Source organism: Aplidium turbinatum, chromosome 2 (genome assembly GCF_918807975.1).
Source record: "Aplidium turbinatum chromosome 2, kaAplTurb1.1, whole genome shotgun sequence".
Taxonomy (NCBI): Eukaryota; Metazoa; Chordata; class Ascidiacea; order Aplousobranchia; family Polyclinidae; genus Aplidium; species Aplidium turbinatum.
The window spans coordinates 51071303-51143391 of record NC_137473.1 but is presented as its reverse complement, the minus strand read 5'-3'; the positions used below and the strand labels follow the sequence as shown (position 1 = coordinate 51143391).

At 37.7% G+C, this 72089-nt stretch overlaps 2 protein-coding genes across 5 annotated transcripts; both read left to right on the top strand.

Annotated features, from left to right (window-relative positions):
* Positions 1–32039: 32039 nt before the first annotated feature.
* On the top strand, positions 32040–42326 carry LOC145764807 (uncharacterized). Its single transcript, XM_082576485.1, has 13 exons — positions 32040–32156; positions 33374–33547; positions 34145–34266; positions 34482–34626; positions 34861–35007; positions 36237–36398; positions 36755–36928; positions 37465–37599; positions 38081–38160; positions 38553–38649; positions 39154–39359; positions 39921–40071; positions 40757–42326. Exons 1-13 carry the CDS (start codon positions 32142–32144, stop codon positions 40859–40861), a joined length of 1713 nt encoding a protein of 570 aa, XP_082432611.1. The 5' UTR covers positions 32040–32141; the 3' UTR covers positions 40862–42326.
* Positions 42327–50249: 7923 nt separating this feature from the next.
* On the top strand, positions 50250–70224 carry LOC145764997 (uncharacterized). Of its 4 annotated transcripts, none has more exons than XM_082576721.1 (12): positions 50250–50406; positions 56715–56836; positions 59829–59973; positions 60732–60878; positions 62245–62406; positions 62839–63015; positions 63711–63815; positions 64558–64637; positions 66876–66972; positions 67482–67687; positions 68395–68545; positions 69477–70224. In XM_082576721.1, exons 1-12 carry the CDS (start codon positions 50308–50310, stop codon positions 69579–69581), a joined length of 1596 nt encoding a protein of 531 aa, XP_082432847.1. In that variant the 5' UTR covers positions 50250–50307; the 3' UTR covers positions 69582–70224. The 4 variants fall into 4 exon arrangements, with proteins under 4 accessions (XP_082432847.1, XP_082432849.1, XP_082432850.1 ...); XM_082576723.1 differs by lacking the exon at positions 50250–50406 and adding an exon at positions 50859–50952; XM_082576724.1 differs by lacking the exon at positions 50250–50406 and adding an exon at positions 51158–51264.
* The last annotated feature ends 1865 nt before the right edge of the window (positions 70225–72089 follow it).

The window sequence follows — 72089 nt, the reverse complement described above, 5'->3', positions numbered from 1 at the left end:
TGTTTGAATTATTCAATACAACTAAATAAACAAATTATAAAAATTCAGCTGTCTTTCCTTATCAGTATTCATGTGCACATCGCACTTACACAATAAAAAAGAAGATAGTCAGTCCATTGTGAGGAAAGTTTTTTAAATTTCATCCTGAACCTTTTTCGTAGCAAAATTTTTGCTTCTTAAGCAAAGTCGTCATAAAGTAGTTTGCCAGTTAGATGATCACCAACTCTCCCCACTGCAAGAAATTACTTTAAAGGACAATGACATTGCTTGAAAGAAACTCGTTTGAGAATGAAAGATTTAATTTCACTATGTCAACGCCATCTTGGATTTTTACTGCAACAAATCAGACTCAGATCACAAATAGAAAACTTGTTCTCCATGAGGAAATTATGGTTGGAGTTATATTGCCTGTCAATTTGTACTTGGCAATTGTTACTTATTGCTACCACTTCAAATACGGTAAAAGGAATTTGAGAATAACAAATACTATCTTCAGTGTTGTTGTAACAACTTTGTTGCTACGAACAATTTCATTAGAAGCCAGGATCAGGATTGGACATGTTTCTGACGCTATTTGTGAATTGTTGAGAGTCTTATCAATGATATGCTACGGTTTGAATAAGTCACTTCCTTATGTTGTCTTGTGGATTCGACAAAAAGAAGTATACATCAAGGGAAAACAGAAAGCACTTTATACAACCAGAGTAAAAATAATAAACTGGGTTACGTTTGCTGGGATTGTCACCTTTCAAGTTGTTTTAACGACTTTACAGGTGGTTTTTATAAGGTATATTTCTACTGAAGTGGGATGCGAAATTAAAAGCGCTAAACTTTTTATGAAGTTTTTCAAAATCACTTCTCCAACATTATTTGCTGCTACGTTTATATTTCAACTCACACTGCTCGGTCTCGTGATATATCCCTTAGTTCACCACACTGCTAAAGTGAAACTTACCAATAAAAATATGAGAAACGTTATCATTCGCTTGGCAGTTTGTACTTTCATGTGCATCACCAGTGACTTGTTGTTTCTCATCACCAAATACGTAAAACCACCTGGAGCAACTTCTATATTTTCTGTCTCTGTTTCTTGTTTCGATACTACTTTCAACTTGATTATAGTTATTTTGTCATTTGCTGACTCTTGGATAAGGTTCTGGCCGTTTTCTTCACAGCAGAAGACAATAAAAGTGAATCCTTCTTCTGCGACGCAGTCTACATCATTGAATACCTTATCGTCTCATGAACATGTTGCACTGCAGGAGATTTAAATCTGCAAATAGCGTTAATTGTACTATATCGTTTGTTTTAACCCAGAGAGAAAACTTTGTCTTCACAACGAGTTTACAAATTGTTATATGCATTTTCAACGTAGTAATGTGCTGCTGTCTAGTGTTGCATCCAAGGCACGGTTGCTTTCAGCGCCCTATAAATAATGTCAGTAGAGCCATTTCGAGTTGAGCCGAGTGCATGATTACCAATCCACTCTTTGTCTGAGTACCAAGCAAGAATAACGTTAAATATCGCTTTAAATAGTATTTGATAGAATATCAATTAGAATGTTAGCGATACTTGAATTGCCGATTCTTCATGCAATGTTGGGCATTTATTCAACTAATAGTATAGGGGGTGAACTACCGACTGTCAAACAACAAACGTAGACTCTCTGCAAAACTTGTCAACTGGAAATGCTACAAATGAAGTCTTGTCGTATCTGGAACAATCAAAAGCTTCATAAACGATTGACGCCAGCAATTTTTATAAAATTTTTGTTTTTTAAGTCTTGGTTTTGTAAATTGTCACAAAGTTGTGATTTGGTGTTGTGACTGTGATACATATAATGTTCCAATCGCGCAAGTTATTGCAAAGTTTATAAATTTGATTAAGTTGACATATTTCCAAGTTAAACAATATTTTAAGGCAGTATCAATCAAATTTTTCAGCTAGAAAATCGTTTTTTTACTTCAATGCAACGTTTGCAGACGTTGAATACTTGTTCACTATAGCTGGGTTGTTTGATAGATAATGTTTACCGATAACGCTCACGAACCTGAGGTAGCCTTTCATGAAATGGTTGGCGGTTTTGACAAGTAATTCCTTGAATGCATAGTCCCCTGGTCTCACATGATAAGCATCATCTTGTCAAACAACCTGTAGGTAGGGCAACGCTGACACAGTTTTTTAAGCAACAATGTGGCAACCGTTCCTTTGTTTGTAGTATATACTATATATGTTGTACAATGTACATATCCTAGACATAGAGCATTGGTTTTTAAAGTTTTTTTTTTGCGACGCCTTGGAAAATTTTTTGGACTTGCGACGCAACCAGCGATAAGAATTTAAGTCATTTATTTTGTTTGTGTTTTCTTTTTCATTTGCCTCGCGTCGAAGTGAATTAGAAATGTGCCGTGTCTGTGGTAGTTAAATGATATAATCAATTACTGCAGTTTCGTGATAATGAGTTCGTAATAATGCTTTATCTCAAAAGTTGAATTATGGATTTAAGTAGATCTTCAATTCAGGCCTTCAATTGCACATATCCGAGGATAATCATATTTGCAAGCATTTTATCACCACGACGATTGAGTTTAGATACAAAACGGAATCACTCTGTGACACCCTTGAAATATAGAAACGACGCACGATGGCGTCGCGACGCACAGCTTGAGAATCTCTGTCTCAGCTCGTTTTAATCTTATTGTCACCTGCATTCAACTTATTCTTGCTGTGTGTCTGTGCTGATTGTAATTGTTATAAGCATCAAAAATAAAGTAAAATTAAAAAAAGAAAGGTTGAGCGAGTGACATGAGCAAAGAATAAACAATAAAAAAAAAACTGAAAAAGTTGCAAGTTTTTTCGGTTTTGGAGGGCATTTGGTCATATACCCCCTGAGTCGCTACTAAATAGGGACGTACAGACATCTTACGGAACTCAGAATGCACAGAAATGGCCAACTAATAAGTCTGTTCAATAAAAAATAATAATGTATCAGTGAACTATGATATGATGGAAATATTTTAGCCTTGCACCCCAATTCATGGTCGGTTGTTTTTATTTAAAAAAGGCCTTCATGCAAAAAAGTTCTAAATGTCTGGGCACATTGGAGATTTTGTTCTGATGCTGTCAGAAGAATTGTTGCACAAAAATAATGATTGTTGCATATAAATTGAATACTGGCCAAATTAAGTTGTAAGCTATCTTTGAATTAGTATCACGGCCTATTAGTATTATAAGTGCACATTAGTAAGCTCTTATATTGCAAACGTAGCCTACCTAAAATGTGGATTAAACAGGTCGAAAAATCCAAAAATATGGAATTGTGTTAAGGCATCATTTATCTTTCAAACACCTATAAGGAAAAGTGATCAAAATGTTTGTTAGACTGAAAGTTAGCTGAAGATTGTCAAACACCTTAATGTTGAGCACTTTACGCCATCTTGTGGACAAAAAACTCACAAAATATTAATAACTTCTTAATTTTTTATAAGTCTTGACAGTCTATCGCTATACACTGTGATTGCTGTGAAACAAAAACGAAAAAGTTTCTTTCGTACGGTAGCCTACGTGTAACATCCAAAGAGAAAGATAACTTTCTTTTTTTATGAAAAAAAAAAGATTATCTAAAACCTAATGTAAGTAGAATACTATGAGGATACTAATACTAATTGATGGAATAAATCCCTGGCAACAACACTGCAACAATCGGAAAACTTCACTCTGTCAATCACGGTAACCGGCCATGCGTCAAAAGCCTCTACAAGTATGCGAAATTACCAGGAATAACCTATCGAGGCTTTGTCAGTCCGAGAATAAAGATTCAAAACTAAACCAAACCATTTGATTTTTATCATCATCAATGTGAAAAAGAGAGAGAAAAAAGTTATTAATCTGAAGGTTATGCTTGCTTACCATAAGCGATATAGGCCTACCAGCACAAGAGCGAGAGGAAATATATCAAACCTTTTGAAGAGCCCCCTAGAAACAGGTGAGGATCCAGCAAGTAGCTGTATAAACATTTTCAACGAAACACAATAATGTGTGAGGGTGCATTAATCCAACCTTGCAAATATACCATGAATATAGTTACTTTTCTGTGCTTTATTATTATTTATTTGCATCAAACTAATAAGTCCATATTTTCTACCAAACATGCAAAAAACAAAAACAAGTAGGCCTAATACAAGTAATAATCATAATAACTCAGTTAACAGACAGTGCTGCTGCGGAGAATTGTCAACGAATAAACTGCGAATGGCAGCATTGAAATACGACGATTTAAAGAAAGTGTCAGAATAGTAGAAAGCATTAATGTAACAATTTGGCATCTACATAAAAAAATTGTAAAGATATTTGGGAAGTACTGCATAAAAGGTCAATTTATTTTGTTCAATTAGAACAACCTTTGTCCGAAAAACGTGGGATTATAAACATTTAACCGCAGAGCTTTTTCTACGAAGAAGTAGTTCCCACTGACTTCTACAGTATCTATTATTACACGCTACTTTTAACTATATCCTTGAGAGCCAAACTGATTTTCTTTTTCTAATCACATGTCAACTGAAGTTTCATTTCGTACAACGATAAAAGAGTTGTGATGCTTTGCTTGTTTTGTTTGTGTTGACAAATTGATTAAATTACAACCTTTGCTTCATATATAGTTGTGCTTCTGTTTTCTCAACACTGAATCCGGACTGAATCTCCATTTTCAACCATTACAATGTTTAAAAACAGAAAGCATGCAGTTCAAATTATTGTTTGGCACTGGCTTGCTCTTCAGTTACATCATCATTATCTTGCGATTGCTGAAGTGTTTGAAAGCTGTAGATTACAAAGGACAATAAATTTGTTTGATTGTTGATCAAAATATAATCACAAAGCACTGTATGTCTGTTGCTGTAATTATTTACTTTGCTGCAAGAAAAACAACATTTACTGCAGAATAATTATCACCTGGTCACTGCTTTGGGAAACTGCGAGCTCTCACTTGAGGTAGAATGAGTTGCGACGATAAAGCCTTCAAATGATTTTGTGTAAGTTACTATTCTGGTGCTATTTTTCAAGTTTTTATACCATACCATCAACCCAGCATGAGACAAAAACCGAATTCTTGTCAACTGTGTGTTTTCTTGTGCAATATAGTGAGAGAAGGTAGCGTAATGGCGTATTTTCATAAAAAATAAGAAGCAAAGTGAGGAAAGGATAGACATTGTCCACATAGCAAACCAATCCACTTTTGCATTGACTCAAAGTCTACAGAAGTTGAAGCATAGTGAAGAGCTAACGATTCTTTGACTGAAAAATAATAACTTTAGTGTTACAAGAGTCAAAGGCAAAATAAAAATCAAAAGTTTGTTTGAAAAAATATAGAAAATAACTTCAAAAAGACAGCCAACCAAATAGTCTATAAAATGTGATGTCGACATTTTGCAGAATTCAATGTAAAAAAATTAAAAAATATTTTTAATTTTAATTTTAATTTTTTTTTAAATTTTTTTTTTGGAAATTGCAGACAAATAATACTGTACATCACGGCTTGCAATAATACAGCAAACTTAAAATAAACTTAGAAAACACAAAACGCGAAGGTAAAACTAGCTCAACAACGAAATAAGGCACTTGGAAAAGGTCTCTTTATCGCATGGAGTTGCACGTTAGGCCCAGCTCGTTTGAGTTGGATTTGAGATTCTGATAAAAAAAAAAACTTCTTGCAAATTTGTGCTCTCTGCATTCCATAGATTTTATAAATATATTTTCTTTGTCCATTTTATTTAGTTAGAAAATTTCAAAACATAGCCATATACATTTGACAGATAGCCTATTTTGCAGAAGTTGAAAAGATACTTAGAGAATATGATTGGAGTTTTACGTTATAAATTTAGACCCAGGCAGTTAATCAGTTCTTTTTTACATTGATTCAACGTCTGCAGATTTACAAAGAGGCTGATTTGCAACCTGGAAAGTGTTTCTCACTGGGCTTCTCAAGTTTGCAGATTTTATTTATGATCCAAACGGAAAACAATTTTCTCAAACCGACGAAAAGTACAACTCTGCGGTGTTTTTGTTGATGTGAGCTATAAGTATAAAAATGGACTTTTATAGCGTGAATTTGAAAACTTTGTTTAACAACAACAAAATTAAACCAGCATTTCGGTCACGAAATTACTGAAGGGAAAAATGTGCTTTACGGACTTTTTAAAAGGATGCGGAGCCAGCAGACACATACTTTGGTTTGAAAATACAGTAATGGATGCAAAACATAATAAATGCAATCGATCATTGTTTTCAAATGTGTCCTATTTCCTGACTGAGTGATAGGCCTAAGCTATTTTTAAAGAAGCGGTTTTGAAATTTCCCTGAAAAACTTTTTCCGCTTTGACAACAAGTAACAGATGGTAGACCATAGCCTTTAGAGTTTAAAGGCCATATATAGGTAGTGTAATGAGCGACACCATTAAAATATTTCTTTTTTTTTATTCAATGCAGTAGCCTACGTTGTTACAAGTTTATATCTATTTTTGTAGATAAACAAAACCTTGACTAGAAACTCAAATTTTCCCTTGCAAAATAAAAATCGATGAATTTGACTCGACCCGACGAAGTCTCTTTGCCGTTATAAATTATTTAAAATTGAACAAAAAACTGATAAAAAAACCTGCGCAATTTATCAAATACAAAGTTAAAATTAACAGAAAATAACCTAATGAAACTTGGAAAAATATAAAGATATACAACTGGGACATAAATTCGGAGAAAAATACTTTGTGAATCCGAAATCGAAACTCGAATGAACAACGTTAAGCAATGATAGATAACAACTCTCTTTACAAAAACGTTATTTTTTGTTCTCCAAGTGTTGAGACATAACATAAACGCAACAGTCCTGCGAATTGCTTGCGTTGTTAACAAACAGGCTACTCTGACGTTTTGTAAGATTAATTCCTATTTAAAACAAGAAAGCCAAATTTTAAACCTACAGAAATACTAATCTTGAAATATCCTTAAGTTTATTGGCCTACCTTCCTTTTCTGTGATGCATTTTGAGCGGGTGGCTACTTTACTCAGTCCCAGCTAAAAAAAAAACAAAAAAAACTCGGCTTTGTTTACATCGGGTCAACGCCTGCAAACGTTAAATTAGTGTAAAAAAAGAAGGATTTTGGTGACAAAGGATGCAATATGGAATGGAGTAGCAATGAAGGGAGGTTACATCTTGCGAAAATTCACAGGGGCGGCCCATTTGTTAGTGAATAAAAAGTCTCACAATTCATTGATTCGTGGCATTGTGTTTTGTAATTAACTAAATTAAAGTTAAAAAAAAGACTATTAGAAAACTGCATGTAATGGCTGAGTTAGATGAACAACGTAATGTTTTTAATGCTTTAGGACACTTAATTTGAAATTAATAATGAAAAGTTATGTAGCCGAAAGAAAATTTCATCTTATTTTGATTTTTTAAATTCAGTGTTTCTGGTTGGAACCAAACCTCAAAAAATTCTAATTTTATCCGCTATCTACAGTACATACTTTTGTGTCCCTTCTAGGTTTCCAAACTTTTATGACTTATTTTCCGTTGAAGTTCACAGCAAGGAGCGTTGATTGCAGACAGAGGCGAAACTAAAAGAATAAAAAAGCATATGGAATCGACATTTTGTTTTCAATTTTGTCAATTCGTCTTTTTGCTTCATAGAGCCCTCTTTTGTTTAAATTTTTTTGTTTTGTGAAATGTCTTGGGAATTTGTCGAAAACTCGGAAGGTTTAATTTAGAGAGAAATTTTTGGTGAAAAATTTAGATTTTTCTTCTGTCGCTGGAATTGGTATTGCTTAACCTACTCTGCAACGTGCATTAATAATTTAATATATTGCAGCCTAATAATTTTCAAGGAAATAAGCAACAAGAATAATCTCGTAAAAAATTTAAAAAGTTTGATGTAATGCAAGGGGTAGTGAGCCACCTACCTTGTCATTGCAAGTATAATTAGTGTAATTAATCATAATTTTCGCAATGTACCTTTGAAATTAACGGGTAGTTTGCACGACTCCTTTTCGTATTTATTCTTGTATTGTTGACCTGAACAAGATATTGGCCGGTAACGTAAGTGCAGGTTTTGTACTAAGAAAGAAGCAAATAATTCCACAACGATTTGTTAGACGAACTTTTTGCACAACGTATGAGCAATGCTGAGGCAGGGGGTTTTAGTCAAGTTTTTCCACCTTACAGAAGCTGTCATTCGTATTTCGTTTTAACCGTAGGCCACGGTTTTAATGCCTACCGAACGCAGTAATTGCATCTAATTATTACGTAAACTGGTGAGTTGGAGTCGCTGCCTCAGCCAGCGAATAAGGCCTTGCTTAGCCTACATTGCTTCAAGGTCCACATATGCTCATATAACCGTAAATGCTATACCTTGTATGCATTTCTGTTATCTACTTTTGGTGTAAATTTTATTTCCCAGACAGAAAAATTTGTCTTTTGTACATTGATTCAACGTCTGCAAACATTGCATCAATGTAAAAATGACGAATTCTGCTGTCTGAGTTACTTTTCCATAGGCTTGATAGTTCATGAAATGACAATTGCTCACCTTCTGAGTAAGATTTATTGGAGGTTTCTTTAAAAAGGTTCAAAAACTAAAGTCAGGCAAAAAGTGATAAATATCAATTCAGCGTTGAAAAATAGCGGCCAGTTTCGTTTTTCAGTCGTTATTAGTTAAGAGAAGGGGGAGCCTCGCCCCCCTTGGCAAAATCCCAACATTCTTGAGCAACAGCTACAATTATAATGATTCAATTTTTTCACACCTCCTAAAAAAAATTGGCCCCCCTTGCTCTGCGGTCTGGCTACGACCCTGCTAACAAATCATACGTTTTCCGTCAAGACTGAGTTTTCTCCAAGATTTTAAATTAAATACTTGTCTTTTAAAATTGATCTTAAAATATTCTCGTAATCACCAAGTTGAAATAGAAAACGGTTTTGTTGCTGTGGTGTTAACTTTCATTAATTTCTTTTGTGGGAAAAATTTAATTTTCCATTTTAGTAAATAATTGGAAACCTGTAAAGCAGACATAAAAAAGAACTTGATTATTCCTTTAAAAAATAATCACCCATTAATTTTTAATGCCTTTTAAATCGGTTTTGTGAAATGCGAGAGAATTAAAAATGTAGGTTGATAGAGTAATAGGCGTAATTTCGAAGTGAATCTATCACTGGTATTTATGGGTTCAGTTTAAACATTAAGCTGCGAAAATGCATGTTTTAGTAGAGAAAATACACATAATAGATGGCTTCCATATAAATTAAGATAAACTATAGCATTATATTGCAGTTAAGAAATAACAATAGCACAGGAAAGTTTATTTCTAACAAACATAGCTTCTAAGAGTGTTATAATAATTTTACTCAAATGTTAGAGTAATTTAGCTTTAGTAAATGGAATTCTTTCGATTGAGACCCAAACTTGACAGCGCGATAACAAGCAGTTTCTTTTGCAATAAACGATTGTTTTCTCTTTGTTGTCTTCAATTGTGTGTGGCAAATGTCACAGTTCGCGTAAATGTTTGTAAACAGGCCACAAGCGAGAAAGGGAACAATGCTATTTAGCAAGTCACAATTACCAAGCGTTTTGTAGTTGAGAAAGTCGAGCACAGAAGAAGCACGGCACCGGCAAATATTGAGTATTTTTTAAGTTCCGCGTTTGAGAGATTTCTTATAAAAGTAAGTTTATTGATACTAAATCCCAAAATTTAGTAAGAGGGTGTGATGATTAATAAAATGCACTACAGTAGATTGCTGGACAGCAATTATTTAAAAAAATAACATTTAGAAATTAAGCACACAGATGAAACACACAACATTTGTCAGTTTGGATTGCATAAATAATCCAAACATTATTTTATATCCTATTGAAAATATTTCATAAGAAACAGAAATGTTGAACGGTATTTTAGACTTTTCATAGGGTTGTTAATAGGACTTCACTCAAAAAAGATTAAAAAAAAACATGAGGTAGATTTCTTTGAAAGATACATAATATGTGTTTTCATCTGGGTAATTTCTTTTTATTTTGCTAACTTGATTAAGTGTCATCAAACCTTAACAAGCAACCAAGCAAACTATTTTTGGTAGATAAGTCTTAGTACATAACATTTGTCAAAAATTCATTTTTACGATTTGGGAAATCGTTTGAGCAATTTACTGGAGGTTTGTAAAATTTGAAATTAATTCCCAGCTACTGTAGGTCACGTTAATGACGTAAATACAAGTGATCAGAAGACCATTGAAAGTCGTAAGGATCAAAATTCTTCTTTAATCTTTTAAATATGACGTAATTCGATCATGATTTATTTCCAGGTGATTTTGCGTTTACTCTGTTCTGTCACAATTGTAGACTTCAGCTGAAAGGACCTCCATTATTATCAATAAATGTTATCATTTGCCTTTTCGTCAAAACTTATTCTCATATAATAAAATGTTGCTATTTCTGAATCTCACTTGTCTAATTACAGAAGAAAAGAATAAATTCTTCTCAGAAGGTTTGAAATAAAAATGAACTTTTAAACTAAATGCTTTTATTCATTACGATTTGTAGCATTTGCAAAATGTAGTTTGCTTTCAAAGGTTTTACAAAACAATTTGATTTAATTTTGCATTAGTGACGTATATTTGAGATCAGACTATAAAAAACTTAAGTTTTGTTCAAAAGAGAATCTCGAACAGTGAAGGACAAAAACATTTTGTATTTTTCCTTAAAATATTGATTGCTTTTCAGAATTATAAACGCTTATGTTAGAAAAAGCACAAGTGGGTTGATTTAAATTTTCCACAATTGTAGTAAACTTGACTTTACACGATGTCTGCAAGCGGATTTGAGGAGGATTTACCTACCACCGGAAGTGAGTCAGTTCCTTTTAAAATTTTGACACTGAACAAATCAGTTGTTCTTCGTGGAAATCATGTGGATGAAGAGATTATGGCTGGAGTTTTGCTTCCGTTTAACATATACTTGGCTGCCGTCACCCTTTGGTACCAGTTCAAATATAGCACAGTTCATCTTCGGAAGACGAATATTCTCTGCAGCGTTATGGTGGTATCATTGTTATTGAGGACGTTCATGTTGGAAATTCGACTCAGAACAGGCCACATTGATGCATCGTATTGTAACGTCACTCTGATCTTGTCATTTTTCTTCTATGGTTTAAACAAGTCACTCCCATACATGGTTCTTTGGGTGCGTCAAAAGCTGGTGTACATGAATCCCAGTCAAGCTGACTTGAACATTTTTCCGGTCAAAGTTGCAAGTTGGTTCACTTTTTTTGGTATCATAGTGTTTCAGGTTATTCTGACTGTAACGCAAATGGTTTATACACGATTTTCCTCCACGTCATCTGGATGTCATCTGGTGGATCGGAAAACATTTGGAGCATTTTTCAGTGTAGCTTCACCGGCACTGTTTGCTGGGTCCACCATCTTCCAACTGCTTCTGCTAAGTCTTGTACTGTACCCACTTTTGGAGCATTTGGTGAAGAAGGATTTCCGACATAAAAATGTGAAAACCCTCGTAGTCCGTTTGGCCGCCAGTACCACAATGTGTATTATGTCTGACGTTCTGTTTCTCATCATAAAGTACGTCAGGCCACCGAGAGCATCCATTACATTCACAGAATTAACATCAAGCTTTGATACTGGTTTCAATATGGTGGCGGTTTTAGTTTCTTTTACGGATTACCGACGGAGGTTCGTGCCATGGAGAACGTGTTGTGAGGAAGACATTGAAAAATATGATAAAGCTGCTTCCACCAGGTCCCACAACAAAAGCAATATCTCAACATCCATAAAAGATAGCAGCAATTCACAGGTTTAAATCCCTGAACACTGACCATGCTTCCAAACCAGCTACGAGAGAATCTCTTACGAAACTTTTCCTTTGTGCCTTATGTACCCCAATGAGTTTATTAACAATCAGTCAGTATACGTCAAACAAACAGTGGTTTGAAATGAACTGAATGCGTGTTTTGTGTTTGGTTTCTACTTGGCGAGTTTTGAAAACGGAATGTACAACATAAAAATTTTAAAAATTGAAAGAAAAAAAGAAAAAGGAGGAATTGTACCTCAGACGCTTGTCAAATTGACCTATGAAGCAAGAGAAGAATCCACAATGATACAAACTAACTTATATAGGTTCAAAAAGTTAAACAAAAAGCTCATAAACCTCTCAAGCACATATGGTACTACACGAAGAAAAACTTAGCCTACATGACTTTAAAACTTATTTTTAATATATTAAAGAAAATGACTTGCACTACTAAATACGAATTGCAGTCAGAGACCAACTATTTCGATCTTGGGAATCTCTTCAGTGCGGTGAAAAAAAGTTTGTAATGATTACTTTAGTTTTTCGATTTTCGGATTGATTTGGCTTTTAGTTTTATTATTGTATATTTTTATATTTGGCTTTAATCCAAAGCATGAAACGTTAAAGTCAAAGCAAAGCAATCCGAAAAATGAAAAACTAAAGAAATAATTATCCACTTTCTTTCACTACAATGAAAAAATCCTTAAGATGAGATCGAAACGGTTGGCCTCTGTCTGCAGTTAGTATTTTGTAATGCTTTATTAGGCATTTTCTTTGAAATCATAAAAAAGTTTTACAGTCATGCAATTTTCATTTTATAAAAGTTATAATTTGAAGCAAAATTGTTGCCTTTGTTTTGTATCAGAAAGAAAACGATTTTGTCTCTTTATGAACTCGATACAATACAAAAGTGTAGTCCATGACTTTATTTAACTTGAAAAGTGCTTAGCTCAGCAATATTTTGAATATTATTTGAAATTTTGAAATATGTTGTTTATGATCAAGATCAAGCATATAACAAGTTGCTTTGAATTGTCTGGCTTTGAAATAAAAATTTCTTTCGTAAAATACATTCAATTGCTTTGAAAATTGCTGGTTAGTGGTTTATGTAACTGATGACGCAGGTTTATTGTTAACAATGCGGAAGAGCTAATATGATTGAAGTAGTTTCGGAGCTTTTTTACCAATCGATTTCGGAAGAAAAGTACTAGCCAAAATAATTAAGTAGTCTAAGCTGGTAGACTATATTTACGTGAACTACATGAATTAGAAACTAATTTCTGCATAAACGAATTCTACGTGAACCGTTCCAATTTTCAAAGGTCTCATAACTTAATAAATTTTTCATAAAGAGCCATCAACCATCGCAATGCTTTGACGTCAGCCATAATTAACGAGTAGCTGCGATTGACTGTCGACTTTAAATGAGTGACAAAATGAAAGATTACTGTTTGTTTATTCAGAATTAAAACATCCTTGGTGACTCATTGAAAAGGCTTGGGCAAGTCTACCCAACTTTGGGCGACGCCCATAGGTTGGAAGCCGTTGGTCTAAAGATAAAATTGAACAAACCTTTAATGGTGGAGTACTATTAGCTTTCTTGTTGATAGTGTGCCTGTTATCTACAAAAAAACATTGCAAACTCTATGGTTTATTTTTTTGGTCACAAAAAGGCCAAGTACAGTTGGTGGGCCTGATCAATTGACTTTGTAAGCCTGAAACGGCCCATGGACAGACGCATGATGATCTCTAAACATGGAGGTTTGAGCAAGGCTACGTTAGAAGCAGTCATTGCATATTCTCCTTGAACTTGAAATTGTTGGCTCACTTATTGATTGGTTAGTGCAGTGGTTCTTAACCTTTTTCTTTGCTGGCACCAAAGTGAAATCACCAAACAGCTCACGGACCCCTTCTTAGAATAAATGAAAAGGACTAGCCCCTCCAACTTAGAAGACGGGTTACAGACCCTGATAAACAAGCAAAGCTTGTCACATCATTTTACCACTAACCTTGATGATTCAGCATAGCCTACATGCAGGATTGCAGGATGCACCCCCTGGAAACATGTCTTGCACTCTTTAGTTGTGCGTGCACCCTTTGATTAAAGTAATATTTATCTGATATCTGAGAAAGGTCTTTCAAAAATTTTGGCTCTGGTAGTTTTATATGCTTGTAAAGAATTCAAATTCAAACCACTGGTACAGGCTTAACCACCGAAGTTTACAATTTGAAATGTTTACTTGTTGATGAAATGAGATTGTTGGAATTGTAATTCACGCACTGGCTGTCGCTGACAATCAACTAACATTGCCATATTCGCGCAATAAAACACTCACCAAATGTAGTTACGGCTTCATATCTTCGATTTCTATTTACTTTTCCCTATTACATTTCACACTAAACGTCAAATTGTAATTGTCGGTATATATTTTAAAAACATGAATATTCTTTGCTGGTGACAATGATTTTTAATAGAAATCCGACAAATTTAAAACGCTTTTGTCGGTTTTAGGTTTGTGATAACACGTAATGCTGCTGTGGCTTGATCAATCTATACAAAGTAAAACGATTCGTCTGATGTTACTGCTCATTTTTTTCTGTACAATCGTTTGTAGTACAAAGTACAACAGTGCAACGAAGCATGTATCTTGAAGCAATCGACTAGTCACGAAAATCTACACTAAAATTACCAACTACAACAATTTCGATCCACATCATGAATGGAACTAATACTGGCACGCAGACTTGCCAAAGGGAGGAGACGTCATCACCGACCCAACAACGGCTTTTCCAAGATTTCACTTAACAAACAGATAAAAATGGGTAACAGCTAATAGAATCATTAGCAAACACGCCCACACTGCCCAAACACTACATAGATGGGGCACTGACAGCAGCTCTGTATGCCTACATTGCAAATCCAGCATTTAGGATGTAGATCACCTCGGCAAGGATTGCCCAGCCACCAAAATCAGTGACGAATAGGGAACAGTGCTAGCTTGTGGTGACATTTTTAAACAGTGGTTGAAGCGCCAAAAACACTGCAAATGAGATGTGCTCACCAAACGGCTCCACTAGTTAAGATCGATTATTTCAAATAAATGCACTCATGAGCGATTTACATTGCGTATTTGAGCTTTTTGCACCTAATTGATGGATAATTCCACGGCAACAACACTTCAACAATCGGAAAACTTCACTTTGCCAATCTCCGTAACCGGCCTTGCGTCAAAAGCAGTGCTGTGTTAAACCCTTTGAGGGCCCCGGGGCCAGAATAATTTTGGGCCCTCTATCGTCAAGCAGACCTATAGTGTTGTGTAGGCTATTCTTTCACTGCACTTATGTGAAAATGTGGTTCACTTAAATAAACTTTCTCACCAGTTTATAAAACAACACAAGTGTAAGTAAACGCAAATTCAAGTCTATCATTTCTTAGCTACACCTTTGATTGACATTTTATTTTTTGTTGCGAGTATAAACACACATATTCATCAAAGTCGGATAAAACAAACGATAACGTAGAATGTATTATGAGTGGATACTGCAACGGGTGGCTGCGAAGTGACCTGGAAGGTCTTCTAGTCGAGCAGCCACCCTCAACAAAAGAAAAAGTAACAAATTAAACATCAATAAAACAAGGCAAAAAAAAGACATAAATTTACGGTATAATTGCTTGAATGAACACAAAATACATCATCTAATAAAAGTTCTACATAGTCCTGAGGCCATTATCATTGGTAAAATGATAGTAGTAAATTTTTATAAAATTTTTTAAATGAGTTAGGTGATTTTTTTCTTATTTCCAATGGGATTGAATTCCAAATTTCCACTCCTGTATACTTGAAACTACGTTGAAGTTTTGAAGATGAATATTGAGGAACATAAAAATTATCCTTGTCAATTGCATTTCTGGTATTGCGAGAATGAACATTTTTTGCTTTTTTAAAATAATTAGAAAAAGTACATGGTAGTGAATTGTTTTCATATTTGTGCATTAATTTTGAAGTTTCGAGTTTGAACAAATCTTTTATTTTAAGAACATTTAGTTGTTTGAAATATGGAGTCACGTGATCCGACCATCGACCTGCCGCGACTATTTTTATTGCTTTGTTTTGGAATGTTTGGAGTTTGTCGACATGTGTCTTAAAAGTAGAACCCCATATTGTTATTGCATATTGTATATGAGGATGCACAAGCGAGTGATATAATTGAAGTCTTGTTTTCGGAGGAATGAAAGATTTCAATTTAGACAAGATGCCGACGGACCGAGCAAGTTTTAATTTTACATCATCAATGTGGGGTTTAAACGAGAGTTGATTGTCAATAGTTATTCCAAGATATTTAGCGTGGTCAACTATTTCTAATTTATGACCGTTGTAGAGAACATTGTTTTTTTTTGTTGTTTTTTTTGTTTTTTTTTAGAGAGACATTGCCATTTTTTAGAGAGACAAGTGTGGTACTGCATTTAATAACTGGCTGGACCAAATTAAGGACAATACTTGAGATGTGCCAACCATAGGACACTGTTACTACAGCTACTATTTGAGACGATGAGAAATCTTTATGGCTCGTGTGGTGAGACTTGAGATCTACAAAATTGCAATGAAACACTATACCAGACATATAGTCTGATTTGAAATAAGTTATACGAGTTATGAGACTGTTTGTTTGTTGAAAGAGACGCTATTGCAATGAGTTTTGTTTGTTGAAAGAGACGCTATTGCAATGAGTTTACCCTAATTGCTGCATATTGGGACATTTAATGTCAAAATAGGTAAAAAAAAACAAAAAAAACAAATAAAAAACAAAAAAAAAAACGATAAAAAACAGAAAAAACGAGCTCGTTTTTGTTTTAAAACAAAAAAAAAACGTTTTTTTACATCTCTAGCCATGCCTGTACTACAGTATATTATATGTTTCTGCAGAGAGAGCTTCTATATTGATAAATAGATTTTCATCTTTAGATTAAATGTAAAAGATGCAAAATGACGAAAGATATTCGGACCCGTGGCTTTCAGTCTTGTCACGATACCAATTTCAGTGACGTAGCTGAAAAGAAATTTTTTTGGGGGGGCTGGGGGGCAAAAGCAACTGTTGGGGGATCAAAAGAAACTGTTGAGAGCAAACGTCATTCAATATGAAATACAATGATATTAAAACGTTGTAATAGTATTGAAACATTTTTGGGGTCAAGATAAATTTTAGGGGGACAATTGTCCCTTCCTCCCCCAAACCCCCATGGTTACATCCCTGGTCAATTTGTATTCTGTCCCACCAGTAACTGATGACAATGCTGGAATAAAAAAAAAAGGTTGTATGACTGATCTTGTATCGCCTGTCATGAAAAATAAGTTGGCAATGTAAAAGCAACTTCAGGCGTTATGCAACAACACATGACGTCACAATTGAGAAGCGCAACATGATTGTTCGTAAACTTGTTCGCGAAGAATAGAATCAGTGACCTGCAATGACGCAGCGAACTTTAATTCGTTTAATTGCAGGTACTTGACTACAATTAAACAAAAACAGGATAGATTAAACTGCGTGGACGCGTGTGATTATCATATGAATTGTAAAGCAAGCCAAGCACAGCCCAAATATATGGTTTGCCCTTGCTTCCAAACGCACAAAAAGGAGCTACCTCAGTAGCCTATATTTTAACCTCTTAAAGATAAAAAATACATTTTTTTGAAAAATCACTCTATGATACGATTATTGGCTACCTTCCCCATGGCTGAACTGTTTACTTTTCGTATTATAGTGTATTTTTGGAGTTATTTTAGCTCGTGTTTAAAGACGATAAAGCAATATCAGACTGCATCAACGAAACATTGAGTGGCTGCTAATTTGTCGTTGGGTACTTTCCTTTGGAAGACTTGCAACAACGCCAAACATTGTAAACAAACAAAGCATGTCTGGAATGGTCTATTTGTGACACACAGGTGCTGCCATGTAGAAATGCAAGTAGAAATGCAAGGAGAGTTTAAACATGGATGAAAGTGCAGCTATTCACAGACAGACTAAAAATGATGTAAAGCTAAACGACAAACATGTTGATTGCGGACGCCCAAATAAAGATGAGGAAACAAGAAAAATCAACAAGTTTTCTGGCGAGGTCAACGATGCAGCCTACTGTATAGGCTACGAGAGAAAAAAGATTGGTGATTTTTGTCTAAAGTGTATCTATCTAATTAACTTCAACCATCTGACTACGTTAACCACCCGACAACCTGATTAATTTAAACTTTAGCCTGGAGCTCAAAACTCATCTTCTGAAGTTGTTTTCTCGACAGCTTTACACACTCTTGCAGAGGCTTTGAACTATTGTTGCAAAACCGGTTACCGAAATTGGCAGTGCGGGGTTTCCTCCTGCTGCTAATTATAAACTGTTCCATCCATTAGAGTTCGTAAAATGAAAAAAAAATTGTCTTTGAAGTGAGCTGCCAAACTGTAGACAGCAAGAGGCGAACCCATGGTCTCTTGCTTGTGTGATATATCAGCAATTATAGACACAGTTGCTCATCAAATCATAATGTAAGGTGAATAAACTTCCGATATTTCAAAAAACTTGCATAATTATTATGTGTAACAATGTAAATTTTTGAGCCAGTTGAGAAAAAGGTTTTTGTTGTTTGACGGAACGCTGCTTCAACAAAGAACTTTTAGCAAGTCACTAAAGTTGCAAGTTCGTGCGACAGCGCCACCTTCTGAATTTAAAAGTTGAATTTTAAACGCAAAGAGTGGCCACAAGTCCATAATAATCTAGTGCTTATCTCACTTATGAGGTGTCGCTTGAGACCTGTTCAATATTCAAATTTGTTTAAAGTTTTTAGCTTTTCGCATTGTTTCCCGTGGTTTTAACCATTCTATAGTGTCTCAGACACTGATACTGTCAAAGTTTCTGAAGCTTGACCTGGCTTTCAACACAGTCCATCTTCCAAGAGTTTGCCACCCATTGAAGAACACAATGCTTTGGTGCTCGTTCCTCTCAAAATGGTTAATATGTATGTTTGGCTTAAGCGTTATCTTACAGTAAACTGATTTTCGTTCTTCTTTTAGTCAATGTTTAGATTTTAAATTCGTCAAGGTTTGTACCACCAGTCTTCAATAGTCCTACAGTCGCGACTCCGGCAGTGGTTTGATTGCCTGACATCGAAAGATAATTACTTCGGTGCAAACGTTTCCACTGACCATAAGCTACTTGCTTGTGGGAATGCTAGTACAATTGTTTCTGAACTAAGTGATGGCCTGCATTGTGTAACATAGTCATCACGACAGCTATCAGTCAAATCTCTATCTTCTCTCACGAAAAATTTAATGACCTCATCTGCAATCATGTTACCATGCACCAAGTTACAAAGCAGACAAGTTTGAAGCAGTAACATTGTGTAGCATTGCATACCATTCCTCGTCGTCGTGTGAGCCTCTGGGGCCGAGGGTCTATCCTTTTACCACCCCAGATTCACGATGTTCCCGGACTACACTGGAAGGCTACTAGAGAGCAGCTAATCTTTGGTTTCATCATCCATGACACGCAGACCTTCCACTCCATTAGATGGCTTCAAGATGGAGCAGTCATTGATGATGTGGTCTGCGGTCTGTTCCTTGGCACTACATTCACAGGAGAAGGAAGAGGCCATTCCCCATTGGTGCATGGTTGGGCGGAAAAGCTCGACGCCCGTACGGAGACTGTTGAGGCGCACCCATGCTTATCTTGGTAGTGTTAGACCGATGGGGCGTGTGTCGGCGTCGGAGATGAACGAATAGAGTCTGGTGGCGCTTGACTTCCATTCAGAACTCCATTTATGGTCCGCCCAAGCAGCCGCAGAGATGTCCTGTGCACCAGCTTTGTTGATAAGAAGTTGAGTGGCTGGCACGAATGGGTGTCTTGACTGCAGTCGACGGGGGTGCTCGTTTGGGAGAGCAGAAATCTTGTGGTGGAGAAGATGGTTAGGCTCCAGTGCCCGTCAACCGAGGGACAGAGTGGCTTCTTCGCGACGAAGCTCAGCGGGTTGGATGCCAGCGAGAATGGGGAGATTGTCCAATGGTGTGGTACGCAAGCATCCGGTCACTGTGCGCAGGGCTCTGTTTATGGCAGTGTCGATGTTATGGCAGTGAGCACTGCGGCACCAAACAGGTGCACAGTACTCTGCTGAAGAGTAGACAAGGGCTAGGGCTGCTATACGCAAAGTGTCAGCCCTCGCCCCCCAGCTAGAGCCTGCCAGGCGCTTGAGTAGCGCAGCGCGAGATATGAGTTTCTTGCGCAGTGACACCAAATGGTGGCGGTATGTGAGCGATCTGTCCAGTGTTACCCCAAGATATCTTGGTTCGGGGCAGAAGGACAGAGATTTTTCGCTGTTCTGGACGTGTAGCTCACGATCAGCTTTCCGATTATGGAAGTGGAAAGCTGCTGCCACAATTTTGGTTTAGCTGAGTTTCAGTCGCCAGTTCTGGAGATAGGCTGAGAAAGTTTTCATGTCCTGACTCAAGGTGTCTTTTAGGTTTTCTCATGACTTTGTGGAGTGGAGAATTGCCAGGTCGTCCGCATAAGCGTATTTTGCGGAGACCGTAGTTAGCAGGTCGTGGGTGTAGATGTTGAAAAGAAGTGGAGCCAGGACCGATCCCTGTGGGACGCCGTTTTTCAGGCGTATCAGTCTGCTTCGCCGTGAGCTACCGGTGGTGGTCTGCTTCGCCGTGAGCTACCTTCCAGAATCATACGAACCATATGTCCGTCAGGAAGCAGACGAAGCAGCTTGCAAGTAAAGCCGCGATGCCATACGGTGTCATAGGCAGATGTAAGATCTAGAAAGACAGCGCCGGCCCTCATTTTTTCCTCAAAGCAATCCTCGATGTCTTGGGTTAAGAGTGTGACCTAATCTACGGTGGATTTTCCGCGCCGAAACCCAGCTTGCTCTTTTGGAAGGAGCGAGTCGATGATTGGGTTGACGCGGGCATAGATCAGTCTTTCGAGGATCTTGAAAGGAACACATAGGAGGGATATCGGACGATAGCTCCTTGGGTCCTCTGGTGGCTTGTGAGGCTTAGAGATCGCAACTATTAAAGCTCTTCTCCAGATTTTTGGGATTGTGAGGTGGTGCAGGCAGGAAGAGAGGAATCTACGTAACCAGGACTTTAGGGCATGGGGGCGGTGGCAAATTCCTCTGGGGTAAAGTCTCCAGAGATTGCTTCCTCTTGTGGTGTTTCCACTCGCCACAGGGCGGATACTTCCTTGGCAACAAGGCGGGATGCCTTGCGGTCCTTTGTCTTGTAGACCCCATTCTGCACTAGCTGGGAAGCGATGGCATTAGCAGAAACGGGGCACTGACGAGGGGAGTTTGCTGAGCGCCCAGTGAGGTTGTTGATGATGCTCCATGCTTTGCGGCTTGAGTGTGATAAGTCGATGGTTTGGACAGCTTCGTTCCATCGCTCAAGTTTCTTTGTGTCCAGCCGCTCAAGTAGTCTGGTGGCGGCGGTGTTAGAAGCAGCACCACTTGTGGCGCCTAGGTATGAGCGATAGAGAGCTTCACACTCAGAGTCCCAGCATGATGTATAGCTAGTTCGATGGCCACGTGGTATTGTGGCCTTTGCCGCAGTTATTATGGCATTGCAGAAGTCTTGGTATGCCTCGTCTGCGTTGCATGTTTCAGTCGATGGTAACTTTGCAGCAGACTCATTGGTCAGGAGGCTGTATTGATTCCAATCGGCTTTTTTGAAGTTCCATCGCTTCACCAGTGAACTCGGGACAGGAGCCACAAGTTTTGGGGCGATTGCATACCATTGTTTTTGTATATGCATTTTGTTAATGTTCAACTAATTTATTTCCGGAGTTTTATTTTTATGCAGAAAATTTAATCCATTTTGAAAAATGGAAGTGTCGATATTGCAGCAACAGTTTGTTTTTCTTTGTTTTTTTGTTTGTCAGAGTAAGTGTTTTTTTTTTGCGTAGTTTAATTGTATTTAGTCTTGCAATTTGACAGAAATAGAAAGTAGCAATAACTCAATGTAGTCTGCTAATTTCATTGTCTTGTCTTACGGAGTACGGAGTAATGAGCTAATCTTTTGCCCTTCTCTTTCTTACTGTAATCTTTCTTAATCTTTCTTTCTTTCTTAATGTTTCTTTAATGCTAATCTTTCTTACGGAGTAATGAGCTAATCTTTTGCCCTTCAATAATTCATTATAGCACAAGTTTAAAGTTTTAGAATGGCGTCATCATAAATTTTATGACGTCACCACGACGTTATCGCCAGAAATAAATCTGAGGTCTTCTTCTGGCAGACTAAACTCATTGAGAAATTTCAAAAAATGTGTCTTAGTTGCCTGACATAAGCAAAATGTATTTTCACCACTAGTGGCGCTAAGTGCTGCTTAGCGCCACTAGTTTAGATCTTCTACACTTCTCAAAATCATGCCAAATATCCAAAAGTTGATTTTTTTTTTTTTTTAACTTTTGAATTTTGAAAAAGTCTAGTCGCTTGTTGAGGAATTTTACTAGAAAAGATTTACAACTTTACATTTAACAGACGGCTATTTTATACAGAAGTAAATAAAGAAGCTATTTTTATAAATTTTATTGGTTTCCTTAGTACCAGCGGTCGTTTCAGATAAATTACATATTGATTAAAAACATAAGCCTAGTAACGAGTTTGCCAATATCTTCACGACTCTCGTATTGCGCAGGTAGCCTAACAATTTTGACAATTCTTTACCTTTTCAGTCAATTCGTGTCGTTTCTACCCAATTCTACGTTATGTGCAGCAAAGTTTGTGGATAACATTGAACATTGAAAAGTTTGGGTGCTCATCAGAATAATTACCAAATTTAAGTCATCAGGATAATTACCAAAATGGGTAGTACCAAATTTAAGTCATAAGTAGAGTAGACAACGGAAAACAGACATTGCAGTCGGCTGCAGCGTGGGTCAGGTGTACGTCGGAAGGCGTACACCGATGCATAGCGCTCAAGTCCGCTTTCCCACAATGCAGGATAAAGATAATAAAACAAACAAACAAATAATTACTATTGTTTCTAACGCTAGTTCAGGGCTACTCAACTGGCGGACCGCGGTCCGAATCTGGACCTTCTGGGTGTTGATGGTGGACCTCGGGCTTCTGGAATAATAAACTCATTGCCACATTTTAGGGCTTCTTTGAACACATTTCTACTGGGAGTAAGCAAGTTTTACTGTGATTATCCTAGTTGCAGGTGATTATCCTAGTTGATTATCCTAGTTGATTATCCTAGTGAGTATCCTAGTTGAGCTTCGCCCCCCTGACTCCTCAAAACTTTCTCAGAAATCCAAGTCGAGTTACATTTTACCTAAAAAAGTGGTTTGGTACAGATAATTTAACTTTCGCGTTGCGTGTAAAATAATTACTTATTAGTACTATTTAATAAATATTTATTTATACTACTAAAAACAATAAAAACTATTAATATTACAAAAAGTGCTCAATGCTAAGCCAAAAAGCAAAGCAGAGCGAATTAAATCAAATATAGTTATTACCAGAGATGTACGTATGCGCCGCAAATTCTACGCCGCATACTTGCGGCGTAGACTTTTTGTTTGCGCTAACGCTTGCGGCCACATTTTTTTGGATAGTTTGCGCTTGAGGATGCGCCGTAAAGTTTTCGCGGTTTTTTAGCGCATAGCGTCAACGCATACTTTTTAATGTCTTAGTTGTTGTTTGCAATTTTTTTTGTCAAACTGCGAAATGTTGACGTCTTGCAATTGCCCATTGTTCTAGTGTTGTGTCACAGTGTCATCTATTGTTAAGTCAGCTGGAGTTTGTTTGTATATCGCACTACTGCCTTTGACGCTAGAATCCCACGTGGAGACTGAAGTCTTCCAGAAAAAAAGAAAGAATTAGTTAACACAACTTAGGCCTACTGAGAAATTACTTAGTAAATTACGGCTCAGAACAGGAATGTAATGTAAGCAAGCAAGTAGGTAGGTTGGTAATGTCGCTCCATGTAAAATGTAAATAATGACTTGGCTTCGTAGTGTGAAGTTTTTTTAGTCAAGCAGTGTTGAAGGCGTTTGTAAGCAACTGTGAGCACTTTAATTTATATTAGTTAAGTCTTGCATTTTGGGGCAAATCAGAAACTTCTCAGGCAATGAGCAGTGCAGCCTATGTATCTAAACAAACTCAAATATTTGGTCTCCGACCGTGATTGCTTGCATGATGTTGTACTCTGTATCTGTATGTTATATGTAGTACATTAATTTGCCGGTTATTCTTGTTGTAGGCTATGTAGCGTAGTAATGTGTAGGCCTACATACAGTAGGCTATCAAGCTAAGGTAATTTTTACTTGACAATTTATACATTCTGTTGCGTAAGTAGCCTATGTAATTATATATGTTTTGTAACTTGATGAGCAGTTTAGCAAAACATGCATCCAGGGGCCAATTGTGAGAGGCTTTTGAGTAGCCTACTGCTAATAACACTAGTAATGCTAACTATCCCTGAATGCTAATAACAAAGAGTTGTGCAGTTCAGAATCTAAACTTGCTTGTGTCTGGCAGTTTTGTCTTCCATTAACCCACTTTTTAAAAATCTTATCAGAAAAAAGAATAGAGCTTACTGAGAGAATTATGGCATTAAAAGCAACATTAGTCTTATTCAAACGGAATCATTTTAAAAATAGTGTTTTTTATAATGGATTTTTAGGGAGCGACAGTTAGTATATTACTAGGAGCGACAGTTAGTATAATACTAGAATTTTCTTGATAGGCATATGGTACAGTTTCTTACACTACACTATTGTATTCAGGGAATAACTTACGGTAATACTAATCTCTAAGTGAAATGGAGCATGATAATACAAATCCATGGCCCTACATGGAAAAGTATTTTAAGCTCTCTTCCTCGAAAGGCAAAAACTTATATTTTCAATGCCAGATGTGCCTTTCGGCCAAAAAGATAATTTCTTGAAACGAGAAATCGCGAAGTGGCTTTAAAAGTGTGTTGTTTCGAGTGGTTTATACCGTGTGAATGTTTGGCACCTAGCAAACAAAATGAGTATGCGCTAGAGTATGCGCTAACGCTGACGCCGTCAACTTTTTTTACAAGTTGCGTTGACGCATGCGGCGTATAGTTTATCGAACGTTTGCGTTTGCGCTGACGGCGTCAATATTTTTTGTATGCGCGTACATCACTGGTTATTACTATCTGAATCCTTAACAGCCTGTTTCACCTTTAACGGATCATCAGAAGGGTCTTATTCAAATAGTCTTATTCAAAAAGATTCTATTTGAATAAGACCCTTCTGATGATCCGTTAAAGGTGAAACAGGCTGTTAAGGATTCAGATAGTAATAACTATATTTGATTTTATTTATACTACTAAATATTTATTAATACTATTTATTATTCACCGGACCGCTAAAAATATTCAACTTGTCAAACTGGACCTTTGTTAACATTAGTTGAGTAACCCTGAACTAGTTGCAACGTTTATCTGATGAAAAAAAAAAGTAAAATCAAAGTAAACCAGTTGATTCACTGTTTCACTAAAGTTTCGCGCACCATGACGATGCGCATTCTCTGAGCGAATAACATACAAAATAAAATTCACTTAATTACATATTGCAATGCGTTTGAAGGCAACAGAAAAAAAAGTGAAACATTGTTCATGATTGTTGTAGGTCATTGTAGCTTTGTTTTGTTTGGGATGGACGACAAGTGGCTCCTCGTGCCCCATCCTGTGAGTAACATCTGCACCCAAGCAGATGCCAAACGAAACTTGTCAACCAAGAGCCTCCACCCGGACGGCACAGCTGCAATGGACAAGTTCAGACGCCCCACCATTCTGCAGCTCAACATAGAAGGCTACACAACAAGCAAGATCAAAGTTGTGGAGCAGCTTGTCCATACCAACCGGGCACTCGTCATCCTCCTCCTAGAGACCCACTGCACCTCTGCAGATAGGCTAGCTATTCCCAACTACACGCTAGCCGGGTCTACCTTAAGCAGGAAGCACGGCATTGCCACGTTTGTACATAAAAGCCTGAAGTGGACCTTTGTCGACCAATCTCCAACTGATGCTGAGATTGAGTGGGTGTGCATTTGCATCTCAGACTACAACATCGTCAACATCTACAAGCCCCCACCCTCGCAAATGTTGCCACCATCTCTTCCAACGTTCCCCTCCTCCAGTCTCTACGCTGGCGATTTCAACTGCTAGCAAATCGACTGGGGCTACAGCAACACAAGCAGCGACGGAGAATTGCTGGCTGACTGGGCCTCTACAAACCATCTTGTCCTCCTATTTAATCCAAAGGAACCAGCCAGTTTCCACTCCGGCCGCTGGGGAACAGGGACAAACCCTGACTTGGCCTTCACGAGTGTCGACAGCTCTCTTCCAGACAAACGTGTGCTTGAGAAGTTCCCGCGGTCCCAACACCGGTCGTCCTTCATCATCGCCCCAAAACTTGTGGCTCCTGTCCCGAGTTCACTGGTGAAGCGATGGAACTTCAAAAAAGCCGATTGGAATCAATACAGCCTCCTGACCAATGAGTCTGCTGCAAAGTTACCATCGACTGAAACATGCAACGCAGACGAGGCATACCAAGACTTCTGCAATGCCATAATAACTGCGGCAAAGGCCACAATACCACGTGGCCATCGAACCAGCTATACACCATGCTGGTACTCTGAGTGTGAAACTCTCTATTGCTCATACCTAGGCGCCATCAGGAATCGAAGCTTCACCCTCACCACCGGTAGCTTACGGAGAAGCAGACTGAGACGCCTGAAAAACGGCGTCCCACAGGAATCGACATGGCTCCACTTCTTTTCAACATCTACACCCACGACCTGCTAACTACGGTCTCCGCAAAATACGCTTATGCGGACGACCTGGCAATTCTCCACTCCACAAAGTCGTGGGAAAATCTAGAAGACACCTTGAGCTAGGACATGAAAACTCTCTCAGCCTATCTCCAGAACTGGCGACTGAAACTCAGCTAAACCAAAACTGTGGCAGCAACTTTCCACTTCCATAATCGGAAAGCTGATCGTGAGCTACACGTCCAGAACAACGGAAAATCTCTGTCCTTCTGCCCCGAACCAAGATATCTTGGGGTGACACTGGACAGATCGCTCACATATCGCCACCATTTGGTGTCACTGCGCAAGAAACTCACATCTCGCGCTGCGCTACTCAAGCGCCTGGCAGGCTCTAGCTGGGGGACGAGGGCTGACACTTTGCGTATACCAGCCTTAGCCCTTGTCTACTCTTCAGCAGAGTACTATGCACCTGGTTGGTGCCGCAGTGCTCACTGCCATAACATGGACACTGCCATAAACAGAGCCCTGCGCACAGTGACCGGATGCTTGCGTACCACACCATTGGACAATCTCCCCATTCTCGCTGGCATCCAACCCGCTGAGCTTCGTCGCGAAGAAGCCACTCTGTCCCTCGGTTGACGGGCACTGGAGCCTAACCATCTTCTCCACCACAAGATCTCTGCTCTCCCAAACGAGCACCCCCGTCGACTAAAATCAAGACACCCATTTGTGCCAGCCGCTCAACTTCTTACCAACGAAGCTGATGTACAAGACATCTCTGCGGCTGCTTGGGCGGACCATAAATGGAGTTCTGAATGGAAGTCAACCGCCACCAGACTCTATTCGTTCATCTCCGACGCCGACACACGCCCCATCGGTCTAACACTACCAAGACAGGCATTGGTGCGCCTCAACAGTCTCCGTACGGGCGTCGAGCTTTTCCGCCCAACCATGCACCAATGGGGAATGGCCTCTTCCTTCTCCTGTGAATGTGGTGGCGAGGAACAGACCGCAGACCACATCATCAACGACTGCTCCATCTTCAAGCCACCTAATGGAGTGGAAGGTCTGCGTGTCATAGATGATGAAACCAAAGACTGGCTGCTCTCTAGTAGCCTTCCAGTGTAGTCCGGGAACATCGTGAATCTGGGGTGGTAAAAGGATAGACCCTCGGCCCCAGACGCTCAGACGACGACGACGATTGTAGCTTTGTTAACGTTTTGAGGAAGAGTTTAGCATCTTTGAGTTACTTTTCAGGTTTTTTTTTCAACTGCAAGAAACTGCGCAATAATCTTGTAAGAGCATGTAGGCTACATATTGACAATCAAACTCTACAGTCTACATTGGTTTGTTATTTCAAAACGTTTGTTGTAGCTTGAAAAAGTACGCCTACATCATAATAATACATCATACATCACAAGTAGACAACATAAGTAGACAACAATAAGTACACAACATGATTCGATAAAATTAGGCAAAAAATAACAGAATGACTATTTTTGAAACTTATTTCACTTCCAAACTCACAAAAAATCTTTCAGTTGTTTAAGCTAAAATTCATAGAATCATGAAATGATTAAGTTACAATTTGTTAAGCAACTTTTGTGAAGCCAACAAAACACATCATTTTTTCCTTCAATGAAGCCGTTTTTACACTTCAAATCAGATTTACAAGGGAAGAAAAGGCTTAACACCTGAGCAGTCATGCACAAACGTATTTCCATTTGATATCTTTCTCTGTCGCAAATTGTTACGATTGTAGGTACTGCACAATAGATACAGAAACCCACAAACGTAAAGGAATTGAAAAGGAGTCTCAACACGAGTAGAGCTATGTGTACAGGTGACAACTCATTCTCATTCTTTAAAAACTAAACTCTTCTCATTCCCTAAACTCAATAACTAAGTATGGGACCTTTACCTTTACACAAACTACTATTCAGGCAAGTTATCAACCTTTCAAAGTTTTGCCACCTTTTCCCGTTTATTAACCTGCTGATATATTGACTATGATAATGATGATGATGATGCCGACTATTGTAGTTAGTAGGCCTACTATCGTTGTAGTTAGTAATGACAAACATTAAAATGATATAATGATACGATATGAAATGATTTCAAAAGGTATGACCTATGAGACTATAGGTAGTTGAGCATGGTAGCACAAGGTTATTCTGCGCTACAGCTCCAATCAACAGATGTGATCAGAAGGACCAGTACTCGTATATTGATGTTTGGAATATGTCTGTCAATGTCCCTCTACCTGTCGCCTCCGCCATATGACTAAAGCATCTTTTTATCGCTTTTTTAGCAGTTGTTCTGGTGTCAAAAATAGCTTACGAGACACGACTTATCAAATGTAGTTGCTAATCACCTAAAAACCTTTGCAACCTGTTTCACCCTAATTGTGAATATTTGAAGATGAACACTCAAACTTTTCAGTATTTAGTAAAACGCCAAAGTTGACAAATGACAAATGGAATGTTTTTTTTTACGTTTTTTCTCCGGAATGCAGTAAAGATGTCAACTATATATAAAATATAGCTTTTAAGCAGAGAATAAAGCGCAGGGCCTTTCATCGCTATTAAAATATTTGCCTCAGGATATGAGAGTTTTAATGTTTACAAAGAATAGAAAGTCATAGCAATTTCAAAAAAAATTGTGGTCTTTCATTAGCTGAGCCGAGTCAAGCTCATCGTATTTATCCTAAGTATTTGAAGTTTACCTTAGTTCACAGTTAAGTTACTGATATTTCGGCGACAGGAAATGTTTACGAAACTGATTTGCGTCAAACGAAAGGTAGCACAGTCAGTTTTGGCCGAGTGCATTACAATAACAGAAGACTGTTTAAACTTTAAACTCATCTCATCTCAAAAAATTAACTTGCAAAATCGATCAAACATTGTTCGGTGTGCCACAAGCAACACAGTCAGCAAATCAACTGTTTTTGTACATTGAGTCAACGTCTGCAGACATTAAATCAATGCAAGAAATTGTTGATTTGCTGTCTGGGATAGCTCTTTGCTCAGTGAAAATTAAGCTTTTTAGAAATCGGTCACTAAATTCACTCCGCAGACGTTGAATCAATGTAAAAAACTTTGCTTTACCGACTGGGAAATTGTTGCGAATAAAAACCTCAACTCAAGACAAATGCAATAATAGAGTTGATTCAACGGTATGATGGTAATGCTCACCTCACCTGTTGTAATCGAAGATGGCTGACAAATCTGAACTGGGGGTTTGTCTTATGTGTGGCCTACAGCCAACCCTTGTGATGACACCAGACCAACGTTGTATGCCTAAAATAAACATATTACTGTAAGCATCACTCTGCTGGGTATTACAGTAAACTAGTAACCCTCTTTCTTTGCTTCCCTTATTTCTTCTTATCAGAGTTCATTTGTTATAGGCTAACGTCATTTTTATGGATACGTAATTGCAGGTGCCAAAACGATTCTAAAATACCCGGAAACAACGCAGCAACTGCAGTTGTTTTATTTTTGACATTATTGCGAATTATGCTTATTTCGTTATGCTGTCAGTTGTGCGCTGTGTATTGATAGGCTTACTGTAGTTTTTATGCACATTATACAAAGCAAAAAGGTGTGAAAATATCTGTTTTGTGCCTTAGTGAAGTGTTTTCCTAAGTTCGCTTTGACGCGCCAAAGCCACTTCCTTGCTTTTTTACACGTTTATTAAACGTGAAAAATGCATCACTTGATGGGCCATTGAGTGCTTCTATTGAGTTCAATGGTTTTTTGAGTGTATTCAGAAAGCAGGTCTTCGCTATCTTGGTAGTGAAGTGAATAGTGATTGAAGTCGATCAAATGCTTTCACTTAGTTTAAAGATTTCTCTGGCATACAATCGCATTTTGATGTTTTTGCGAGTGTGCGAAACCGTTGTAAGTTCCGAATTGAATGAAAACGCATGAAAAAAAGGACGAGTTTGCCTTTTTTCTTCAAAGTGCAAGTCTAAGCAGTAAGCACCCAAGAGGCCACCTCAATTCCAGATTTTGTGAGAATAAACAGGCAGTCTGCTCGGTTAGTTGGGCTTTCTATATGGGTTGTGTTGCAATATTAGAAAAGTGAGAATGATAGACAAGAACGAAATTCAGAAGCGATGGGTGGAAATAATAATAGAATGAATTAAGTAAGCTACCTAAATGGCAAAATGACCGATACACATTACACAACTGCATCCTAATTGCTTAGTCATTTAAAAAAAGTCAGCACAGGGTATCTAGTTGTAGATATCCCTGAGTCAGCAAATGAAAGCGAGATGTGACGTTTTCAATTGATGGTTTTCATTCCCAACATGTTGTGTGATATAAGATGTGATTTACTGATGATCTCTCGAAGTTTCTCGAGAGTTTTCATTCGAGTCGTTAGGTCTGTCAGCACCAATTTTCTGTTCTTTGACATAGCCCAGATTGACAGTAGCTGATCTGAACCGAAGCTTCATCATTGAGTATAAATATTTTTGCTTTCTGAGTAACAATTGTATGAAAGCTGAAAGGCAATATTAAATAAAATCAGCTGAGAGATTTAGAATGCAGCTGGTATCCAATTGCAAACTTTGCAAGCTTAAATTTTTTTGTGGCATTAGGTCTCTAAAGGTTAGCCTACAGCGAAACGATGAGAAATACTTTTGAAAGGCTTAGCAGCAATGAGCCAAGACCGTGGGTTCATTCGTTTGGTGAAATAAAAGTGTTTTTCACATAAATTGTTAGTTGACCACGGTATGTAGCCCAACAAGGTAAAGCCTACATGTACTGTAAACCTTTCAATTAGAGTATGATTAAAATTTAGTTAATGTAGCCTACTTGTATCAATTTTGTAGTATTTTTACCTAAGGTGTCTGTGACCATGTTATTGATCCCTTTTCGCTGCTTAAAAAAATATTATCAATTGCATTCTCCATTGAGTTAACAAAGAAGTCAGGATAATAATGTGGTCAAGTGAGTGACTTTAAAATGGCATAGATTGTGTTCTTTCTTGCGTGATGCTTTGGTGTGAAGCAACCTAGAATCGAACCTGGGTTGAGAAGACAAACTGACAAAGCTATTTCTTGTCGTCAGGGATGAAATGATGTAAAAGTGGAAATCTTTGCTGGTTAAGCAACGTCTAAATATAAGTCCGCCCCGTTTGCTCAGTGGTGAAGCACCCTACTCAAGATCACGCGGTGCTGGTTCAGCTCTCCGAGTGTGCGCCTGAGCAACCCATTTCAGGACTGTCAATCTCGGTAACCGGTCCTGCGTCAAAAGTCTTTAGCAGTATGCGAAACTATCAGGAATATCCTATCAAAGGCTTTGTTAGTCCGAGGATAAAGATTCAAAACCAAATCAACCAAACCAATATTTAAACGTCATATATTTAACTAAACTCTTCCTTTGCCTTCAGGCACACAGTTTATAACACAGTGAGTTGGTGTAGTTGTTGTTTAACTGTCAAGTAGCCTTCGAACTGTTACACATACTCAAAGTATCAACAGAGTTTCCTTATTTCAAGATGATTGTTTGGTCGGTAAGTGATGTTCGTATCATAGTTTGCCATTTCTCTATATATTTTTTTTATATTAGTACAACAAAACAATGTTATTCACCCGATATTTCAATCCGGGTTAAGTTTTTGTTTGTTTATTATTTAAATAAGATTTAAATAGCTTAAAGTTATACAAAGGTAAAAGAGAAATTAATTTTTACTTTCTTGACATAGGTCATCAAGGCAATTTTCGCTTGTTTTTGCTCTCTTATTTATCTAACCTCAGAAATGAATGCCTGCTATGGCTTGTGTTTTGGCCGAAACTGCCAAAAACTGACGAAAACGCTACTGGCGTTTTATTTTTGGTTGGCTTACTGTAAATAAACGTTGAATTGACATCAACAAAGGGTGTCTTTCAATACAAGTTGCAGACTATTAGGTACTTTTTGTGTCTTGGGTACTTTTTCACACAAAATCACGGAATGAATGAGAATCGAAAACCAAAACTGTGGAAATTATGGTTGTGGTAAGACAAGCGGATATGATGAGTTTCGTTCCGCGTTTCGTCTGGTGTTGAGCATAAAATAATTTTCAACCGAAATTTTTGCTTGTCGGTTTAAATATGTGAATAGATGTGACCATGCATCGCCACCGAAACGGTGAAAGTAACCAGTTAAATTTAATTTTGAAAAAATTCGAACCACTCTAAATCACATTAAGCTTTCGAAATTATCTGATAGAGAAGATTGAATTCATTGTAAAACTAATATTGAAAATAAGTTCTATTGTGAGTTCTGTTCTGACAGATAATCACTTTTCTTAGATCCACAAAACAAACAACCAATGTGTTTCCCCGGCAGTCGAGTGTAGCATGAATTACTGCCGAGAAACACATGTTTTTGGGAAAAGTCTTGATGGCTAGTGTGGAGGCTACACCGGTATGGTTAGCGAAACACAATGCTCACTGTTCTATAGTGAGTAGTCAGGTAGTGCTGACGCCAGAAAGATCGCTTCTTCTCAACAAACTACTAACAAACAAAAAAGAACAGTTGTAAACTAATCACTGTACCAATTTTAAAATTCATGTTTAGGTCATTATCTTGATCAACAAGCCTCCATGTTTGCTGATTTGTGTCATAAACACGTTTTCAGCAAGATTTTTCAGTTTGTTAATATGGGACTTCGTTTAAAGTCACCAAGAAGTTGTAAAGTCCGAAAGTGCTGATTTCTTTTACATAAATTCTTGACTGCATTTTCAGCTGCGGGCTCTCGTTGGAGCTGTCGTTTATTGCCTTCTCATGGCTTTCTATGTTCCCATCTACATCCTCGGAATCATGATGATCAAGAAAAACATATTTGTGCTTCGTATGAAAAAAACTCTTGGAATCGGGCTGACTTATTCGAGACTAGGACTGCTAAGTCGAAAGAGCCGGGTATGTATTGCACCCCAGCATAACAAAAAAGCCGTGTCCATGGCAGATAAGGGTTATTTTCTATATAGAGGTTGTTTTTATATAGCTGAGACAATGTCAGTGCAACCATATAAGGGAGCAGCCGAGTATATAATTACTGCGGATTTGTTTGCACCGAACGAGATGAAAAATTGCTTAAAACAAGTTTTTAATTTTTTTCGCAACTCTCCCCTTACTCCTCTAGCAAATCCGTGCTACGTTACGCAGCAAAGCACACAATCAGTACCATTTTGAAGTCATCAGTACAGTCTAAAGTAAACTCGGACCTAAATTCATCAGTGGTGGTTCATTACACACCTTTTAGCCGTTTTCTGAGATGTTGAATCTCACTTATTTTTGATTTGATGAGCGCTACACAAAATGTGCCGCATGGCCGTTTTGCTGCAAAATTATCAGAAAAATCTCAATAAGTCTTGTAAGTTTCAAAATAATTAGCATGATGATATCTCACTTGCCTTCTTTGACCCTACTAACTATGCCTCTGATTTAAAGTAAGGCTGATAGAAAGCTAGTATGGCAAAAAATGTTTTATTTCAAGCTGTTACGTTTTGAATTTAGATAACTGATGTTTTGCAAGTATCTACTGATGAAGAAATTGACTTTCAAGCCAATAGAAGTGAAGCATATATTGAACGACTGGCATTATGGACCCCTGAGCAGTTGGTGAAAACTTTACGAAGGTAATTTTACGCCTTTGTTAGAGCAACGGTGCCAGCTTAACATATTTACCCGAAATTCAAACATACTCAAGCATATTAATAAAAAATACCACTGCCAGCTTTTTCAAATCAAACGCCATCAAGAGTTAAGAAATAAAAAGTTTATCCCCTGGGTAAATTCACCCTACCATGGAATTTATGACTCTAGCATCTGAATGCACGTGTTTTGGTTGCAGGCAACAGACAATTGAACTGATGAGTGATGAGCAGCTGGCATACGTAATTCTCTCGACCGTGTACGCCCATTCTGTAACCTGGGACGATGAATACGAAATGTACAGATTAAAGATGGAAGGATTTGACGACCTTTTCTTATTTGAGGTAATTACAATCTGACCGGTCGACAACCAATGAATGTAACCTTTTAAATGGATAACTATAGGTCTCGCAGGTCAAACAAAGTTTATAATTTTTCAAGTTCTTGCTATCAAACTTTTAAAGAATTAAATATTTAATGTTTTGCGCTGACTCTTATTGGCCTAGGTGTGTTGATTGCTTTGTCTAGACGCTTTAAACGAAACTTAAAATGTGACGATTCATATCATTTTTACGCAGGGGTTTTATTGGGATGCAAGACATGTGTTAGTTCGACCCGATGCGTCAAAAATCATCATTCAAATGGAACACAATCAGGAATTTTATTCCGATGCCACAGATCCCATCGCAAGGGCTGATTATAACCTTGCTAAACTACATGTGCAAGTAGACACAAGTTTTTGTTTGTTTTAGATAAATTTTTTTTTTAAAAAAGTGGAAACCCCAATTGATGTTGGACTCGATTTTTCCTTAACTTTACATCTAAAATGCAATTCTGCCATTTCAACTAAGTAATTCCAAAGTTTAAGTTTCGAAATAAGAATTTCAAATCATAAGAGAAGTTTACATAGAACATTGTTTGCATCGACTTAATTGCAGACAGTGACGTATCATGACAGCCTAAGAACCTTATCAGTGCAATAGGTACAGTACACTAAGGATGACCATACAGGTATAATTATTGCCCGTGTGGCGATTTTCAATTTTGTGGTCCATAAAGATCAAAAACTGGAACTTTTGCCAACCATACCAGAGTGGTCATGATCATATCGATTTGATTCGTTTTGTTCTTCAAATAAAGTACAATTTGGTAGGTTGCCTAGATTTGTAATGAGCATATGTTTATTTTGCGTTAACATATCATTTGACGAGATCGCGTTGCGTAGAGCAGTGAAGACCATGTAAGGACGTTTACAATGTCAAGTAAAAACGTAGTGGATCTATTTACTTCAATATACAGTATGTTTTACGTATGCCGAGTTTCCTTTACAGTAGTAATGATTTCCGTTATATTCTGTAGACATTTATGTGAAGACTAGAAGCTTATTTACAAGCAAAGTAGATGTTGCCGAACTGGACGACTTCACAAGTAGCGCAGCTTACTTTTTTCAGCAATATCAATGCAAAACAAAGTAGCCTATGCTTGTTTGAAACAAAGATACTTTAAAATAATTGTTCTTTTTGATTTTTTTTTTCGTTTGCACAAAAAAGTGTTTCCGTACCTTTGTGAATTTAAAAAAAGTGTTAACCAAAAGTGCTTTTTTTGTTTGCACTTTAAAGAGTCTACACTTATAAACCAATGGGCTCTTAATGTTGTTTCTTGTAAGCACCACTTTAAAATCACCAAGCAGTTATCACACCCCTTACAAGAATGGCTAAAAGGCTAAAACGCCTTACGCTTTAGAATAATGATTTAAAAGCCCTGTAACAAGCGTGGCTTCTCATATCATTTTAAGCTTATAACTGACCTAAGGATTTCTAATTGAATTCCAAAATTTCGATTCGTGCAGCCCTAATGTTTATTCATTACTGTAAAAAAATTATAGCTTTTGTTACATAACGTAAATTTTGCGTAGTTTGCGCTGATAAGTAAGCGTCTTCCTTTTTCTTTGTAGATCTGTCTCTCGTATTTTGCACCGGGCCTGTCACACAACCACGTCCATTTTGTGTTCCCAAGTGCTGTTTGTGTCACTAGCAAATTGAAGTTGAACCACAGCAGCACCCTTTTCAAACTTTTGGCTCCACACTTTCGATTCACTGAAAGAATCAATTATCAGGTACGTGCTGTTTTGATAGGCCTATGTGTGGAGTTATTGATAAGCTCCAAAAGTAGACATTTTTATTATTAGCTGTTAGCTTTACTTGCATCAAACATAGACATAGTTTGAAGCTGTAGAATGTTTTCGGTTTTCAAACAGAACTTTGAAGAGTTCATTCGTCATAGCTTATAGAACTGGAATATTGCAAAAAGGTTTTTTGTAAGGTAGGCTACCTTATTCTAATGACAAGCTTCTGAAGAGAGAACTGCAACTGAAGCTTTGAGCTACAGTATAAAAAACCTTCTCGCAAAACGAATTTTGTTATTTTGCTGATGTTTTGTGTCGTTTATTAGTTGTCTTTGCATATGTTTTAGGCCTTGAGGGTTGGAAAAGCTACAAACAACAAGAGATCGCAATTGGATCGTTTTTTCTTCTTTTGGCAAGCTTTTCCTGTGACAAAAGAACAGTTCATGGAAGGGGTGGCTAGAAAATGCAAAATTTACTACATGGATCGTGGCGCCTGTGAATGCAAGGATGAAACTCCTTATGTAAGACGTTGACAGTTGTAGATGACATTGCAAAAATTTGTTTTGTTTGTTTAAGATTTCCATCATGTATGCTACCACAACCTTAAAACTAAGATAGAAACAAGACCATAGAAAAACGTATTTTCCTACATGTAAACTAGGTTTTTCATGCTAAATTTCTCATACCCTTCCTTTGCGCAAATAAAACCTTCACTGCATTTCTCGTTGGTATTACAGTAGAATTCGCCTATAGTGACTTTGGCTATAGTGACACTTCGCCTATAGTGACACCTGTTGCACAGTCCCGTTTGCATACGCAACAGTTGAGTAGAATTCGTCTATAGTGACACTTCGGTTATGGTGACACTTTTTCCGCGGTCCCTTGAGGTGTTTCTACATAGGCGAATTCTACTGTCTCAGCCAATCTTCTGTCCAAAGGCTGAAAAATTGTAAACCTCATAATAGTAGATTTTATTTGCGAACAAAAGCTCGCATTGTGAAGTATTGAAAACGTTTCGTAAAAATAACATTGTTACTGTTTTTTCATTCACACGCAGGACATGTCACCATTGACCAACGATGTGCCCAATGGTAACAAAAAACACATGTCTTCGATTCCCGAAAACGAACAGTGCGTCCGCAAACACCTCCTCTTCCCTCCTGATTACGTCACTGACCCAAAGCTGCAGCAGGTCTGTAGGGTTTTCAATCATTGCTTCTTCAGCAAATCAGTCTTTTTTACATTAAACTAACATCTGCAGACGTTGAGTCAATGAAAAAAAATGCTGATTGCTTGCTGGGTAGGTAATGAACTTAAAGTTCAATTGATCGAAATATCAGTGTATTCAAAATAAGAGTTGGAAACGCTTTTTTTCGACAAAACCAAACAAACATGTCATAAAAATAACCAAAAATTATAATTCTCCTTGTAAATACCCATGTTTGCATGTGATCGATATATCTTACTTTCGTTTCATTGTTGTTTTGAAACGACCTACGATTTCTCCTTACCTGTTACTGCACAGTCTGATCAATTTGGTTCTTGACACTAACGTGGCCTCACTCATGGAAAAGTAATTTTAATACAGTAACATGTCAGTAGGCCTAATGCCTAAAACATCGCTTATTGAAAGACGACACAAAACTATTTTTAAATAATTCCATGTCATTTAGATCCCCTACCTTGCCTTTTTGAGGGAGTACTACTTGGTGGTCAGAAGATTCGTCAAAGACATGGTTCCGTTCATTGACAAGTAATTTGTGAAAGATGATTTTCAAATATGCATGCAAACTCAGTTCTACACTCTACAGTTGACATTACACGATTGTTTGTTAAAAAAAAAACGCGTAGCATACCTTTTGATATAATTTTCACTCTATTCCATACAATGTCATTACTCAGGCTGTATATGTTTGCAAGTCATGCAACTTCTCTTTTTTAAATACCTCATGACTACAATCAACCAGACACTCATTAAACTAATAATGAGTGTCTAACTATTAGGCTACTACTGTATATGCTCAAGGGTATAGGGGAAATGTATCCTTAGACATGGTAAATAGTCTAAAAAGTACGGAAGTTAAAGTTATTTCAACGGCACATAATATATTTGTAAATAAATTATTCTCGGCCAATGTTTTGCAGAAAAGACTGGGAAACCCTGTCTTCAGCTGTAATGGAATATGTTCCGAGATATGCTGAAGTTGACATGGTGGATGCTATCGCTACTTTTATCCACCAGGTATTTATGGAGGTAGAAATTAACGTTCGTGATACCTTTTGTAACGTTTGCGCAACGTAAGATAAAACTTACACAAACACTCCAATAATTTAAGATGTTTTTCTTGTATAGTGAAAGGATGCTTAAATTAATTACTTGAAATATCCTATGACACCTGGTGCAGTTTCGTATGTTAAATGTTTACAGTTTCGTATGCTAAATCGAAGTTAAATCTTGGCAGTTTCGTATGGTGATAGAGGCTTTGAACCACTCACATAGTCATAGACCTTGTTACAGAAACCGACTGTGTGAGGCATCAGTTTGAGGCTATCAACAATAATAAAGCTGTCAAAATTACAAACAACGCTTTGAGAGTAAAAGGCTGTGAACGAAATAAATAGACTTTTTTCTGTCATTTTCACCTGCAACTAACTTTTGCACGGCCATAATCTCATCTCACAACATAGAATGAAAATTAAGGAATATCTTCAAGCTGTTGTTATTGTTTTCAACCCCGTTGCTTAGGTCGGAGTTGTTCATTATTGTGACCATGCTACCTATCTGAAGTACTTTGCATACCGCTATGGCTGCATGGCGATACGAACCCCGTTTGAAAGCTTCAAGAGTGAAGGGTTTTGGAAAGACGTGGCAGAGGAAGTTGGACTGGATGTTGGCTCTATAAAGAAGGATCCTTTACTATTAATCAGGCAAAGAGACGTCATGAGAACAAGGTAAGCATTTGCTTGAATTCATTGAAATTTGAGATCATGCCGGGACGGCATATTTTGGCTTTGTGGGTTTTAAAGACCTGATAGTGATAGGTGGTCCTGATAGTGATAGACACCTGATGGGTGGTCCTGATAGTGATAGACACCTATGATGTACGTTATTATAAATAAAATTATATTATCACGCTTGAATTCACCGCATAGCTATGCAGCGACTTGATAATATTTTAATGTTATTGACGACGCTCGAAGGAACGGAGGTTCGACTCCTCTTCAGTGCACGACGTTGTGTCGCGACAGAACACATACGGACAAGTAAAAATACTGGAAGAAGCTGATTCAATGATTAAATGATTTGCAGTGTCTTGTATGTTGCTGCAACGGGCTCAAAATAAAACAAGATTTTATATTTTTATTATGTCTCTAGCAAGAAAAGCAAGAATCTAACTGCACCTGTGGTGAAAGCAGGAATGTTTAAACTCTTCGAAATTGGGATTTCAGTGCCTAATTTAGTTTGCACTAAACTGAGGTCCATCAAATTTTAAAGTACATATTGTTCTTTAGATGCTTTCTCAATCTCTTTGTCGATTTTATCCCCAACACAAAGTGCAACATGCGCCTAATCACCACACACTACGACTTCCAAGAAGCTGGAGCCCAACTCGCTGCAAAAAATTTCAAAGCCAAACTTCGAGAGTTGGATGAAAAATTGAAGGTAAGAATGTGATTGTGTTCTAGTTGAGTTCAATATTTGTCAAAGAGTATTGGATAAGTGTGCTCACAAATGATTCAACTTTCAATTCTTACATGCTTTAGTAAGTATGTAAAGCTTTTATATCCGGATTTAGCTCTTTAATTATTGCTTACAACGCTCAAGCATCTAATTCTAAAACTATGCTTATCACAGCTGCCGTAAAAACTCTGGAAAAATTATTTTAACTAACAAGTTTTTTGAATGAGTTGAAACTTGATATGTCATCATCACTCAGTATCATTCTCGCTTGTTATTAGTAGTCATGCAATTCACCACATTGTTCCGCCTGCAGCCAGTCTTTCATGCATGAAAAGTAAACAGTTCAACAATTTAAAACCAACTTTCTGTGCATGAACTACAGTAAAAGATTGTTTGTAAGGTAAATTTGGGTTGCTGAGTTTAAAAATGAAGTCCGTTTTCCCAAATCAAATCTGTTTTTTTTTTTTTTTTTTTTACTGCAGCCGTCACACGTTAACGAATGATGGCTGCAGTGAAAACAAAAAACAGATTTGATAAGGAAAAACAGACTTTATATTTCGCAGTTCTCACATTCGAAAACCTCCAAAACCCTCTTATTCTTTGTTGCAACAAAAATTGTGTTGACCAGTGATACCACGAAATAAATAAAGACAAAACGTATTTCCAGGTACAAACTCCTCCTTTGGATATTCCTGTCAGGTTTAAAGACACGCGAGCGGAGGGCTTGCGATTGACCGAACTTGATTACATCGTTAGATCGGTTTGTTTCTAAATCTGTGCAAGTTTCAAAACATGCAAGGACTCTTCAGACCACCAAAGACGGAAGTTCAATGCCGTAGCTGGAAAGGAAATGTTAGAGGACTAAAGCTACTGTTTGTGGGTCAAACGTTATTCATCATTAATTACAATGGTGTTAAAACATCGCTGTAATAGTATAAAAACATATTTGGAGGGGATGCATTAAATTTTAAGGGGCCCGATTGCTCCTCAAGCCTCCGCCCCTCCCCGCTGTGGCTACGTCTCTGCGGAGGTTGATATAAAGAAAAGTCTACGATTTACAAAACAAATTTACAAAAGACATTACGGATGTTTAAGTGGAAATCTAATTTAATTAAAGTAAATGAAGTTACTTGATTGTATTTTAAAAGCTTGTTCTTATCAAAGGCTTGGCAGTTTTGCACTAGATTGTCTTGTTTAAAAAAGACAGAAAAAATAATATCAGGGCTGTGGAATCGGACGAAAAGTATACGACTCCGACTCCTCGATTTATATCTGGCCGACTCCAACTCTAACTTCTGCTTCAGTGTTGCCAGATTGTAGGGTTGCCAGATTTTTGTATTTTTTTCATTTTTTAAAGTTTAATTTCACTCAACTTGCAATCGATGTTGAAACAGCGTCTTTCACGAAAATTGACAAGAACAACCACTTCTGTTTTCTGGTAAAGTTTTAAAACGCAATACAGCAAACAAAAAACAATATTTTGAAACAAGATTGCATACAAAATTTTATTGTTCATCTTTTTTAATAGGAGTCGGCTTTTTTAACAACTCCGACTCCGGACATATAAAAATCCTTCCGATTCCACAGCCCTGGAAAAAATGCTTCAATAAAATTTTATTGTAACGTATTGTGTATTCTTCTGCTGCTGTATATAATACAGTGTGTAGTAGCCTACTCCGCTACATCTCTATAGGTTATTCTTGTCTTTTTATTGCAATCAAAAACTTGAAACGCATTCTGCCCATTCGGTTATTTAAAAGCCGTAAGTTTTGCACAATATCATTTACAGCTAAAGTTTCAAAATGCCTAAGCAACTAAGTTATTCGCTATGTTGATTGGTTGTTGTGGAATGCAAAATGAAACTTTTTGCTCAAAATGCAATACAACAATTAAGTAATCTTTCGTCTAAATGACTGTAAATCCTAGTAATTACAAGGTTTTTTTGTGTTGTTACTTTATCTTGCAACTTATTAATTAAACCGACAACCAGTAAAACTTTGCATGGCGATTATCATTTGGAAATTTTGAAATTCTTTTGTTTTTTGTCTTGTGAATGCAAAGTGATCTGAAAGTATTTTATCAACCAGTAGTTGTCATGGTTGCGTCTTTTTAATGTCTGGCGCAGTCAATCACAGTCATATAAAATAAATTGTACTTCTCAACGCTTTAAGTTATTAAAGTTGCTTTTTTGTGTTCAACGATACCAAACGTTAGGTTTGCAAAAGAAAAGAGAGACCTCCGATACACTTCTTTCAACCTATGTAACCCACTTGTTTTCTTACACCACAATCAGCAAATCAGTCACTTTTTATATTGATTCAACGTCTGTAGACGTTGAATTTGCTGTCTGGTTGAATGTCGCATTGATGTGACGTGGCAATGTTTAGATTAACAACGTAGCAGAAACTGATCACTGGATTATTCACACCATTGTTTGCATTAATGCTTTAGTAGCATGTGAGGGAATGTTATGCTATCTATGATAGCATATAACCAGCTGGCAAAATTGGCTGTTTTTACATTGATTCAACGTCTGCTGACGTTTAATCAATATAAAAAACAGATTTGTCAGCTGAGGTAATGCTATCAGCATCTAGTCCAAAAGGTCAACCACTCTTTCAACACGTGTGAAAGAATTGCAAGTGGCATGGGCTCCGTTAGAGGGGGGCCGCGGGGGTGATTACCCCCCACCAATTGGAGTGGGGGGGGGGGGTAACTAATGCAAAATTACCCCCCCCCCCCCCCCACACACACACTAATGTAGAGATAACAATTTAATTTTTATATTTTTTTCAACTTTTGTGTTTTATTTTCATTTTTTTATTTTTGAACCATAGAGAAATAAAACATAGTAACTTTAGCGGGTTTAACATACTTTATTTCACACAAAATATAACATAATTATTTTTCTGTAGTATGAGTGTAGTATCGATCGGTAGTATCGATCAATATGTCTTCTTATTTTCAGTTCTTGTAAAATTTAATGCATTTTGGCTTCTTTTTTTTTGAGTTGAATGTAGGCCTAACCCTAGATGCTGAAACGTTTCATTTCACTATGGATGTTATGGCACAGGTTGTCGTGCTGTATTCATGTAATTGTAAATTAAGTTTTATACAGTAGATTATAGCTTTGACCTTAACGCTTTTGGCCTTTTAGATCTAATCTTTTAGCGTCTAAAGTGCAAAATTTGGAGGACTTGAGCCAAGGAAGAATACAGAGAGGAATTTTGCCTACGTCCCCTCTTCCAGTCAAAATTGTCTCAAAACCTCAAAAAATGTGGCAAATGTTAAAAAGCTTTTGCTCGTGATTTCAGATTCGTTGAAAGAACTTTTCGATTGTAAATCGTGCTGAAAGGCAAAAATTTTGCGCCTTCGGCGCGAAACATGCAGCCTAAGACGCTGTATAAGAAACTGAAGCTTTCAGTAATGCGAACGGGGTCTGGGAAGCGACCTTCCAGAAGTGTATGTGATGCGATAATCCAATAAGCCCCTGTCGATGACAAAACATCGTTCCCGCCCCTGCTTAAATTACCCCCCCCCCACCCCCGCTCTCAGGAAGTGTCCGGAGCCCCTGGCTAGTGGAACGTTGTATACTGTATAAAGCAAAACCTTTGGATTAATAACGTCGCAAGTACGTAATTGATACTTCACTCAAGTGCCAACGTTACAGAAATGTCTTGGTGACTCAAATGCTACATTTCAGCGACGGATCCGTCCCGCAATATTAGGGGAGCGGTTATTGAAGTATTAAGAACTGAATTTATTAGAATCAGCCGAGAAACAACACACGCTATTTGCTGTCCAAACATGGGAACAGCGTAAGATCTTTGAAAAGCTTTGAAAAAGAACTCTAGGCCAGGGGTCTGCAAATAGTGGGTCGCGACCCAAAGTTGGGTCGCGAGACCATCCACAGTGGGTCGCAAAACGGTTTAAACTTACCATAAATATAACTTGTATGGCAAAAATAAATACAATCATATAGTCTTTGATGTGCTGAGTTTCGTACGATTTGGTAGGCAACAAGAAAATTTATACTTTCGATTGCAGTACAGTAGTTAAGCCCACGGTTATATAACCACCTTGGGGCAGGGCATGAAAACTCTCTCAGCTTATCTCCAGAACTGGCGACTGAAACTCAGCGAAACCAAAACATTGGCGACGGCTTTCCACCTACACAATCGGAAAGCTGATCGTGAGCTACAATGAAAAACTTCTGTCCTTCTGCCCCGAACCAAAATATCTTGGGGTGGCACTATGACAGATCGTACATACCGCCACCATTTGGTGTCACTGCGCAAGAAAATAACATCCCACGCTGCACTACTCAAGCGCCTGGCAGGCTCCAGCTGGGGGGCGAGTGCTGACACATTGACTTTGCGTATAGCAGCCTTAGCTCTTGTCTACTCTTTAGCAGAGTACTGTGCACCTGTTTGGTGCCGTAGTGCTCACTGCCATAACATCGACACTGCCATAAACAGCGCCCTGCGCACAGTTACCGGATGCCTGCGTCCCACACCATTGGACAATTTTGCCATTCTCGCTGGCATCCAACCTGCTGAGCTTTGTCGCAAAGAAGCCACTCTGTTTCTTGACCGACGGGCACTAGAGCCTAACCATCTTCTCCATCACAAGATCTCTGCTCCCCCAAACCAGCACCCGGTCGACTGAAATCAAGACACCCATTCGTGCCAGTCGCTCAACTTCTGATCAACGAAGCAGATGAACTTCATCTCTGCGGCTACTTGGGCGGACTATAAATGAAATTCTGAAGGGAAGTCAAGTACCACCAGACTCCATTCGTTCATCCCCGACGCCGACACATGCCCCATTGGCCTGACACTACAAAGACAAGCATGAGTGCGCCTCAACTGTCTTCGTACGGGGGACGGGCTTTTCCGCTCAACCATATGCACCAATGGGGAATCGGCCTCTTCCTCCTCCTGTGATTGTGGTGCCGATGAGGAACAGACCGCAGACCACATCATCAATGATTATACCATCTTCTAGCCACCTAACGGAGTGGAAGGTCTGCGTGTCATGGATGATGAAACTAAAGACTGGCTGCTCTCTAGTAGCCTTCCAGTGTAGTCCGGGAACATCTTTAATCTGGGGCGGTAAAACGATAGAGTAGACCCTCGGCCAAGAGACTTGCACGACGACGACGACGAAGCACACGGTTAATAGGTCCACCCGCTTATTAAGCCCAATTTGGTCTATTCTGGAATTACTGAAGGTATAGGAGTGGTAGAAAATTATCCCCCGCTTAATAAGCCAAAATCGTCGTCCCGATGTGGCCTTAATAAGCGGGGACGACCGTATTGGAATTGATATTAATTTGCAAAGTGTTTTGCGCATTCCGAAACGTTTGGGTCGCGAAGATTTCGAACGATTGCTTTTTGGGTCGCACCAAAAAGTATTTGCGGACCCCTGCTCTAGGCAATCATCCTGTAACAAAAGCTTTTCCGCACAGATAGACCAGATCAGTCTTCTTCGCACCCATGCCATGCACACCAATCACAAACTAAAGCTTGATTCAGACTCGTTGGCTATCTTTGGAAGTGAAAGGCGATCATCATCATTAAGAACTGAACTTGATCATGTTTCACGACAAAATACTTCTGGAAAACTATAGAAATTGTTGAGACTTGAAGAAATCAAACCACAAAATTTGCCATTTTCACCCCATTTCAATAACAGACAATGTTTGCCTGTGGAGTCGGGAAAAATATACAGGACTCCGACTCCTCGGTTCATAACTGGCCGACACGCTAAAATCTCTCTGACTTTGACCCCAAGGCTCCGATTCCAGCCATGGTAGAATCTGTACAATTTTTTTAAATGTCTGAATTTGATGACAATGTTAAATAATTTGGAAAACTGGTACGACAAGCATTAGAAAAAGTGTAGATTGGTTGAAGTCAACCAAATGTTACAAGTATTAACCTCTTGGAATTCGCTTGTACTAACCCAATTTTGGCTTGCGACAGGTTATAGGATGAAGTGCCACGAGTTTTGAATGTCCATGCACCTGGAATGAGCCTGGATACGAAAAATTGCGTTATTTGTATATAGGGTTGTTTGCAGAAGCGTTGTCTGGGGTCCAGAATGTATTTTTGGACCCGGCCTCGGAGCTTCCTAAGTTTGTAAAAGACAGAAACATTGCCTGATTTTCTTTAAATGTGTTTAGTTTGAAGTGACGGGCTTATTTCCCTTAAAAGCTCTGGCTTTTCGAGCCAATAAATTTTGAGCACTAGGACATGGTTTATAAATAGAATAGTATAACATTAGGTTACTCGTACTACATTTATACCATTTGATGCAAAAATAGATCGATATAATCCAACAATAGAAAACGAAACTCTATCATTGACAAAGAAATCCACGAGATTAGTCATATCAGCAAATTTTTATATCGATCTTTCCTGATGGAGTTTTTATTATTCTCCAATTTATGACTTCCTTATTGTCATAAAGTGATCGTAGAGGAAAGCATTAACGGTATCATAAAACAAGTATTTGGACAAAGCGGCTGTCAGGATGTAGTCAATCTGTGACGTGCGCAATTACGTCACCAGTCTATTTTGTAAACGCTAAGCTGTGTGAACTGCTGGTCAGGCTTTTTGACGATGACTAAGCACTTTAGAAATATTAATCAAACATAAAAGATAAACGGTAGCCGGTTTTGACGTCACAGAAGCGTCATAGTCGTGTTACTGTTCTTGTCAAGCATAAACTTAACAAATAACATTCAAAATCCGCATTCTTACACATTTATATACTTTTGAGATCAAAATTGGGCTTTTCTCTGTTTTACATTTGTCGACTCATTCCTGGCCTCAATGTCTTGCAGTCTGGTGGTTGGTTGGTTTTGAATCTTTATCCTCGGACTGACAAAGCCTTGTTAAGTTATCCTGGTAGTTTCGCATACTTGTAGAGGCTCTTGACGCAGGCGGTTACAGAGATTGGAAGAGTAAAGTTTTCCGATTGTTGAAGTGTTGTTGCCGGAGAATTATCCCATCCATTAGATGCCGCTGAATGGAGAGCAGTCCTGAAACGCGTTGCTCTAGCGCACATCCCGAGAGTCGAACCAGCGCCGGGTGATTTTGAGCCGGGCGTGTAACCATCCTGATTTTCTATCTCCACGAAGTCATTGTTTTAATGTAACGTTGTTTAAGTTGCTTGTGCTTGATATCTGAAAATTGTGGCTCTAGCAAACCGGCGTACAGATTGATACAATTTTGATTATAATTTTTTCATTCTTGTTTGCTTTACGAAAAGCTTTTAACATCAAATGAAAACGGTCATAAAATGTGCCCTTTTGTCATCCTTTTAACTCTGTAAATTTTGAATCTCCTAGCCCGGAAGTACAATATTGAGCTGCTGCACATAAACAGAAACTTGTATAACTTATCATCCTTAGCAACATCGAGGAACCAGAAGAAAGGTTGAGACATATCGGCGTCTATTTTATTACTTATGTTTACATAGCGTATATTTTATGAATGATGAGACGATCTTACATAATCCACCAGGGGCATTAGAAACTGATTTCTTGGAAATAAAATCTATAGCAGGCACTTTAAAAATGCCCAAGACCTAAACCACACTATGTTATTCTATATTTTAGAGGTAAAATATATTGAGCCTCTTGTAGAGCAAAGAGCAAACAACTAAATTAAACGACGAAACTGTAATAACATAACTTTCATTTTAACTTCAATATACAAATTAGACGGCAAATCAGTACTTTTTAAGTTGATTCAACGTCTGAAAACGTTAAAACAATTGATTTGCTAGCTGAAAACATAATCTGGCGTGGTTGAGGGTTCATGCATTGCCGGTGGGTAGGCAGCTCATGTACCAGTTCACAACAGAGTGATCAGTGCATTTGTTCCTAGGCGTTGCTTCAAATGCAGGTAAGGGTACAGGAGACGTAAAAAAATTAAGTTATATAATGCGATTACGTCATAACTATTACATAACTTGGTAAAGTACATGTCGCTTAAAGGCCATAACTACAATTCCAAAACAAAACGATTACCAGGTCATTATTATTCACAACACAGTGAACACACGTCTTCAGCATTACATCACTCTCTATCTCATATTGGATCATGACAAATGCAACTTGAAATCAAACTCTTCCTCTCCAGGAAGCAAGGGTGGGCTATTTTGTGTTTTCTCACTTGATATTTATTCAAGTTCGCTATAAAAATATTTTTCGCTTCCAGTTGACCTTTTTCCTTTTTTTAGTGCTCTGGACTAGATGTCATAATAATCATGCAAAATGTGTGTGATAACGATGATAAAAGGGTACATTCTCTGTAATGTTAATAATTTAAACTTTTCTTAATGTGTGTGTTATTTTGGGAAATACTTATGGAAAATTTCGCTTGAGTAGTTGCAGATGTTCAGCAAGGTTTTTACCGATTAATTTTCCAGCTCAATAAGTGTTCTGTGTTGTAATAATTGTTTCGGGTTCAGTGAACAGAAAAAATAAATAAAAAGAATTCAGAAAAAAAAACTTGCTGTTATTGGCTAAACAAGGCCCTTAACGCAGCAAAGTGTTGGAAACCAGTTTGCAAGCAGACTCACATTTTTGACTGCCTTGCTTACTTGTCCTGTTTGCTGCTGATTCTTTAACAAAAATTGCCCACCCTGGTTTACCAGTTTTGCAGTTTAGCAAACTTACAAGTGTCTGCAGCACTGATTTTGATGCTTTTGAGTTCAATTTCCAATTAGGTCGTGTCAAAGATTTTAAAAATGATAGAAATTGCATTTTCCCTTGAGCCAATAGTGAAAATAAGATCAGAGGATATCCTGTTCATACTTATGCAACCGCCACAAAAAGAGAAAAATCCAATCTCTAAAGAGCAATTGTTACACTGTAGAGTAGATTAACTAAACTAAACCTTTGTATTATGTTTCGACTCTAACTTCAGTCCCCATCATTTGAATTCGGAGAAACGAATTGCAGTAGCCTAGCTTTAAATCGACAGCAAAGATGAGAGTTGTTTATGAAGCATTGAAAGAAGCCAGTAAAGGTGCGATTATAAATGGAATTCTAAATTTTTTGATTCATTGTGTTTGTGAGCACTGTGAACAATAACATAGACTACGGGTACATGTTTAGTTTAGCTGTTTTTATTTATGACCATCATAACGTGAAACAATATAGCTTATATGCCAACCATAGCAGAGGTCTAGAAAAAGATAAAAGCGACAAAACGCGAACGTTTGTATGACGTGCTTGATACCGAAACAGGATTATCAGTTTAAAATTTGGCACGGTCGCAACACTTTAAAAATGTTAAAACACTGACAACAGTGGATTTTTTATTTAAAGACTTAGAAAATACAGGTAAATAGCGGAAATTACAACGCTATTTTTACCCTCTGTATTACTTGAATGGTCAATGCGTCAAAATACAAGTTTGCCTCTTCACTCTAATTGAAAAGACAAATCAATGCAAAGAAGGCGCAGACTGCCCACATTGACGTTTTGCTTCAGCTGATAGAACTGGCTATCATCAGCAGTCAATCTTTTTTATTGAATGAAAAGTCTGCCGCAGCTGGCAATGTAGGCTACCTTGTCAGGCAGAAGCACGTACAATTTCCTCTCTTAGTTATAGTTTAGGAAATTGTAGATGCATGCTCTATGGTGAAGGGTTAGCAATATAGCATACTAGAAGATTGTAATTGGCGTTGTCTGTCAATAACGTAGTTAGGATAACTTAGCTACAGCTCAATATGTGAGTGACTTGCGTAGTCTATAGCCTACTTTTAAATAGCATACAAGTGAGTAAAGAATAATACGATTATTCCAATCCTGATTTGTTTTATTTATTCAAGAATATTTACATCTACAGTGAAGTTAGCACAAAACTTCACTTTCAGCTTGCTTGATAACTTTCAACATGGCATGTCCCAGTAACATCAACATACATTTCTTTGTAACAAGATTCAATAAACAATGGTAGAATGTTTGCTTGTGCAAGTAACTTTCCTTTGACTTCGTAATTCGTAGCGTACTCAGTAGGCTGTTAGTGCATCATGCTTTATCGTATCTTTATTCAAATCGAAATCTAACTCATTTTTTGCAGAACCATGTCGCTTATTAAGTATATACCACCAAACATAACCATGAGGTTATTAGAAAACATTATATATTGCTGTTGGCTTTGGATATATTTTCCATTGTACTGTTTAGGGTTGATTATGATAAAGTTGAAGCTGTCTATCAATCAGCTGAAACTGGCTACAGGAGTACGAGTGATTTATCAAGCAATAATGTCTCCTTTGTCGAAAAAGAGCAAGGTACGAGTGATTTTGTATTTCTTACAAAAACTGAACCTAGACGAGTCAATATACGAAAAAAAGGCACCTAACCCCAAAAAAATTGATACAAAAGGTTTTTCAACGGATTCTGTTACCAATGGGCATACTGAATAACATACTAAAAGTCTACCAAAATCGGATCCCCAGAAAGGGGTCATTTTCAAGGAAATGTACGGCATATTTTTAAATAATTTTGCGTATTGGGTAGATGGTGGTATTCAAGTTTTTATTGTTCTTGTGTTTGTGACATCATAATCACATGAATGCGTGCATAGGCGCATCACAATGCAAGCAAAGTTATCGTTGTTAAAGTAGAAAAGATTTATTCCACCAGCACTTATAAAAGAAGTACCGGTACTAGGGACTCTGAGGGTCTGTTCAATAGCAAGACTGATTGCCTTTTCTGCGGAAATAATGTTCATGATGGAAGTGAAGACTATAGTTATGTGAAAACTGATATCTTCTCAAAGGCAATATTGGATTGTAGTGAAAACCGCCATGATGAGTGGTCTTTGAAAGTCAAAGGTAGAATTGAATACTATTGTGGTGATCTACATGCTGCAGATTGCGTAAAGTATGTAGCAGCCATTTCAGGTGTAGCCGTGATGTCCCCTTGCAGTTTCAGACTGATCGTGATTCAAAGCGTAGGAAAGCTGGAAGGCCAAAGAATGAGGATCAAGAGCAAGCCTTCACAAAGATGTGTGCGTACCTAGCCATGAATGATGAAGAACAGCTGACTGTTTCTGATCTAAGGTGTAAAATGAAAGAGTATTTATCTGATGAGGACGGTTCCCTCCCTTATGGCAATCAATACCTAAAAAGTCACCTGAAGAAACGGTATGGAAACTCCATAAATATTGCAGAAGGAAAAGGTTTGGTTGGTTGGTTTTGAATCTTTATCCTCGGACTGACAAAGCCTTGATAGGTTATTCCTGGTACTTGTTCGCATACTTGTAGAGGCACTTGACGCAGGGCCGGTTACCGAGATTGGCAGAGTGAAGTTTTCCGATTGTTGAAGTCTTGTTGCCGAGAAATTATTCCATTCACTAGGTGCCGCTGAATGGAGAGCAGTCCTGAAATGCGTTGCTCAAACGCACACCCCGAGAGTCGAACCAGCGCCGAGGACATAGTGACGCTGAGAGAGAAAACGGGAAGCATCCTCAGGTCAGCACAAACCTTCGTAAGCACAAACCAAGAAGGTGATGAAGAGTCACAGAAGAGAGTATTACTTGAAGCAGCTGCCAGGCTCATAAAGAGTGACATCAAGACAAATGTGCCATCCGTTAACGACCAGTACCCGACTACAGAGACACTTAAAATCTAGGCGGCTCTTGATTATATTCCAAAATAACTCTACGTTGTGTTTAATGCCTTGTTTGTTAGGTAAAGGCACACAGCGAAAAGTTGCTTTTATTGGTCATGCAATCATACAGGCAGTCCGACCACGAGCTGTTATTGCCCCTTTGCAAATTGGCCTTTCAGTGCAACCGCACCATCTAAATCGATCGCGGTTTCTTTTGGATAGCTTGTGTCAGATGGGGTTCTGCTCTTCGTATGGCGAAATGCAGAGGTTTGAAATGAATGCCGCAAATTGTTCTGCACCAAATATGATTGGTAAGGATATTGATGTGTTGGACAACAACTTGCTATTCGCAGCAGACAATGTAGATCATAACATTCTCACAATTGATGGGAAAGGAACGTTTCACGGGATGGGCAATTGGGCATGATAGCCGCCTTGACACCAGGACAGGAAACAGGCCAGATTATCCCAAGGCACGAAACAATAAAACTGAACATTGTAGAGACGTCCAAGGTTGCGATAATTGAGCATCGTTTTGCGAAACATATTCGACAAGACATCACATTCAGAGAACTTCCGATTCTCACTGCATGTGCCAACATGGTTGATCTGCTTTGGGAGTTGTCATTCAACTTCAAGCAGGCACGCCAGGCTGGCAGGGGATGATGCACACTATTTATCAAGGAAAGGAGCACCCAGGCCAGTCTTTAGTAAGGTATCTGCCAATGATAGACATGTGCTCCGGGAACAAGACAGTAAGGGCCTTTATTTCAGGTCAGACAAGTCCAAAGCTGATGGCAGTACCAAAGTATACAACATCAACCGTTTGAAAAAAATCTTTGGACATGACATGTGTTCTGAGTTGATATTTATCCATGCCATGACTGGTTGTGACTCTACGTCTCGGATATTCGGTGTTTGCAAGAGACTGCTTTTCGGAAACTTGTCCATGGAGATCCTGTTCTTCGGTCTGTGCTAAAGCATTCACTGCCCCAAACCAGACCACAGAGATAATTAATCGATGACCTTGGGTGCTAAGTTTCAAGTTTCAATAAGTAATGGCTGTCTTCTTTGATGGCCAGAGCACAGATTCCCTTGCGACAATGCGATACAACACCTTCAGCAAGAAAGTTGTCTCTGCTTCACCATTTGTAACGCCCGAGCGTCTGCCACCAACTGAATCTGCTACCCAATTTCACTGTCGTCGAGTTTACTACCAGATAATGGTCTGGATGGGAAAAGCAGAGAGTATGGATGTCATGAATTGGGGGTGGAACCTGCAAAAGAATCGGCTCATCCCACTTATGTCAAAAAGGAAGGCTGCTCCAGCAGTCTCTTGAAGGTCATTCATTGCAACTGCTCCACTGCCTGTAAGACACTCCGCTGCTCCTGTAGAGGATACGGACTACCATGTACCGCTGCATGTGGACCATGCCAACTGCAAGAATGTGACAATCCACATAACAAGTTTCTTCTAGACGAGTCGGAAGATGATGAATAGAGACAGCCGTAGGCAATAAAACAACAAACCGGTAGATCACCCTGGTTTACGATTTACCTTTGTAGCCTACTGTTGTAATTCCGATGATTTTCTGAATGTGTCTGTGTCCAGACTTTAATGGTACGCCATTCTTTAGAACAGATTAATCCCCTGTATTTATTTGCTGTAGGAGGCCAAGTATGAGCCTCTTGTTGGTTGCAGTTTTTCTTAGATGCCTGTACTGATAGTAGCCTACCTGTTATGCCGCATGTAATATGTTGTTACGATAATTCCATCTTATTAGGGGAGATTGGGGATACTACGGACGGATTTTCGAGTGTTTTGTTTTCGAAAAAACGTTTTATTTTAAAGTGTACTGGAAACCGTTTTGCACCAATACATATGGAATTTATTCAGATGAAAAGTGAGGAGTTGTCTCTGAAAATTTTACCACTATTCGGCTTATCAAGCTGCCAAAAGTATAGAAACTGGAATGTTGGAAAACCACTTTTCTCAAGCTTGTGTTACATAATGGAAGTCAAGATGATTTTGTTTGCGGTTTATCTCAAGCCTCAAGTGAATTTGCTAATATCGTGCTCTGCTCTGTCTGATGTTGGCCTATCGCTGCGTCCGAAATGTCCCCGGGCTCCTCCAGGTCGTATATTATATACAAATCATACGTATCTCAGTAGATAATCTGTCTATCGCAATTTAACCTACTTAATTCGATTGATTGACCCCGAAACCCTAGGGATAGACTCCTAAACCGCCTTTCTAGTTTCAATAGCAATTGAGATATAGGCAATATAACATTTCGGCGGCCATCTTGGACGCCATCTTGAAAATGACCCCTTTCTGGAGGTCCGATTTTGGTAGACTTTTAGTATGTTATTTAGTAGGCCCATAGGTAACAGAATCCGTTGAAAAACCTTTTGTATCAATTTTTTTGGGGTTCAACCTTATATTGACTCGTCTAACCATGGAACATAAATATGAGGTCGTTTCAAATAAACATGTTCCGAATTTTTACAATATTTTCTTTCGTTCAATGCAGTCCGCCCCGATAGCTCAGTTGGTTAAGCGCATGACTTCGTGAACAAAAAAGCTTTTCGATCAAGCGGCGCTGGTTCGACTCTCGGGGTGTACACTTGGGCAACGCATGTTGACTGATCTCGATTCAACGAAGTCTGGTAGAAGGAATAATTCCTCGGCAACAGCACTTCAACAATCGTCAGTGGTTCAAAGCCTCTACAAGTATGCGAAACTGCCAGGATTAGTCTAAGCCAGGGGTCACCAACTGGCGGCCTGCGGGCCGCATGCGGCCCTCCACGCTGTTATGTGCGGCCCGCGGATGGTATCAGCGTACAAGTATAATAATCAAAAATACTTTTCTTGAGGAGCTAAAGAGCATGAAGGCAAAAAATGCTTTCCGGGAAGCATATTTTTGCTTTGCATACGATTCCACCAACCAACCAATCAGATTGTAGTTCTAGATGGGGGTGGCTTAAAGTTATTCCAATGTGATGTCCAGCCACACTGTCCCAGTGGTTGATTTAAACGTCTGCTGTCGAATTTCGGAATTGTCTGTGAGCATAGGGTTGCTTATTTTAAGTTTGTAAATGTCATATAAACACTAGTGTGCGTTTCACCGTTATTGTGTTTTAGAAGCAGTGTTCCCTTTATGCAAGTTTTTGTTGGCAAAATAGGTCATTGTGCCAACTCAATTTATAATGAATTAGCAAAATATTATATATAAATTTAAAGACTTTTTCTGGTTATATTATGAAAAGCTTAATTAGTACTGCAAAATGTTGTGAATCAACAATTCTTGCCATGCTGATAAGCACCGCAAGTGACAGTTGTCTAATAATTAAAGACGGTGTTATAGACTGTCACAAAAAAGATGAAAAACCAACATTGCTATTTTAGAGAGAAGACTGTTCTTGAATTACGATAGAAACGATTTTTCGTTGATTTCCACAAACGTTTGTTTCATGGTGCCTGGTTTCTTTCTGTTATTGAAGCCTATTTTTCGCTAATATGTTTTGCAGGTCACTATTGTTGTCTGTATTGCGATGTGTTAAACATTTCTTTGTTTACTGAAACTGTTAATTGCAATATATCTTTTGTGAAGCGAAGTGACATGTTTGGCGATGAATATTCTGATGAAACCGCTCGCCTCGCTATAAGTGTGTAAAACAAGTGGCCTCGTTTATTAGGCATTGTTAAAAAAGTCAACAGTGTTGTAAAAAGAGCTTGGCCTGTCAGTAGCGTTGTTCGATTAATTTTGTTGCTGTGGTATTCTAACATAAATATGAACAACCAGTGACGTAGGAGCATATGCTGCCGCCCCTGGCTTTCGTTGTAAATGCTGCCCTAAGTAGACTACAGCAAATTTTTAAATAGTTTCATGTTTAAGCAATCTTTTCAATAAAAATAATTACAAATAATGTGCCGCATCTCAGAAGTTCTATATTGCTTCAGAAAGAAGCCTCACTGTCTCAGCGTTAAGGCCAAAAATAAAAGACAAAAAATGGACAACAAATGTATTAGGCAAATAAAAGATCAATAGCCGCCTCAAAATTGAACTTTTAAAATTGAATTGAACGAGGTCTGACTACAGAAACTACTGCTGAGATAGAGAAAGTGATTCGTGATCATAACAACGGATTTATGCCATAATAAATGTTACTAAGAATTGAACAACAGACGGAGTACAGGCTACAGCTGATCCAACATCACGCAAGAAGCAACTCGAGCTTTTTAGCTGTTCTTCTATCGTTAATTTTTTTAAGGTGTGCTAGCTGTCTCTTTGTAAATCATTTTCTTGTTTTACTTATTTATTTTTGCATTACTTCATTTTTCGTGCTGTGTGCACTGTGCAGCCTCATTTCGCCGTCCCCTTGAACCGCCAAGTGGCTGCTACGCCACTGTGAACAGCATGTAACGCTGGATACTGGGCACGAAATGCGTTCTTTTATAGCATAAGAGTCAACCTATACCTAAAATTTTATTAGTGCGGCCCGCCACAGCTCTCCTTAGTGCCAAAGTGGCCCGCATGCAAAAAAGGTTGGTGACTCCCTGGTCTAAACTATCAAAGAAGCTTTCCCAGTCCGAGGATAAAGATTCAATCAATCAATGCAATAGCCTTTTTCTTTGTTTCGTTCCCTTTCGAAATATAACAACACCAGCATTTTGCATTTTCCTTTTACAAAAGCAAAGCTCCTCGGCTTCAGTCTCACAAGCTTTTTTTTGTGAAACAGTTTATTTTCTCGTTTATTAAACATAAAAAACATTCACCATTGAAACAAACAGCTGACAGGAAAAAAAACTTTGACGATCATGACAACTCAGAAGACTTTAGCAAAGTAAATTAGCAAAGCCGTCCTTTTCATATTGGTTCAACGTCTGCAGACGTTGAAACAAAAATCAAGGAAGGACTTTGCTGACTTGAAGGATGTTCTTCACACATGATTTTTAACTGAAAGTTATACATACTTGCAGGTTTCTGATGTTGGCTTGATTTCAACTGAAGAAGAAATTGATTTTCTAACCCACCGCAGCCCAGGATATTTGAAACGAATGACACTGTGGACGGCGAGAGAACTGGCTCGACTGGTTTTGCGGTATGATGCAACATGCGTGCAATTACATTTGATAACAATAACAACAAACTACAGGCAACTATTTTTTCAAGTGGAAATTGTTCTTTTGATTGCAGTAGGCTACGAAGCTATTGCAGTAGCTACGGCTACGGGCAATAGGTTGACTTATTTGCTAATGCTTGGGGCTTTATCATTTCGATTTGGTTGACTGTTGTGAAGAGGGGGGTATTTTTTATGCAGCTGCATAAATTTCTGGATTATAAATAAGTTTAGTTTTGACTTTCAATTCAACTCAGGGCCGGATTTAGCTGATGAGGGGCCCGGGTCACTTTTAGATCGTGGGACCGCCGTGCAAAAAAGTTTTCGCGCCGACGCGCGAAAAACCACCTCTACGTCTACAGTAGCATTAATCCAGCACTGTATCACGTCGGGAGGCCCTTCAAAAGGGGGCCCGCAGCACATGCACCCTCTGCTCCCCTCTAAATCTGGGCCTGATTCAACTCAATTTATTTTTCTTTGTCGGAAAACAATAGCAATGATGAAGTTACAAATAGTGTACAGAAACAAAACCAACAAAAGGAAAAGGTAGCAAAAGCAAAACTACAGAAGTTTAAAGCGTGCATGCCGTGCAGATTTAAAGGTTACGGAGGTAAAAGTAAATTAAGCACGGTCATCTTTGATTGCACAATTCGCGATGCTGCATAAGTTCAGCTGAGTAAAGTTTGGCTAAAGTTTATAAAGTCAAGCTTTTTATGTGAAGTTTCTTACGTTAACAAGGGCATAGCAAAGATATCATTGCACAGGACTGCTTTGAACACGTTTAATAGGCCAAAATAAAAACAAGCTTTTGAATAAATCAATAAAAACAAGCTTTTGAATTTGAAATTATCAAAAGTCACTTACAAAGAGTTAAATTCGTGTTGAGTGAGAGAAAGAGAGACCTTTTACGTTGATTTAAATGATTTTAAGCCATTGCAAAATATTGTAAATATTCTTTGGATAAGTTTTTAAGACAATCTTCCAAATTTAAAATTGTATGAAAATCATGCATCATCAACCCAGTAAAACGAACTACACGTAGAAAAGTTGCCGATATTTTCATCAACAGCTGATCAGTGATGACCCGTACAGTTCGTTTCCTATTAGCCAGTGATGTACGCGCATACAAAAAATATTGACGCCGTCAGCGTAAACGCAAACGTTCGAAAAAACATACGCCGTATGCGTCAACGCAACTTGTAATAAAAGTTGGCGGCGTCAACGTCAGCGCATACACTAGCGTAAACTAATTTTGTTTGCTAGGTGCCAAACATTCACACGGAATAAACCACTCGAAACAAACAACTTTTATTTTGAATTTCCACGAAGATACACAAGCATCTGAAAGTGTTCATCTGACATTTTGCTGAGTTTTGGATCCAATATGTCTTTGCCCATTGAAAACATTCTTTCAACTGCAGCGCTGGAAGGCATTGGCGTGTTGTAGAGAAAAAAATACATTAAAAAGTATGCTTTGACGCTATGCGCTAAAAACCGCAAAAACTTTACGGCGTAGCCTCAAGCGCAAACTATCTAAAAAAATGTGGCCGCAAGAGTTAGCGCAAACAAAAAGTCTACGCCGCAAGTATGCGGCGTATACGTACATCTCTGCTATTAGCACTGATAACTTGTCGGGTCGAAAGTTCGAAACCCAAATCGACACTTATGTTGCTATCTTTTGTACTAAAACTCGTATCATGAAAACTACTTTACTTCTGTACCTTTAATGTTTCATACTAATTGTTGCAATTACAATCTTGCTTCTTAATTAACTTTTAAATACAATTTTTTTGCATTTTTATCTTTTTGGCAACCTTTTTAGTGAAATAATAATTGCATAATTGCCCTTGTTGCCCTTGCAAGTGTTAATTGTAGGCCTATTGTTACAATCAACGAAATAAAAAATTTCTTTTTTCTTTTTCTTTTCTAGGTTTGGTGGCTGAGCATTTTTAAGATAGTGTTTTCCAAAGGTTGTTTGGTCGATGTATATATTAAACGTTTTGGTTTTGTCATGTTTCCCTTTTGTTGGTGTCAAATTCGTGTGTTTACTTTATCGTTCTCTACATGTGCGCGCCAGCAATGAAAAATAAAATTGAATTGAATGTAAAGTGCTTTTCCTACAAAATTTTAGCAAAACTTGTAGACTACATACAAATTTCAAGTATGGGAGAAAAATTCTCAGGTCAAAATAAAGTGAATGAAATTTTTTTGGAACTAAAATAAAATAGCTCTTTGTGATGAGAATTTCAGCAAAAGTATGTGATTTATTTCCACACCACAAAAGATAAAGGATTCACCAAGTCACATTGCATCAATGGCTTTGTGTTGAGGTGAAACATGCAGAGTTGACTCTGGTGGGCTGCTGCTATTGTGCATGTGTGATAGGTTCTGTTATCTAAACATAAATGATCCTTCAGAACGAATTTGTTTTGTGAGAATGGTTAAAAATCTGTTGCGTTTCTGTCGAACAAACCATGGTCGAGCAGAAATAATAGAATTCTCAACGTCAGTGTGTGAGTTTAATCAGAAGACAGCAGGAGAGATACTTGGAGCTGAAACGCAGCGAAAGAAAATCTTGTTTTGACGCAGTTTCCCTTTTCTTGCTTTTGTTTCAAGTTTCAGTTTTTAGTTGAAGATTTCCTTTCGTTCATATAAAATTTGTTTCCAACATTCCTTGTAGAAAGTTATCGAGTAAAAATACGCATCGCCAGTTATTTAACTATTATAAACAAAACATGAAAAAAAACTGAACATACTTTATCTACTTTTTAATTGTGAATTGTTAGAACTATGAGTTAGATACACTAAGAGTTATACGTAAGAAATCTAATATAGGCCCAGACAGCAAATCAGTGTTTTTTACATTGATTCAACGTCTGTTGGCGTTGAATGTGATTTGCTGTCTGGTGTGATACAGCACATCGCTCTCTCCAATGTCTGTAATTCCTCTCAAATAATACAAAAATAATTTCAGGACCCAAACTATTGAGCTGATATCCGATAGTCAGTTATGCTTCGTCATGTTTCACACGGTGTTCGCCTACAATTTAAAATGGAATGAAGAGAGAAGCATGTATGGGTTTGACTTGGCGATCATGAAGAAGTTCACTTTGTTTCAGGTAACAGCCGCTTGTACATCACCTGGAAATCACAACGTTTTGTTTGATTTAATGTTAAAGCTCAAAATTCATAACATCAAAACTTTCTATTTCATAAATTCATTATCTTATCATCGTAGTCGTGAATGTGAAGCATTGCCAACATGGGGTGGTGAAAGAATAGACCCTCAACTTAAGGGATGGTAAAAAGATAGACCCTCATCTTAAGAGATGGTGAAAGCTGAAAGGATATGTTTGTAACCCCAGAAGTTCAAACGAAGAAGATAGCCTAATATGCGTAACAGATGCAAAAGTCGTTTGATGTGAAAAGTCGTGGAACTGACTGATCATTTCGTATCAGAATGTATAGCAATATAATAAGTTTATCTGATGGCTATTGAAAGAGGGACGGTTTGATAAATTGTATTAGTGCATCGCGATCGTAAATGGAAAAAAAGATGGTTGTACAAGTTTAGATAAACCTGTGGCTTTTTGATGATAACTTAAAGTTTACAGGAAAAAATTGGAAGAACAAATTATTCTAAACGTAACAATTTGTGAAATTTTTGAAATTTTCTATAAAAAGATCATAACAATGGCGTTGTTGAAAACAAAAATCGTAAAAATCGTAAAAACAAATTATTCTAAATGTAATAATTTGCGAAAAATTTTGAACTTTTCTATAAAAAAATCATAACGATGGCGTTGTTGTTGTATCGATCCACTATCTTTTTCTCGTTTGAATTCATTAAATCTCGACATTGCTTTCTCCTTCGAAGGGATTTTACTGGGAGGCTGAACATGTTTTCGTGGATCCTGATACCAACAAGATAGTGATACTGATGATTGGAGGAGAAGAATTGTGTTCTGATGATTGCAACTTGCAAGACAAGGCAGACTACGACCTTGCAAAGCTTCACTTGCAAGTGAGTAGTTGCAAGCTAGTATATTTGGCAACACTGCTGCAAAAACAGAGAAAGCAAAATTAAGCAGACAGCAAGGTAAAACATTCATGTGTTAGCGTTACGGTTATTACCCCGACAGCACAATCCGTCACTTTTACATTGATGTAACGTCTGCAGACGTTGACGTAGCCAGGAAGGAAAGGAGGCTTTGGGGGCAATCGTCCCCCAAAATTTTATCTTGCCCCTCCCCCAAAAATATATTGTATACACCATTACAACGTTTTTATACCATTGTAATTTGTTGAATGACGTTTACTTCCCCAATAGTTGCTTTTGCTTTCTAAAATTTTCTTTCTATCTACGTCAGGGGTTCTTAACCTTTTTTCCCTTATTACCCATTTCTGTCCAGATCAAAGTCCCATTACCCAAAATCTAATTTTATCTATTTTACCATATTAAAAATATAAAACAGCGTTATTCAGCAAAAACAACATTTAACGTAAAGAACGGCATCAATAGTTTCAGTGAGACATTTGCGCTGTTTTTGTGTACAATCGATGCAATATTGGGTGCGATTTTGGATACTGCACAAAGCAAATCTGACTTCAGATCTAACAGCTTGTTTCGAAGTTTTGACTTCAAAGCAACAACACTTGAAAATGCTGATTCACAGAGATAAGTGGAATGAAACATAGTCAACAATGTTAGTGGTTTTGCACAACTTTTGGATATGCTTATTGCTTTCCCCATCATTCCCCAGAATTTTCTCAAGCTTTCATCTTCAAAAGAATATAGCTCGCTCGTCTCAACACTAACTCTAAATGTACACTTAGCTATATAAACTACTTCAAACAACTGCTAACAGCAACGCAGCCATCAAGCTTGCTCATAAAACAACTGTAACTGAACTGATTATACAAGAAAAATCTTACTAATATGTCACAAAAATGAAATACATAAAACCGGCAACAAAAATGATGCGAAAAATAAATCACTATGACGAAAGAATTCTAAAAATGATAAAATATCACTGTGCTTGTTTGGTTGTTTTGAACGGACTCAAAACATAAAAAAAGCATAAGTAATAAAGCAACTTTACCACTTACAGAGCTCTGTGACATTGTTTGTTACATCTATAATTCTAAATATTCTGGTTCAGCTGATTACCCACCTGCTATCCTGAAATTACCCACATGTGGGTAATTACCCATAGGTTAAGAACCACTGATCTACGTCATTGGTCCCAGCGTTATACAGTTATCACAGCTTGTGAAATCGTTTATTATTTAAATGAGTGATGTCTTAATCAAGCAAGATTTCAATAAAAAGTAAGAATTATTCTTAAAAGCAAATGTTCTAATCATATCTTGATTTTGCTTTTGATTAGGTATGCTTGACCTACTTTGCCCCAGGGCTAGCCCATAATTACGTGCATTTCGTATTTCCCAGTTCTGTGTGCATTGCAGCAAAGACAGTATTAAACCGAAAGAATGTGCTTTACCAATTACTTTCTCCTCACTTTCGTTTCGTGGAACGCCTTAATCATCAGGTGAGGCCAGCGTCTGAACATGCTCATTGCTCATAACACGAGTTCTTGTTATTGAAATATCGTGTCTAAAAGTTCTTTTTTAGTTAGACTGTCGCATAGATATGAGGAGCTAAGAGTCTTAAAATAGTAAACCATTCTCATCTTGGCCTTACTTTGCTTGGCCACATTCAAAGTACAAACTATTTCAGATGTGTTTTACACTGAAATTGTACAGTTGGATTGCTTATCATCAAAATTCGAAATCATGTTATGATCATCTTCTTCTTGTGTATGAGGTGGACAGTAATGAATAATGTGTTGTGCGGATTGGGGGGCTGTTCCACGTAAACAGAATGACGATTTGGCAAGACCCCATTGGAACATATTGCTATTAAAACGTCCCACTCCAGTGCGAATCACTGTATATTACTTATTACATGTTCAATTGTTCAGGCTTTGCGGATTTGCCACGCGTCCTCTAATAGAAGAACTTTGTTTGATCGATTTGTGTGCTTCTGGAAGACCTTTCCAATTACAAAGGAGCAGTTTTCTGGCACAATGGAAGATAAACTAAGAGAATATTACTTTGAGCTCGGATCTCAAGAGTGCGAGGAAGATCAGCAGAAAACAGTAAATATCCATTACAATTTTTGTGTTGATTGAAAGTAACGTGTCTGAAGCGAAAATATGCAGGTGCAACCAGGGTCGTGTTAACAGGGCTCCGTGCAACCAGGGCCCCGTACCAAGCTTGTGGGCCAGGTTGAAGCCATTTGTCGGTCGAACTTTGCCCACAGGGCGAACTTTGGAGACCGCTGCTTTTCGCTATTTTTTCTTGCCACTGGAAATAGTCGGCCAAACTTTATTTTTGCTATAGCATACCACCAGATCCTAAGTCTTCAGTGTTTACTTTGTATGGAGCCGTTCATGTCCTCTGCAGGTTTCTAGCCCCGTTGCAGTGACCTAACCGGTTTTGAAATACAACGGTGCTCTTTCAAAATGCTCTTGTTAACTATTTTGTATGAATCCATTCGTGTTTAGTAATCTTTTATGTTCTATAAAATATAGCACGCTATAAATTGTTGTATGAGTCCCTTGAATATACAGTATACGTCTTGGAATGCAAAGTGTACAATAATTTATCAGGTATTCATTTTTCTATTTTTATTTAATATTATAGTTTTTAATAAAAGTTTTTGTCTTTGAAATTGCGCCTTGTAAGGTGTTGTCTTTGCCACGACGCTTGTCCGGACTTTCTTGTATTTGCAATGACTAGCGTCACGTTCGGAAAGTTTGCTGTTCAAAAATACTATTTGTTTGTTTTTCAGAGCATTGGTAATGGGAATAATGGCACTCATGTGAGACAAGGATCATTTCAACGAAAACACGCATTATTCCCACCAGCTTATGTGACGGACTTCAAGATGCAAAACGTAATAACAATATTTCAATATATCTTCTTTTCCAGTCAACAAATCAATCATTTTTTACGCTGATTTAACGTTTGTAGACGTTGAATCGATGTAAAAAACGACTGATTTGCTGTCTGGGCTAGCCTCCTTTGCCTTGATTCTGTTAAGAAAATATAATTTGTATCATTAATTTAACTTAACTGGAAGCTAGTATAAGCTGTATATAAGCTATTTCTACAAACGTTGCATCAAAGTAAAAATGACGGATTTGTGTTGTTTGGGTTGTAATAGCCGCATTGTTATCCCACAGAGAAGCTGTTCTGTGGTTCAGTTCTACTGAAGGTGGTTAAAATTGCCAAACTTTATCAGTTAAATCCTCACATAGATTTAACATCACCAGACCAAGAACCAATGCTAAAAAGTCGATTTTCCGTAGCAAATCTATTAAAAATAGAATTTCTCCAGTTTGTTGCTGCTGCGGTGTTAATTTTCATAGTTTTTTACAAGCTTCTATTTTCGACGATGTCTATTGCACTGCATTGTAGACTTACAGTAGTTGGTCCAGTTTTAGCCCTAGTCTAAATTATAAATGATATAATACATTGAACCATGCAATTACACACAACTTTAAGTAAGCTTTTATCTGTGTGTAATATTACGTTATATTTACGTAGTTGAAATCAATTAGGGCACGAAAAGCTTCAATTCTGTAGTAGATTACGGTGCAATTTCTTTGGTTTTAGAAGTCCTCTTTTTATTTCAGATTCCCTACTTAAAATTTCTGAGTCAATATTACTGGGTGATTCGTGACTTTGTACTGGAGATCAAGCCTTTTATAGATGGGTAAGTTTTAGCCTATCATGTTCTCTTTGTATCAGTTTCTTTGCCGGGTACGTTATTTGCTTGCCTAAGCCGGCGTAAAATATTATCGTCACTCGTTGACGTCAGAGCCGCTTGCTGTGAATCACCAAGTTTAAATTCATGACCCAAACAACGATAACAATATATAGACTACAAATGACTGCGCTCTTTTTGAGTAACGATTTGCACAATTGGTCAGTTTTTCTACGTGCCACAGACATGTTTTTTTGCTCATCATTTTTAACTCATCATTAAATACGTTTAGATTACGTTCGTTTAACGTTTTGATTAATGTTTTGACGCATTTGTAGACTTTGTAGCATTTTAGTACTAAAATTATAAGCGTTTTTTTTTGTGTTAGAAAAACTAAACTAATATGGCGTGATCTTAAAATACTTATATTTTACTTAATTCTAAAACTTGATAAAGCTTTGGTGGAGAGGTTGCTTTGTTGAACCAGCATAAATAAACAAAACAAAGTAACCTTATAGGGTTTAACATGTTTTATAACGCAGAGATATAACACAATTAAAAAAAATCAACTCAAATGTTTTCGACACGTACGCGTGTCCTCATGAGGAATTACTTAATATTGCAGGTTATTGTTTATAGTAGCCTATTGAGTATTGAGTATATTGCAGATTTAAGTAATTCCTGATGAGGGCACATGTACGTGTCAAAAACGTTTGAGGTGATTTTTTAAAATTATGTTATATCTCTGTGTAATACAACATATTAAACCCGTTAAGGTTGCTTTGTTTTGTTCGTTTGTGGTTCTAAAACTTGCCACAAGATTGGTGGCAGTGACTTTGGATCGGATCCAAACGGGCTTGTGTTCGATACCACACTCAGCTTCACGCATCGTGTTCTTCTACTAAACACTTTACCCTGTTAGTTATTTGCGTTTGATCGACTGCGGATATGATTTAACACGATATGAAACATTTTAATAGCCCTTATATTTACCCATTGAAAATTAATTATCACCAAAATGTATTTCTTGTCCATATCTGCGTCGATAATAGAGAAAAGATGTTGTAATGGACTATTTTCTGAGCAAAATGTGATTAGAAAAACAGGCAGTAACATTCAAGTGGGCATGAAAACGTTTTCAAAACAGTGTGATTTCCAAAACAGTGCCACAAACGATTTAAAATCCCCTTTCACAGCTGACTGCTTGTTTGAATGTCAATAAATTTACGTGGTTCCTTTGGAAGTAGAACTTGCAAAAGAGTCTCCCACCTTCCGTTGATTCATTGAAATTACGCAAACCGGAAACAGTTTTCCCGGTTTGAAGTTGCCTTTTTGCATTGTTGAAACGTCTCAAGACGTCACAGCAAAGTAAAACAAGCAGTTTCTGCTTTTCCTGGTGATGTTGCAAATCCGGTCGAAACCGGTTTCGCATCGAATCAAAGGTCTTGCTTTACTGAGTGATAGAAATGTGGTCGTGCAACGAAAAATGTTTCAAAAAAAAGTTGCGATATAATACAAACAGAATGTTTAAGAATCGCCACCAAAGCCCTCGTCATACCATCCAAATGGTTCGCAAACAGCCACCCTGCTGAAGGTCTGATTTTACATTTTAATTGCATTTGGTAGGCCTACTACTACTACTGTGCAAGATAATTTTTCTAAAAGTTAGATAAATTATGAATTACGTTCCTAAGAATATTATATTTTTTAACTTATGTTTTTGACGTTTTTCTCCGAAATACGACCTATATAATTGTTTAAATTCTAGCTACCGGTGTAAGGAACTCCATGTCGTGCTATTTTTGTTAGACTTTGCTGGCAACAGCAGCTTTTCGAGTCCGTGTCATGAACTAGCACGCTGTTGAACCCAGGCTCTAGGGCGACACACGTGTCTAACTGTCCATCACTATCAATTGTTGCTCCACTGCCGAGAAACATTCGATCTATATGTTGTTGCAAACAAAACTAATAACTACAGTACACTGTTTTAAGAGAATTTGTGAGAATTAAAATAGTATGTAAAAATATGCATTGAAAGAGTTGACGGCCATTGAAAAAGTTGAAGGCCATGTTACATATGCAGTATGTTTTACACTACGTTTGAGTGACTGATACATCTTTATAATTTCAGTTTAGGCTTATTTTTTCCAAAATTATGTCATTGGGACTTGGGAGTGTGCAGAAAATAAAACAAAATAGTTATGTAGGCGCGACTTGTTTTACCTTACCTTCTCACAATCTATTTAGCGAGGAGTGGCAAGCAATGAGCGGCCAGATATCAAGGTTCGTGCCACGGTTTGAGGAAGTTGACATGGTGGACGCCATTAGCACCTTTATTCATTTGGTAAGTTGGCATGCTGTTGGAAAATGTTAACGACTTGGTGTTGGTCGCTTTTAGGTGTGAATTGCTGAGCAACTTTTGCTCCCTGATAATGTACCATACAAATATTCGTTTCCGTTCTTTTATGTCGGTTGATCTCAACTTATCGCGGCACATTTTTTGCATTTGCGTGTTGGCTGCATTACTGCCTCAGGCGGCAAACACATTGATTCAACGTCTGCAGACGTTAAATCATGTAGATGACATTTTTGACATGTTGTTGATGACATTACATGTTGATGACCATGTAAAAATGACGAATTTTGACGTCTGGGGCGCTGCAAACGTTGTTGGTCTGAAATATCTTAGCCTCATAGGCATGTTTTGTGTAAATCTTTACCACAAAATATAAAACTAAAAATCAAAATATAAAACGTTGGATGGTAGTTTATTCTAAAAGGAGGTGTATTCCAAATTACTAAAATGTATCATTGTATCTGTTTTGAGATGGAATATTTTTACGTTGTTTCCAGGTCTCTGTGGTGCACTCTGCCGATCATAGCAGCTATATCGACTACTTCGCCAAACGCCACGGCTGTATGAGCATCAGAACGCCCTATGAAAGGTTCTCAAACACTTTGTTCTGGGAGGAGTTTCAAACAAAATCGGGGATTCCTGTTGAAATGGTGAAAAAAGATCCACTTAAATTGATATTGCAGCAAGATGTAATGCGAGTCAGGTAAGGTGTAAAGCTTACAGGCCACTCATATCATGAAAAATCTTGATAACAGTCTGAAGTATTTTTTAGTACTAGTTTCAGCATAACAAAGTAGCTGATTAAATTTACTAACCTAAGATTGCGTTATGAGTGACAATATATCTACAACACATGTTATTTCGCAAATTTGATTTAGATTATAAACCAAAGCACAGGCTGAAATTGTTGTAAAAAGTATTTTCAAACTGAGATGATCATTGACTATATTGCTGTAGAACAAATAAAAGTGATAGTCTTAATAAAGCATTGCAAAAATATAAAAGAGAGAAATGAAAATAGCAGCGTTAATGTGTTTCCGATATGCAAATAAATTCCAAGGAAATGTAAAGAAATGCGTTTGAGAAATCGATATCAGGTCTGGGGTCCCAGGCAGCAAAATCTGTCATTTTTACATTGATTTAACGTCTGCAGACGATAAATCAATGTAAAAATAACAGATTTTGCTGTCTGGGGTCGGACCAAAACATATGTTTCCAGTTTCTTGACAGTCAGGATCCGGGCTCAGAAAAATCATTTTCACTTTCGACTCTCGATTCCACAGGCCTGGCGTGATACCGTTCAATGCCTGCAAAAATTGGTGTCAAGTCTGCAGATGTTGAATCGATGCAAAAAAGGAATAATTTGCTGGCTGGGTAGTGCAGTAAATACTATTCTTCTTTTGAATGCAGATGCTTCATCAATGTTTTTGTGGATTATATTCCGTCGCCGACTTGCGACCTTTCTTTGCTGAAAACTGAGTACGGCTGCTGTTACTCTGGTGCTGATGTGGCAGAAAGAAACTTTAAATCAAATTTACGTTCCTTAGACGGAAATTTAAAGGTAAAAGATTATTTGAGCATCACGTCGCTATCACTATTTTGCTGTGGTATTTGCTGATTTTGCAGCGCCATCTTGCGTCGTCAAATTTGGCGTTTGCTCTTAAGATATCGAATATAGATTTAATATCGGCATTGTGAGAATATTTAGAATATTGAAAACAGTAAACCGCTCTCAAAAACATTGTACATTCTTTGCAATGTAAAGCGTAAAATACATTCACATCACTTCAAAAAATGTGCAGGTTTGCTGCGTGCTTTAAATTATAGGCCATGATTGGTACCTAGGCTACTTATTTTGTTGACTGATATAATTACTACTTTCATACCCTACATTGTTTGCGGCTGATTGATTGATTGAATCTTTATCCTCGGACTGGGAAAGCTTCTTGTAGAGCTTAATCCTGGAAGTTTCGCAATCTTGTAGAGGCTTTGAATCACTGACGCAGGCCGGTCACCGAGATTGACAGAGTGAAGTTTCCGATTGTTGAAGTCTTGTTGCCGAGGAATTATTCCATCCATTAGATGCCGCTGAATGGAGAGCAGTCCTTAACGTGCGTTGCTCAAGCGCACACCCCGAGAGTCGAACCAGCGCCGCTATTGATCTTGAAGTTTCTTTGTTCTAGAAGTGACGCGCTAACCAACTGAGCTATCGGGGCGGACAGACAGTCACCTGATCTGGTAAGATTTGCAAGAGTGAACCTTTACCTGATAAAGTCACTGTTTGGTCTGATAAGCCTCCAACGTTTCAGCCTAATTGCTTGCCTGACGGGGGAGTATGTAAGCTTGATTGGCTAAAGTCAGTAGCAGATTGCGTATTCCTACTAATAAAGCCCGTATCAGCCATGTATCTGTTGTAGCTAAGCAAGTAAATAATTAAGTTAGGCTACATTGTCAGTCAAGTAAACTTACTTTAACTTATTGATTGATTTTAGTGTCAAGATTCTCCAATTCCAATAAGAAAAGAAAAAGGTGATGATAGACCAAAGGGATTGCAATTGGTCAAGCTAGATACATTTATAAGATCAAACTGTTTTTAAATAAGTTGCTGATATTTTTTCGAAACTAAATGCTTTCTTAGATTATGCAAAATACGTCTAGCACTCTCATCATGATCATCTGACAATTCAAACACAATAACTTTTGTTAGTCAAACGTTGACTCTCATCGTCATCATAATTTAGACCTCTGGGCAGCAGAATTCGATCTGTTTCAATTGAAATTGAGTGTAATTATTTACACACTATGGTGTAATTGTATGCTAATTGAAACCTTTTGTTGTTGTGCAATTGTGTTTGTAATTTGAAATAGTTTTGGCCAATTGCATTTGATAAGTTGCGAGCACGATGCAGTGCTTGTGTTATGTGCGCCGCTAGTTAGCATTCAAGATGGGCCTCTGCATTTGGGACATTATCCGACTAAATAGTGAGAAGATTCATTTTACTCACAATACTTGAGTGTTGTTGTTGGATGCACTGGATAGCTTGCAGAGTGCGGACAATGGGTCTAGCCAGCTCTTTATCATCTCTGGTTATCGTTATCTCCAGGAGTTTAAAGTTATTGCTTGTGTGCTTATACTTGTAATATGCATTCGCTTTGCTGCCTAGTGTTTTTTAAATATTGATTTTTCTCTCGAGTTTTTTTAAACTATTTATGTGTTTTTTTAAAATAAACTACACAGCCAAAGTCTTTCATATTAAAAACAGCCATAAGATACAGACTTGCACAGATAGAGAACAATCTTTTTTTGGGCAGAACTCTCACCAACTTTGCTTATTTTAGATATCGTAGTTCGTAGCCTATTTCCAAACTTCAGGAGCAAAAAAAAAAAAGTTTCGGGAGAGAGTTTTCTTTCTTGTACCAAAGACAGGCAAGACACACCAATAAAGCAGGGTTGAGCATATAACAATATATTTTTCATATTTGCAAATAGTTTTAACAGTCGAACGTTTTCGGCTCAACTTAAGTTCTCATCAGAAACCTACATTGAAAGAAGCAGCAACATGGAAATCTGCTTCTGTTCGCAGTTTAGTTTACCCGATGTTGTAATTTTATGAAAAAAAAATTCGTATCGTTTTTTAAAGCTTAAGAGATAGCGCATAGCCTAGCCTACTTATTAATAAGAATACGTTTTAGAAAACAAGTGATTTATAGCTTCCTATGAAGCGGATCGAGGAAGGATTGTTGGCCATGTGCCTTAAAAATGCAACTTTTCAAATTTATAAAATAACTTTTCACTCACTTTACTCGTTAAAAATGTATAAATAAAAAAAAAGTATTGGTCAAGTGTAAAAAAACGTTTTATTTTACTTGACCAAAACTATGAAGAAAAAAAGAAAGAATAAAGCAAAAAAATGGAGGTTTTGAACATTAAGTGACTTTTATTTAGGCTATATGTAAATTTGCGTTTTTTCGGGCTAGTTGTGCTGATATTAATCTATTATAATTTTTTCGTTTCGATCGATCCAACATAAATTATTACTTTTATTGAAATACTGTTGTGCGTGTTAGCCTAGCTAAATGTTTTAAAGGTTTACACTGTAGAAAAAAAAAACTACTAGGCCTAATTTGTTTTCAAAATCATCATCATCACGTGCCGTCTCCGATCCGGAGGTTGGCTGTCACTTTCTTCCACAAGTCACGTTCTTCCGCTACTCTTTTTGTTTCTCCGATGCTTGACAAATCAGCCCACTGTATCACGTCATCTCCCCATGTTCGTCTCCTTCTTCCCCTGCACCTCTTTCCTTCCACCACACCTTCAATAACCAATTGATGTAGCTGTCCTGCCGATCCTCTCAAAATAAGTCCCGCAAATTTCATCTTTTGTTTTGCCAAGTCGTTTGCCCATCTATCTTGCACTCCAATTCTTTTCCTAATTGCTTCGTTTGTAATGTGTTTTTTATATGATATTTTTAATATTCTTCTGTAGCACCAGAGTTGAAAAGCATCAACTTTTTTGTGAATTTCTTTGCTGTAGGTCCAACTTTCACAGTTTTCAAAATACAATGGTTAAATAATAAATTTATCAACAAGAATAAAACAAAACTGCACAATGCTTCTGAAAATCTTGGTTAGCCTGATTAGCCTACTGCAAATGACGTCACACAGATCACATGATGTGATAGTACCAGAATAGTACGATGGGCAAGGTGCGAAAAACTAATTTTAAAATACACAGAGCAAAAAGACGACTTGCAAGCATACAATTGTCTGTTTAAAGGTGGGTTATTACGTTTGATTTGTAGTGCTTCCTTGTCTTCCAAATATTGGTTTGATACTCAAACCCGTACCTAATCGCGTTTTTTGGTTTTATTTTTTTCTCGACCTTTCAATCAATCATCATCAATCATTTTATTTTTCGTCATTAACACGTCCGGGACAAAAAGATAGCCTACTAACTACAAAAATCGATATAGACCTATACCAGCACGTTAATGAACGGGAAAAGGTGGCAAAACCTTGAAAGGTTTAAAACGTGCTTGAATGGAAAATCATGTAGTAGGCTATATGTCAGTAGCCTAGTTAGCACGGCCACAAAACCCCCCCAA

What these genes read in the sequence shown, in the direction of transcription:
- LOC145764807 (XM_082576485.1), top strand. An exon ending in TTGGTGAAAACTTTACGAAG is followed by an intron (nt 34,267 to 34,481) that starts GTAATTTTACGC and finishes TTTTGGTTGCAG; the next exon opens with GCAACAGACAATTGAACTGA. An exon ending in GCAAGGATGAAACTCCTTAT is followed by an intron (nt 36,929 to 37,464) that starts GTAAGACGTTGA and finishes ATTCACACGCAG; the next exon opens with GACATGTCACCATTGACCAA.
- LOC145764997 (XM_082576721.1), top strand. Translation starts at nt 50,308, where the DNA reads ATGATAAAGTTGAAGCTGTCTATCAATCAGCTGAAACTGGCTACAGGA. An exon ending in AGAAGTTCACTTTGTTTCAG is followed by an intron (nt 59,974 to 60,731) that starts GTAACAGCCGCT and finishes TCTCCTTCGAAG; the next exon opens with GGATTTTACTGGGAGGCTGA. An exon ending in CAAGATGTAATGCGAGTCAG is followed by an intron (nt 67,688 to 68,394) that starts GTAAGGTGTAAA and finishes TTTTGAATGCAG; the next exon opens with ATGCTTCATCAATGTTTTTG.